The following is a 60,948-nucleotide window of genomic DNA, read 5'->3' as shown; positions in this document are numbered from 1 at the left end:
CTGAACACAGGACCACTTACGTATAAATGTTATTTATTCCACTTTTGAAAACTATCAACTATATGCTTTTCTGTGTTCTTTTATTTATGTATCTGTAAGTATAGGTTACTGCATACTCTGCAATACTTAACCAAGATTGTTTTAAAACTGTAATTAAAACATTTATGTTTATTGAAATCAAATAAAATATTGGCCTAAAATTTTTTGGAAAAACTTAAACTAGGTGAAAAATAGAAGTTTTGCCTTAGACATAAACTGAAATAAGTTTAAGGCGCTAAAATGATAATAATAATAAACTAAAATAAAAATGCATCTTATGGAGCAACAGAAAACATTATAAAATGACAAAAGCATAAAACAAAATTGCTAAAATGTAACTAAAACATAAAATCTAAAAATAAAAGCTAATTTAAAATATTGATAAAACTAAAGACAAAACTCTGTACTGAATACAGAAGTGCTATTTTTTTAAAGGGATCATTTTAATAAATGATGAACTGAAATAAATGAAGTGGACAGATATGAGCAATAGTAATGTTCCTAAAAACAGTAAACAGTGGCTTTTTTATTAGTGATCACCACTAATAAATAATTTATGTAATATGTCTTAAATATATTCACTGAGAGGGTCCTCAAAATGTATTTATTGCATACGCTTTTTGTTTACAAGAATCATCAACATAAAAAAATCACAGCTTGAAAACACAGCACAAAATGACCAAATATTTTTGCATGCTGATCACTCATTCAGCTCTTCTTCCTCATCTTCGAACGCCTCTTCGCCATCATTGGCCGTAGCCTCCTGGTACTGCTGATATTCTGAAACCAGATCATTCATATTACTCTCGGCTTCGGTGAACTCCATCTCATCCATTCCTTCTCCTGTAAACCAATGCAGGAAGGCCTTGCGTCTGAACATGGCAGAGAACTGCTCGGAAATACGTTTGAAAAGCTCTTGGATGGCGGTGCTGTTGCCGATAAAAGTGGAGGCCATCTTGAGCCCCCTGGGTGGAATGTCACACACGGCAACTTTAACGTTATTGGGGATCCACTCAACAAAATAGCTGCTGTTCTTGTTCTGAATAGCCAGCATCTGCTCATCCACCTCCTTCATGGACATGGGGCCACGGAAAACCGTAGCAACCGTGAGGTAACGCCCGTGGCGTGGGTCGCAGGCCGCCATCATGTTTTTGGCATCAAACATCTGCTGTGTGAGTTCAGGCACCGTGAGGGCACGATACTGCTGACTTCCTCTTGCGGTCAACGGTGCAAAACCTGGCATGAAGAAATGAAGACGGGGGAAAGGGACCATGTTGACGGCCAGCTTGCGCAGGTCAGCGTTAAGCTGCCCGGGGAACCTCAGCGACGTAGTGACCCCGCTCATGGTGGCCGACACCAAATGATTGAGATCACCGTACGTGGGGGTCGTGAGCTTGAGCGTGCGGAAGCAGATGTCGTAAAGCGCCTCGTTGTCGATACAGTAGGTTTCGTCTGTGTTTTCCACCAGCTGATGTACAGAGAGAGTGGCGTTGTAGGGTTCCACCACTGTGTCAGACACTTTAGGTGAAGGCATGATGCTGAAGGTGTTCATGATGCGGTCAGGATACTCCTCGCGGATCTTACTGATCAGAAGAGTCCCCATCCCAGATCCAGTTCCGCCGCCCAAGGAATGCGTGAGCTGGAAGCCCTGAAGGCAGTCGCAATGTTCACACTCTTTCCTAACCACATCCAGGATTGAATCCACCAGTTCGGCTCCCTCAGTATAGTGGCCCTTCGCCCAGTTGTTGCCCGCACCTGTCTGTCCTGTAAAAGCAGCAAAAACAATGGGAGAAGATTGGTTTGCAATGAAAATGAAACATAATCCACCAGTCATCGGGCATGGTGAGCCATGTGCCAACTGTCCACCATTCATCATAGCCTGAGAGGAGGAACACAGAACCCTATATGAAGAACATTCTTGAGAAGAAGATTCATGGGATGCATCCCAGTTACAGAATTCCACTGATGTCTGTGGAATGTCAAGAAAAGATGAACAAAATAAAATCTGTGAAAGAACATATAGTGTCTAGTAAATGTAAACGTTACGAAATACGTGTTTGAAACACAAACATGATACATTCACTGTGGGTGACTGTCTGTTTCATATAATAAAATATTTCAGCACCATTATTTTTATATGTATTTTAAATTGCGTCATTGCTTTCATGGCAATGGTTTATAATGTAATAAAGTGTTCACTTTACGGATATTTTTAAAAATCAGCATAAATGAATGCCATTACAACAAATACAAAATGTATGTATTGTACTTACATATTGGATATACATATAGGATTTTTAATTATATTTGCTTTTCTATTAAAACTCTTAAATGTCACAGACATGAGTGACTTATACTGTAAGAGGCCAACAGTATTTCTAATAACATTTATACTGCAGTCAATATTCTGTGTGAAAGCGATTTGACTTTGAACATAGCATACATGAGAAGACAAAAATGTATTTTTCATAAGAAAACTATATCAGAATTATGAAACAATGTTGGAAGATAGTGGAATTTAATTGTGATGCAAATCCTAAGGTTTGCTGAGACAATCATTACCAAAAATGAAGTTGTCAGGGCGAAAAAGCTGTCCAAATGCCCCAGATCGAACACTGTCCATAGTACCTGGCTCCAAGTCCACAAGCACTGCTCTGGGAACATATTTCTGTGCTGAACACATAAAAAAAAAAATATTACTACAACAGACTATCATTTAATAAACGACAGGAAGAGCAGCCCACGAAATTCCATTGAGCTGACAACATAGGGTCAACGTGAGTTTGAGACACATACTCACAGGATGCCTCGTTGTAGTATACATTGATTCTGTCAAGCTGCAGGGTTGAGTCACCTACATAGTTGCCGGCTGGATCAATGCCATGCTCGTCGCTGATGACTTCCCAGAACTAGATGTGTCAGCCACACAACACACATAACACCCAAAAAAGAGAAATTCGGTTTCATTTAAAAGTTGTTTTTCAAACGCATAGTGTGACAAATCACGAGTGTTTGAGATTCTTTGAATAGTCGCGCACAGTAGGGCGCATCTCACCACACCCAACAGACGCAACTGATGCGCATTTTATTGTAGACTACATGTAACGGGTCGTCGCTTTATATGCGCTATAATCTACACCTTGTCATAAAACACTTTTGAATTTTAACACAAAGCCGCTTTTACACCATATAAGGTGTAAAAAGCACAAACGAGTAAATAGTTTTCTTTTCTTTGTAAGATTGAAAATATAAAAAATAGACACAGTTACCTTTGAACCAATCTGATTTCCGCACTGTCCGGCTTGAATGTGCACGATCTCCCTCATTATTGCAGTTGTGAGTAGACACCCTACTGAATGACTTCTGACTTTCTGCTCTGACTTTCAGAGTATCTTCAGCTTTCACTCTGGCGCGGATTGGTCGACAGCTAAATGACGTAACGGCCGAGCAATCGCATGGCGTGCTGAGATTTCCCCTCCTCGACATCGTCAGGTCTTAGTGTTCTTTTTTATTAAATTGTGTTTCGATTGATGATTTTTATTGAACATCTTAATGTTATTGTTATGTTTGGAGACATACTTCATTGTTACTGTGTTAATTAAAATATTAAATAAATGAATTCACCAAAACTATTAAGTGACACAAATGAAAATATCGGACACACCAGGACACATTTACTTGTCAAATACAGTACAGTATCTTAAGTGAGAACGAAAGCACTCTGTGGACTGTCTGTCACATTCTGCACAATAGTCAGTCAAGCAGTCGATTTTAGTTATTTCATAATAAAATTAATATTGATATGTGATGTAAATCCTGTCACACAAATTTCATTTCCAGACATTCCATTTTCACCATCGCTAAACCATTACAACATACGTGTTACACAAAAAGAGTGTCTAATCCCACAAAAACTCACATTACTATAATAACCTAATCAGAAAGGTAGGTCACTCAGAAAGAAACTTTGAAACGTATAATCCGACAGGCTGTTTTCATAACATTCCTTAACAATACTGCTTCCTGTTTGCTTGTTTGGTTGGCTGGTTTTTTACTATGTCGGTTTTTGTGAATTACATTTTGATGGATAACAAAGAAAACAGATAGGTTGTTGAAGAAAACCAGCCACAAAACCAGTTAAACTGGCAGACAATGATGAAAGACAACAATATGACAAATGTTTTGTTCATATTTAGAGCACTGCAGTTTTTTTAGCTTGCCACACACAACATTTAAAGTTACAAGATTAGCAGTTACAGTATTCCGTCCAAAACATAAACACCAAAGACGTTGTTAAGGCTGCATGTCTAAGCACTTATCTATCACAGTAAACAATCATTGTGCGGGAGTAAGGAGTGAGTAACTATATGTAGTGTGATGTAAAGCTCATCGAGAGTATTCCTCTTCCTCAATTTGCTGTAATGCATACGTGGAGCTACAGAGAAGAACATGACCTGCCACTCTGCTTGCGTTCAAGAAACATCGCAAGAAAGACCTGCACAAGGAAAGAGCAAGAACAACATTAGGTAAAATTTCAAAATAAAACAAAATGTGTCATCGTTCTTAACTCTTGATAGACAACATAAAAATACAACACTACAGTTCTGACACCTATACTACTTTTATAAGCCATTGTAATACTATGTTTGTTTAGTTTTTTGGACATTAACTGGGGTATTACCATAGTATTTTGGAAAAACAACAACAATGATAAATGGAACATCACTGTACAATGATCACCAAAGCACATTTTTACATTTCAAAGTTATGTTGATGTTTACCGGTCTGGTTAGTCTAAATATTTCCTACATACCTTCCAGAATACATTCATATATGCAAAAAAAACCGAGGATGATCAGAAAAGCTATTTCCTGACTTTATCACTGGATCCGAGACAAAAAAGCACTATTACATGATTTATAACACTGTGGTGAGTGGAAGAAAGCCAGTGGAAGAAAGTGAGCATTAGGAGCTGCCAAAATTCTGGGTGAATTTAAGTGCGCAGATATTAAACAAGCACAAATCTAAAAACTAAAGTGATCATATTAATAATGTAAAGTCATGATGTTCTGATATAGATGGTTTCATCTTAACAACATAAACAAACGTTACTGCGCATGCGCACTTTTGTGACCCTCGATTTAACTTCCGGTACACATACACAAACAATAGAGTGCCTGTAGATTATTTCTGACAACAATCAAAATAAACTGAGAAGAACCGTTACTTGGGTAAACTTGCCTCTCCAATATTTTAAATTTAGACTGCGATACCAAGTTAAACCGCTAGATGTCAATGTACTATACGGTTTCTTTAAATGCCTCAAAACTACAGGACCCCATTCAGTTCTTGTTTAATAAGTATGATGTAAGCTCAACCTGAAGATAGATGTATGTATATGTAAAATTGTTACGTATGCCTTTTTGTTTGTAATTGTTAGGAAATAAAAAATAAAAAAAACTACAGGACCCCATTCAACAAATGCTCCTCTTTCACAATATGGCGGCGGCGACCGGAAGTTGGGAAATACTTTTCCGGCCGCACTGCTTCCATAACCATTCATTCATTCAGCTTGTTTTCTCACAGGCATTCATTTTATTTACCAAAAACAAAAGTAGCATATGTTGTACGATTTGTTCATGGTTTACTGGGAGAAGTAAAAATAGGGAAAACAAACATTACAAAATATAACAAGATATTCTTTGAGGAGGTACACAGGACCAGAATATCACAGAGGAAAGGGCCTCGAAACACCCACAACACCATAGCAATGCCCTAAAAATCACATACAGTACAGCACCAGCTACCTGGCAACCACCCACAACACATCATAACATCTAGGATTCAGTATCAGAAACAAGAAAGTCTATTTATAGCGTCTCAGCAAAGAAAAAAAGTAAAGGACATAAAAATAATTATTGCTTACTTTAATATCTCCTTGGCTCTGTAGCAGTGGATGTCATATGAGAGTGTATATATTTCATAAAGTGTGGCTTTAATAGTAAGACAGCCCAGAAAATCCTGTGGGTCCAGTTTGTACAGGTCAAAGCTCAGATGGGCGATTCCTTTCCTTTTTGGTTGAGTGAAACTCGGAAGAACCTGTAAAATATGAATTGGGGGGCCATCCTTTATTACCAATCAATGCTGTTTCAAGGTTTGCAATAATATTTTAAGGTTACATAAACAGTTTGAATTATTTATGACATATGGTACAATACAATAATTGAAATAATATTTTGCTGTAGTGACTTGTTAAATATAGTTTTTCATTTTTACTATAAACTAATTTTCAGGGGTTTATTGTATTTATTTGTAACTGAAGAATTTTCTACATTCTGTATAGCTAACCTGTTTATTTGGGGTCCAAACTTTCCCTTTCTCTACAACCATAAACAGAGTGTTAGTTGGCAGAGACTGAAAAAAGGCTTCAGAGTCCACCACCGTCCCATCATCCTCAAGCACCAGAGAGAATTCATGACAGGTTACAAGAAAAGGACTTGCCACCTGTAGAGATATGTTCATCATTCATGTGAACAACCAAATAAAGAAAACAAAATAATTTTCATAGCAATATAAATGTATACAGTCCGAATATATTCTTTGAGTCTATGAAAAAAAATAATTCAATGATAAAATATTTTGTTTACATGTCAGGGGATACAGTATATACAAGCAGAGAGTAAATACTTGAATTTGCTTAATAAGCTGTGTTTTGTCATTTAAAAGGTAATATTCTGTATAAGATGTGTCTGTAAATGAAAATGGCCTGCATGAAAAAAAGAAGAATGAAATTAAAGTAAAAGGCTTGCTTTTCCCCCTTATTTCATAATATGGCCCACAGAGAGCTACTGTAAACAGAGTTGCTCCATAACTATCACCCTCCCACTGCACAAAGAAGCACAGATATCTGACCTTGTCCATGAGGTCTTCCAGAGATGTAGCCACAAAACCCTTTCTCCGACGGCGGTGCGGTGTGCAAACCCTGTATGGACGGGGCTGTGGAGGAGACACCATGCGCTGTGCCAGAGAGTTCTGTACCGACGACACAGACCTACAGCACAACAGTCATTCTGTCTTTATCATTATGTTCAATAGAAGATAGACATTGTGGAATAAATTTAAACAATTCACTTCTGTTAGTGTTTTAACTCAGTTCCCACAGGATCATTTTAGACTAAGAGTAAGATTGTACGATTGTAGAAATGACAGGTTTATGAAAGGATTTAATGGTAGGTACCCAGGCAAAGTGCCATTGACCAAACAATTTGGATTATAAAGTGAGAATTGGGTTAATATGCTAAAACAGCAAAGATTATTTGTTAAATTTCAGGTGAAAAGTAAACGAGAAATAAGTGAATAGACAGACATTACTGTATATAGAGTACATGCATGTACTATATATGATGCCAGTATTTATAAAATGCATACAATATTATTTTGTCCTTGTTTAAAAAAACATAAAAAATTAATAACTACATTCCTAAAATACAAACTGGTGTTGAGTATGATCTACAGTAGACGTGAAGTTTAAGAAACTATTTATGAAGCCCAAATAATGTCTTACCTCATTAAAGATGTAGGAACTAAAGTTTTTGCATACTCCATACTTGATAGAACCATTGCTAGCTTTAAGGACACAATAACTGAACTGGAACTGAAAAACACTCCTAATACTCTCAGCAGCAAATGCGTCTGACCCGCAGAAGGAATTTGTGTTGAGGGCTGATGTAAGAGCTGCGTGCTGAGCATGACCTACAGTGAGCCACATTCATATTAATACATCCCAATCATAACTGGTTGTTACTCAGTGACCGAGAAGAATAAAATGTTATACTTTTGTGTACTACTAGCTCAAACTACACACACCACACTCAGTACACTGTTACAATTTGTTCAGGGATAATAATGTACATTTAGCAGACATTTAATGATTTGTGATTTACTGTACACTATAAATCTATTGTGCACTGAATGTGTTTATATATAAATATAGAATTATAACCTAAAACCGCTTGATATGTGTCTGTGTGGAATTATGAAATGTGATGAGTCCAAAACATCTGCTGGCCATTAAATGCTCTGCACAGAAGTGGAATAAAGGCTACAGATTAGGATACTGAGTCAAAGATGATCTGAGTTACTGAGAATAAGAGTAAAGACCACAGAAAGAAAACATCTGTTTAAAGATGGGGTAACATGCTATGTCATGCATTCTGACTTCTTTACACTGTTAAACGTGCTGGGCTTCTCATGCTTAGCATGTTCAAGTCGTTAAAAACAACTTGGACATGATGTAGTATTTCTGTGCTTGATACACTCCCTCAGCACTCCAACTTGTTTCGGAAAGTTGTTTATAAGTCTGGATCCCTGTTTCGTCACAGGGATCTTATTCCTTTTATTGGGCAATTCTCCCGGAAAAGCTCGGCAAGGCGAAAGAAATAGCCCGCCCATGCACCAACCGACGAGCGATAGTAAGACCCGCCTACCACCACGATTGGCTGCACTGCGTCAAGATTGGCTGCGCTGTGGGCCTGCAACTGCAGCACGTTACTCTTGCGATAGTGAGAGAAGTCAGTAGTTTGTTTGTTCATTGCATTTCAGTGATGGATGTTACAAAACAGTGGACATAATGCTGGATTTGGAGATAGTTTTAAGATGGTGCTAGAAGATGCCGGACATGAACCGCACGCGGTAAGTGAAACTCAGTCATCAGTCAATTGTGCTGGCAATTGCCGAGTACGTGCATAATGTAAGTAACACGAAGGGATTAATGCGATGATGAATTGTGTGCTCCAGTGTTTTTCCGGAAATAATCTTACAGCTGTATCTCTCTTTTATAAACGTGATCAAACTAAATACTCTTTGAAGATACGACGTATGCAACACTACTGTACACTGTAAAAAATGACTTGTTGTTTTTTGTTGTTTCAGCTTAAAAAAATAAGTTACCTTGTTGCCTTAAAATTTTAAGTTAGTTCAACTTAAAAATATTAGTTCACTTAATGAATTTGTTGCAAACTCTTTGTGTTGACTAATATTTTTAAGTTGAACTAACTTAAAATTTTAAGGCAACAAGGTAACTTATTTTTTTAAGTTGAAACAACAAAAAACAACAAATCATTTTTTACAGTGTATAGGTACTCAAGATTAATACGAGATTGGCAGAAACTGCGTGTGTTACCCCGTCTTTAAGGCTGTTTCTGCAACTACGGGCACTTTTAAGTCCCAGCAGTGAAATTTCAGATTTATGTCAAAAGTTGTCATATGACGCTTTATAAATATATTCACAGTGTCCTTACACCATGACAAAAAAATATAATTAATAATTAATGTGATTTAATATAAAATTATGAAGCATTTAGGTCCAATTTCCCACAACTCTGGTCACAATGTTAAGATACGTAAAATAAGCTAATTGAATTACAATTCGACATTATTTCAAACGGAATTGTTTAATATAGCCTGATCATTTTTATGAATTTTTTCAAGTAAATGTGACTGTCCCACACTTTTGAGTCCTTATCGCAACAATGAAAAACGGCTTTTATTACTACATTAAGAGAATAAATGTATATTACCGTTTAATTCATGTATATTAAGATGCTAAGAGTCAAAACCAATGTAGTAGACCTTGCTAGCTGCCAATTAGCTGCAATATTGCAAAAAAGTCATTTCCGCAACATTTACCTTTGCACATTTTCAAGGTTTACTGCAGGCTATATTAAATTACAAATATCAAAATCTTAATGACTGCTTGCAATTTTGCTGACCGTTTTATATGTATTACAGACTCTGATGATTAACATTAAAATTCACAGGGGTTGACGTTTTACATTTTGGAGAATCAAAAGTGCCCGTATAGTTGCAGAAACACCCTTAAATAAAAAAAGGAATTGATCAGCTTTTCTATAGTCAAAATGGCTTTTTTACCTCTATGTTTTGGTTTTTGATTATAAATGATTAGAAACCTGAGGCTTTGAATCTCTCAGACTAACACTAACACGTAGTATATATTAGGATATCAATACAGGAAGGTGCTCTGCCTGAATCCTGTTCCTGTCAAAAGTTTTATTGTTCAGGTCGACAAAAGTGTATGAAGCGTAATCACGTGACACCTGTTACTTTCTCCTGCGCGGTTCACTAGTATGATACAGTCACAGTCGTTACTGTTTTATTTGACTGCGCAGACAATCGTCAAGCGATTTAAACACCGCACCGAGAAAGGTTCGCCTGCCCTGAGCCCCAAATTCTTCCACGGCGATTTCCTGAGGCGATCCAATTTACCGTCACTTTGAGAGCAGCTAATAAAAATGTACTGTGCCAAAACAGTAGGTGGCGATCACAATCATTAAACACACGTGGTCCGCCCTGAACTGTGATGGAGTAAGAATGAGCTCATGTCTGATTGGCTGATATGTTGTCTTGTAGGCGGGATCTTTCAGGTGATTGACAGTAGCACAGCGCACCGACCGATCAGTGTACTTAAACTTTGATCGTTCAGTGTTAGTGTAATGGCAGCTGTGTTCAAATTCCTCTCGCCGTGGAGATTTTATGGATTAGCCCGGTAAGAGCTACGTTACGGATATAATGCATGAATGCAAGGGGGATTTTGATCAGTTTTAGACTTTAAAGCACTGCTCTTGTCTGCAGATGTATTTGTATTATTGTTGTGAAGATAATCGTATGCATCATGTTAAATACTTATGTACATTTGCTGTATAGGTAGTTTTAACAAAAACAGGTAATCTTACCTTGTGTTGGCATTGACCTTTACCCTATATCGTGATGTCAGATCTGCACCTTCCCCTCACAAACACTACAAATGACACATTTCACAGAGAGTCCAACTTGAGTGTTTTGCAGACATTTTCACACTTTATTTTTAATTGATATTCAGAGCATCTAAGGCTTCATTCATCCCATGTGTTCAGCTGCACAGTACTAATGCAGTAATGGGAGCAACGGTAGAAGATTTCAACAGGGCCAAAGAACAGCTGAGCACTTTGAAGGAGGACCCGGGCAATGAGGTCAAACTCAAGATCTACGCACTCTTTAAACAGGTGAGAAGCTGATAAATAATTTCAGTAGATGATCTGAAAGGCCACACAACTGGTTTAGCAAGACTGTGAATCTACCCATTTCACTGCCTTATTGTATATCTGTAACTGGGTGATTCTCACGAAATCTTGGTTTTAAGATGTCAAACACGATTTTCTTAAAAACTTTACACCAACACACTTTCTTTTAATTCATTTAAAACAAGGAATGACACGTTTAATCAATTAAAACACTTCTACTGACAGTTTAATACACATACAAAAAAGGCCTTAAAAATTCTCATTACCGTAACCATATAAAACTGTCAAATCACATAGCATGTGTGTTGCTGAAAAAGCGAAGCCATGATGCCTAAGACAGTTTTTATTAATCATACATAATAAGACAACAATAAGACATGAAGTATGTTTTAATACAAAATTATACATTTTTTTAAATGTGGAAATCATATCTGTAATGAGATTAAAAATTTTTGTTAAATGTGTGACAAGATAATATTAAGCTTTTAACTACAAAAGTATAAAGTAATCTGTTAACTTGTCAGCCATTTGAAAGGTACTGGCAGATGTGTTTCTTCACATTAAACTTAATGTAAATATCTTTGTGTGTTTAAACAGTCTTTTAAAAATGTTACGGAGGGTGAAAATATCAGTCACGGACACTTCTTTTTTCTTATTTCTTCATTTTTATTATACATGAATATTCTGTTAATTTTTTTATTAGAACATCTAGTAGAACACCCAATTGTTTTATTTAGAATATTACAATTTTATTCTGTTTAACATAATGCACAAATTGGGACATGTTACGGTAATGAGAATTCCAGCAGAAAATGCAATAAAATACATAAATAATTCATTCATTTTCTATGTTGAAATGATGTTTTGTGCAAGGTAGAGAACAATGATAATGTTTTGTGGTACTAAATTATTTTACAAAATGTTTCATGTCATTCCTTTGTGAATGATCAGGCCACCCAAGGACCCTGTAACACCTCTAAACCTGGTATGCTGGACTTTGTGAACAAAGCTAAATGGGATGCCTGGAAAAGTCTGGGGTCTGTATCACAGGTAAGGGAAAACAAGATGTACAATCCCATTATCCCCTTGAGAGTCAAAATAAAAACCATTTCGTTATAAAGAGCTAAGATTATATAACATCACACAGTAAACACACATATGCAAAGCACCGTAAGTGTGTAGCGTATAATTAACATTTGTTTCAATGTAACTGTTAGGAAGAGGCCAGGCAGAAATATGTGGAGCTCATCACATCTCTGGTGGCAACAGAAGCTCCTGCGGTGGCAACACAGCCTGCTGGGAGTGCGAAGGTCTTCCAGACCCTGCTGGTCAGCACAGAAGACAACATCACAGCCATTCGCCTCAACAGACCGGAGAAAAAAAACGCCATTACTGTAGAGGTAAATTACCAATCACCAAGTACATTTGAACCCCACAAGGGGGAGCCAGTCTAAAACAATCTACTTGTGTTTTATCTCAATGGATAAAATTCTTGATAGAAAGTAATGTTGTAGTGTTTACAACTATTCCAGAGGGCTGTTTAATAATATTACAATACTACTAAATTACTATTACTACAATTGTATATTCCCCTGAGCAGTGTTATTTCAGTGTTGATGTTTTTGTTTCCCGTAGATGTACAATGAGTTGATTGAGGCTCTGGATCTTGCTGGAAAAGATGATTCTGTCATTACAGTGATGACAGGTGACGTAACATTTAAAATGCCACCGCGTTATTATATTTAGTCAATTTCTTTGTTTTCTTATCCTTGTTTTGTTGTCTGCAAAGGCAGTGGAGATTATTACTGCAGCGGAAATGACCTGAACAACTTCACTAACACCCCAGCGGGTGGCGTCGAGGCGCTGGCTAAGAAATCTGGGGAGTTATTGAGGTATACTGTATTTCTCTCTGATATGAACTAGTGTATGAGTCATTGAAACGATGTTTCGTATGAACGTATGTGTGCTCATATGTTTTAGGGGGTATGTAAAGGCATACATTGACTTCCCCAAACCCCTGATTGCAGTTATAAATGGACCTGCAGTGGGGGTGTCAGTCACTCTGTTAGGACTTTTTGATGTCGTTTATGCCACAGAGAGGGTGAGCAGATTTCTTATAGTACTTTTTTTGTATTTGCGTTATACGTAATAATTGAAGTCTGTTCATCTGTCCTTAATTGTATGTGTTAACCTGTATACATAAATTCCATTTCTTTGAACTGTAGGCAACGTTTCACACACCCTTCAGTCAGTTGGGTCAGAGTCCCGAGGGCTGCTCTTCATATCTTTTCCCTAAAATGATGGGTGCAGCAAAGGTATGCACATACACACCTTCAAAATATGAGATTATAACCACAGAAAAATGATTAATTTGCAGATTTTGCAATAACTAGTCTTTCACCAGTTATCCTATAGGTCTCAGATACCTCAAGTCGTGCTGAGTGCATTATCACTCTATGATCTGAATGTTTTTTTACTTTACTGCAGTTGATTCAATGAACAAAAAGGTCTGAAGCCATATTTGCTACATATTTGTTGCAAAAAAAACCCAGTTAATCAGTAATTAATGGTGACTTTATTGTATATAATCCCTGCACATCTTATGACAGCATTCTAGTCATTTGTATTTTAAGTACTATTTTTGTTTAAATTCCAAATGTTTATTTCGATTTTTAATACATATACTTAACATATATTATTATTATTGTTAGTATTTTGTTTATAAGTGTTTTGTTTATTTGTATTTTTATTATGCTTATTAGTTATGTAAAAATAAACTATTTGAATTAAATGCTGACTGCAACATTATAACCTTAAAACAAATCCTGTTAATAACTAAAATGTAATTAAGTTGTCTGACACTGTTAGGACTTTGTCAGTACTAAAAATATTTTCTTCATCTGGTTAGTTCATTGTTAATTTACAGTATGAAAACACTGTTGTCTCTATGTGCAGGCCAGTGAGATGTTGTTGTTCAATAAGAAGCTGACGGCTGCACAGGCCTGTGAACTCGGTTTGGTGACCGAAGTCTTTCCTGACAACACCTTTCAAACAGAGGTGTGGACCAGACTGAAGGCGTATGCCAAACTGCCCAGAAATGTAAGTGCACCTATAATTTACTCTATTGTTCCAGTGTTTTAAGATGCTCCTATATGATTCTTAAATGTCAAGAAAAATACAGACGGATGTGTGCAGATGTGTGAGAGTCAGTGTTTTTGTGGTCATGGTCTTCCTCTCGTACCCCTTCAGTCTTTGGCCCTGTCGAAGCAGGTGATCCGAGGGGTTGAGAAAGAGAAACTTCACGCTGTGAATGACGCTGAGGTGGAGAGACTGGTGGAGCGCTGGCTCTCGGATGAGTGCATGCAGGCCATCATGAGTTTCTTCCAGTCCAAGTCTAAACTGTGATGAGAACAAAACGTTCAGATGAACTTGAAATGAATCAGCAACCTCTCATCGGTCATTTTTATCTTGCAGTAGGATATGCCAGTTAACTTTCACCACATCCCGAAAACTCAGTCACAAACTGATTAATACTGTATGTGTAATATTGGATGATTTATGTAATGTACAAATCACATTAGACATGTGATTTTATTTAGCTGTTGTCATATTGAATTAGAAGACAATGTAACATATTTTAAAAGCAGGATAAACCGTTTCTTCTGTTTGCCAGATGTGCACTTAGTAACACTTAATGCCTTATTGATTATTAAGTGAGCACATTTTACATTTAATATGAAGCCTGTAGTATATTTACCAGAAGGCCAAAATTCCTAATGTTCTAATTCAAATAAAGAAATACACTAATTATTTTTATTGGCCTGTGACAGTTTTAATAGGTTTTAATACTAATTTAAAACACTATCTGCAAGTGTTTTGAATAGTACATCATGCAACAAACAAGTATCATGTTTTTTTTTTTTTGATTGTTTTGGGAATTGGTAGTACTATGAAATGAGAATATCATACATTTCAATAAATAACCCGTTTATTGCACTTTTTGTTCTGATATTTAACTAAATTATTCTCTTTTATCAATTCCGTAATTGGTTGTTTGAAACACAGGTTGTTACAACGTATATCCAGCAGATGGCGTACTACACCACAAAAACGTTTTCAATCTTTCGGACAGAGGAAAACATAATACTAGTAATACACTTACAAAAAAGGGTCAAGAATAGTCACGTTTGCAATTTATGCGCCTCATCAACTTCATTTGCATCAAGCTCATCTAACATTTGAAGCTGCAAATGCTTTGCATCTACCTGATTTGCATAGCCTCTGTGTGACCGATAGCAAGACCCTTATTTTAGTTTAGTAATGGAAAAAAGTTCAAGCGATAGTCTGTCTAAAAGGTTAGTAGCCCCTTATCTTCAGTGGGCAGAATGACTTGCGTGTGAAGTTTGTGTTAGGGTACACTGACACAAACACAGTATGTCAAAACAAGATTATGAGGAACACGTAATTCCTCTCGTAATTTGTAATTCCATTTTCCCACATCGTCTGTGTGCTTGAAGAGAAGGTCAAGAGACTGGCGCAAACCGGTGGATTATTCAATCGATAGTGCCGTACTGTGGTGTGCTACGTCTACTTCACACCATTGAAGTTGTCAAGCGATAAGAAAAGTCTGCGTGTGTGTAAAAGGTCATTCAAAATTGTATTTTTATTCAAATATATAGACATGATGTAGTGTGTAACATGCAAAAATCAATTTGCATTTAGTCTGAAAACTGTCCAGTGAATGTCTTCAGCTTTGGGCGTCACAATAGTGGAACCTAATCAACATGTTTATCTTGAAATTTCCGTTTGGAAACTTCCAGAGAAGCCTTGCGGTGTTATTCATCGGAGTTATGATCTGATAATGCCACTGCCGCACAAGTGGGATAGATAACACGGATTCACGGTATATTCCCCCGTTGAGTAGACACTTCTACAGTGTTGTAAGTGGACAATGGTTATTCATTATTCATAATTATTTGACCTGAATCATAGCTGAATGCTTTGAACAAGAGGAAGCGTTCCATGAAAACAGCTCACGTATGAAACATCCGGTGATGAAATCCAGAACAGGAAAGAAAATTGTGTAAATCAAAACATTACAAAGTGTCCACAAGATACAGCAGAAAACATTCCTTAATGCGGCCACTGAAACATGACTATGTGAATTGAAATATGTGTGCGTAAAGATACAATTTATTTAATGGAAAATATGTCTCTCCACTGTGTTATTCCACCAAAAGGCCGTAAAATGTCCATTATTGAACCTTACAGCAGGTGCATCCTTAAGGACTGAACAGATGCTGTCACTGTGGCCCTCTGCTCATAAAACACTGAGCAAAATCTGAACGCCTGTCTTTCCCGGTCTCTGCGTGAGCCACATCCACAGCTCTTTCCTCATACTGTTTGACAGCCAGCAGTTAAAAATGCAGACACTTCACTGATAAATGAACAACCTGCTAACATTTGGGACTACCCATAGCAACCGGCCTAGCGTAGGCCTTAATAAAAAACAATGGCTGTAAGACCCTCTGGCAGCATGTCGAGCCAAACAGGAGACGATTGCCTCCATTCTTAAGGTTTAACTCTCCCCTGAGTGAACCTTAAAAAAGTCCATGCCCTAGTTTTAGTACGGCGGTATGAAAATCCCACAAGACGGTTCTCTCCAAAATCTAAAAGCATGGCCTCTCTTAAAGACGCATGTTTCGAGTTACGTGCTAATATGTCATCTCTAAGGACTAGTTATGTCATCTGCGGCACGATCCATAATTCACTTTCCAGCTAAACGGATACATTAGGTATCTTTGGGGCAATCCAACAGAGGCTGTAAAAAGCGTATCTTTCCAAGTCTCGTAAAGCTGCGGGTTGTGATTTAAAGGCCATCTTCCTCTGAGCTCAGGTTGGGTTTCATCCACTGTATGAGTCTTCTGTCTTCTTCGCCATTACATTCTCATGTTCATTATCAGAACGTTCTTTCTATACGCTACTGCGAATGTCAGCTGCGGGGGCAAGAATAGGATACACCTTGTACAAACAGGGGAAAAACAGCATTAAGCCACCAGGTGCTGGGAGAGAAGAAAGGCAAAACACATCCATCACGCATCCACCGCCGAGCTCTGCTGTTGGCAGGATTATACGGCTGGCTCACGGCAACGCTCATCAGCCTGAGGTTCCTAAACTCATGGAGGAAATCGAGGGAAACTGCGATGATGATGAAGAGTCATGGGTGAGCGGAGAACAATATACATGAAGATGAAAAAGGAATATTCTTTCACCATTTACTCACTCATATGTCGATCCACACCATTGATTTTCCTTGTGTGGGATATGAATAGTGTTGTAGTCGAGACCACCAAAACCGAGACCAAGACAAGACCTAGACCAGAGGGTGTCGAGACCAAGACAAGACCAAGGCAGGCCGAGACCGAGTCGAGACCAAGACCAGAACTCCCAAATTTCATTCAAAATATCCACAAAACACTAAAAAGTCATAATAAAATAATAATAGAAGTAACTTGGGTGATTTATTGTGCAGAAATGTATATGTAGGATGTTTTATGTTCCATGTTTTATCACCCACCTACCGTAACATATTAAGAAATTCCAACAACTAAACATAAAAAGACCTAGTAAATACCCAATATAAATTTAAAACTGTGACCTTCAACAAAACAAAATATTGAATGACTTAATAAGTTTAATTACTTTTTTATCTAATCAATAGTAAAATAGAACAAAAACTTGTGTTTAATTGTGTCTAAAACTTGAGTCACTTATTAACCCAAGGTTTATTGAATAATTATACAAAATCAATATCACATCAGATGTTATAAAATAAAAAAACAAGATCTCATACTAGTACCTTTTTTGCAATCACATCTCGGATATTGTGGGCCTTTGTGTGTATTCATTTGTTGACAGATTTCTCTGAACACAATCCCCCATACTTCTCTTACCAGCAGTAAGAGTAACAAAAGTAACAGAAAAATCAAATAAGGAACAAGTGGTGAATGCTTTTAAAGCCAGAAGTTTGACATCCAATCACATGAATGATGTTAACACATAAATCAAACAATGCACCATCAATTTAGTGTAATTCCCACAGTTCTGGTCTTGACCGCGGTCTTGAAATAAAATCTCAAGACCACTAAGTCTGAGACCAAGACAAGACCGAGACCAAAGACAGTCGAGATCGAGTACTACAACACTAGATATGAAAGACTGCCACCATTTTTTTAATGTGTACGCTTCTTTTGTTCATAAAAGGAAAGCGAACAGAATGACAGAAAAGTACCAAGCCTGGGCCGGGTCCCATCTTTGTAGATGTAGATTTCATTGGTGTTCTTAATGTCTGTAGCATAAACAATGCAGGACAATTTAAGTGCTTGAATTTAAAACATTAGATTGGGAGTTTGTTAAAATTCGGCCTATCAGCTCTTTCCCTACCATTGACAAGATTTTCTATCATTTATGACAAAACACTTCCCTGGTCAGAGATAATGCCCTCATTGGGAGTGATCCGACATATGTGCCATGGTTGCACTTTAGGCGACCCGAGTCTAGTCCGGCTCATGGTCCTTTCCTGATCCCGCCCCCTTCTCCTGTCCTCTTTCCTACTGTACTAATTAAAGGCAAATGTCCATAAATCTTAAAAAAGCATTGATGTCATTCCCTGGCATTGACTGAAATGTATGGCTTAATATAGTAGGGGGCGCTGTTATACATCTTCTGAAGTGAGTACAGCATCTACACTGTAAAAAATGATTTGTTGTTTTTTGTTGTTTCAACTTAAAAAAATAAGTTACCTTGTTGCCTTAAAATTTTAAGTTAGTTCAACTTAAAAATATTAGTCAACACAAAGAGTTTGCAACAAATTCATTAAGTGAACTAATATTTTTAAGTTGAACTAACTTAAAATTTTAAGGCAACAAGGTAACTTATTTTTTTAAGCTGAAACAACAAAAAACAACAAGTCATTTTTTACAGTGTACACATTCAAAAACAACAAATACTCTGTTTCGATCATCATTCTGAATCCAGTCTGGACAACGTCTTTTACAAAAACACAGAGATGCACAGATACTGATAGCCGATTATTCAGAGTGATATCTGCCGATACCGATTCTGAAGGTTAAATGCATATTTCTTAACATATTTCTGATTTATGCATGGTGCATCTCTAAAAAACACAAGTTTCTCAGTTTTTTTGTTAAAGCAGATGATCTGTTCCTTCATTTCATGTATTGTATGTTCATGTGTTCAGAAATTAAAATATTCTGGAGGGCATTACATTTTGGGAAAATGATCAAAAATGCTGCCACTGGCTGGAGAGAGTTAATAAAGACAATCAAACATCAGTAAAGTTAAAGTAACTTCTCAAAACGATTCATAACCATGACACTGTTTTTACGTTTTATCTTTCTCCTTAAAGCACCCTGTAGTATCCCAAGAAAGCAGAGCACGTATCCGGGAGGCATTAGTGGAGCACATTTAAAAGATTTGTGAAGTGCATGACCTTGTGAATGAGTTGCTGTAGCTCAGTCCGTCAATGAATAATCTGCTGACGAGGAAGATGTGGTCATGAACAGATGAACCTCCTCTGACCTCCTCACATTCCTCCAGAGAGGGATTTAGAAGACCTCAAGGCCACTCGCGTGATTAACCATTCAAATCTCTCTCTCTCTCTTTCTCTCTGAGATACTGCTGATATGTTCAGACAGAGAGTGTCCTGAGGTAATCTCTGCAATAGTGCCAACCACCAGACAGACTATAGAGACCCCAGATAAACTCATGCTACATTGCAAATATTGAAGAATATTATGAAGAACCACTGTACACACTGGCCCAGAGCCCTAGATGTCTGCAGCGTCACTAAAATGGGGTCATTTATGGCCAAACACTTAAGATTATGTTGTATTATGTATACACAGCTGGAAGCAGATACTGTATTTAGAATCTGGGTTGACCATTAATCCAAACATTGGATTTTTCTTTCTATATTGGCTCTATAACTGTTCCAGCATACAGTTCTCTATGTATTGTTCTGGCTGACTTTAAAGGTCTTGGTGAGACTATAACAATACCTTATACGTTTTACCCTAATTTTGGACTTTTTAATTTAGCAAATGTGTCTCACCCAGTTACCTTATGTTCCTGGATTGATGTAATGCAAAAAATCTGCAACAACTGCCATAATATAAATATACCTCTTTAGTCTATTGATGTTCCTACAGTGTCATCATACAGTAACCCTATAGATACAATAGGAGGCTGTGGTTTAATGTTTAGATTTGGCCGAGAAATTGATGTTTAAGCTTCAGGAAACTCAATGAACCATGTGAGAGTTCTGGTATTATCTTACTCTCGATCAATGTCAATGTGCAAAAGCAGAAATTGAAGTTGTTACGCGCTAAAAATCTGTCACTCCGTTGGAGATATAAGGCCATTTTGTGACAGACCTGTTATGATGTGTCTGTATTTGAATTGAAATGCATGTACGATATTACTGACGTGAATACAAATGGATTTTGGTCTGTTACTCACACAAGAGATAAGAGACCACTCCAAACTGATTTTATTTTTTTCTGAATTTACTGTTTATTGGTATGTGATTAGGTAAAATAATAAGTTTTGTTTTATTATGTTACTTTTGATAACATTTCTCACAAATTGCAAAAAAATGGTCAAAACAAACTGGTAAAAAATGCAATGATGCAATATTTCAGACCTCGAACACTGCATACTTCATATTCATTTTAAACAACACAACACTAATGTTTTACATGTACAGTATTTGAGAAGAGTTCAGTAAGTAAATATTAGATGGAAAAGCCTGATTTTTAATCCCAGCTTTCATCTTGCGCTTTCATTCTTTCACATTGCTGTTGGGTGACTTTTAATTTCCAGATTTTCCTTCATTAATTATTCATTTTTCCAGAGCTGTAGATACTTGGGTGGAGCATACACACTACATTATAAACAGTCATTGAACGTTAGGACATTTGGGGGATAGTTCAGCCAAAAAGTCTGTCATGAATTATTCACCTCCAAGTTGTTCCAAACCTGTATACATTTCTTTGTTTGGTTGTACACAAAAAACGATATTTGGAAGAATGTAAGTAATTTACAGTAGATTTCTGTGGCACCATTGACTACCATAGTAAAATAAATTATTGTATCATTTTTTTGTTCTGTTCAACATGAAAGAAAATATTTTGAAGAATTTAGGAAAACAAACAGTTGTGGGGCACCTTTGACTTCCATTTAAATATTTTCTATTATGGTAGTCAATGGTGCCCCAGAAATCTCAGTTGCTGGCATTCTTCCAAATTAGTTGCTTTGTGTTCAACAGAACAAAGAAATGTATGCAGGTTTGGAACAACTCGAGGGTGCGTAAATCCTGACAGATGTTTCATTTTCGGGTGGACTATCCCTTTTTTTGTTTTGGAACATGGACATGAGTGGAAGCAAAAGTTCATATACTGTATAGCTTGAACTTTTTCTTTAAACCCAGGCTGGTCCAAGACGGACTCTTGTTGTAAGTCCACTCACAACAAGTTGCTTTCAGTAAAAGTATTAGCTGAAGGACAAATGACCAAATTACTAACGTGCATGCTGTAATCCTGCTTGTTCCTTCATATTCAATAAAATGGATACACAAAGCCAAGCCACCCTCGATTGGCTCTCATTAGCTTGTGGTGATGCAGTGCATGAATCAGCTCTTGTTACGGGTTTCTATGCTTCATTAGGAGCCCAACTGAGCTCCAGTTTTGTCCAAAGGAGGCTGGTCTTGATTCAGCTGGCTGGTGATGTAAAGGACCAATGCAGGTGTCTGCATGACAGCACCACTAAACCAACCTTTTCTGACAAATCAGTGCTATTAAAGCAGAAAGCACCTCTTCCATCTGTGATGTCATTCTTTCATGTAGCCAGCCGTCTGTTATAGCTTTACATGTTTACATAGTGAGAGAGATTTCACGCTGTTGAGAGAGTCGCAGCAAAGCCTCTCAGCTGCAAAGCAATGCATTACTTTACTGTGTTTGATCTGCGCCGTCCTCAAAGGGTTTGTGTGTATGTGGTATTGTGGTTTTAGAAAAAGGACAAACAAAAAACTGGTGATACGTCCGGCAGCCTGCTTCAAACGGACTCTCTGATGATGGTGTCATTGAGAATGCATAACCTCCACCCTGTCATAACTAATTCCACTTGGCATAAGAACAAGGCTTCCTCGATTCCTTCAAAATGTTGACACGAAAGCTTTGAGGCTATTGTTAGCAGACACATTCAAAAAGTCAAATGTTAGTCCGCAACACAAGATGTCTGTTTGTTTAACAGGAAATTTGAGATGTGGCGTCGTCGGAAGGATAAAAAAACATCAATCAGGAGCACCTTTGCAGTACTGTTTGGAAAGAGTCTCATCACGTTTGTAAAGAAACTCTACAATAAAAGACAAGATTAGCTTACTTGATACTGTGGTTTCACATTTATGTTTCTTCATACTTTTGTTCTTGCTAAACAAATCTTTTTGCTCAGGCCCTTCATCTGCCTGAGCAAGAAACGCCTCATGGTACATGTAGTTGTATCCGTGTTGCTGTTGACAATGACATATAAACATTATCAGTGACTACGTTTACATGCACCCTCAAAATGCGATATTGCAATTACACTTTACCTCATGTAAATGAAATAATTTGATCTAAATAATGCAATTAAGCTCATAATCGCAGTAAGCATAATCGAAGTAAGATATGTGGCGTACGCCGGTTTTAATCGCAGTAAGAAGGCATGTAAACACCTTAATCGCATTTATGCTGCTCTGACCAAGGGGCGCATGTGCTTCTGTCATGCATCTCAATTGATGGCAAACATGACAGTCTGAAGTTTTACTGTCAACACAACTCGCTGTCAGCCATCTCTGCTCCTTATCTTCATACAACAACATTACGTACGCGATGACAGCGCACACCACCGTTGCGGAGGGATTTTCTATCATATTTCTATATTCATCAGAGCGCCGAATAACCATAAAATACGTCCACATAACGGTGTTTTGCATTTGACGCCAATGTATTAAAAAAACAGCCAGTAACACACAACTACTGTGTATGAGATCATCATTCGTGCTATGTATTATAGCAAATAATCAGACTAATAAAACCTTCATGTAAACGGGAGCAAAGCGGTGTTCTCATATCATGTGAACATGTTACTGAGATGAAGTCCTTACTCTGATCATTGGAAATACTCACATTATTGGTGCGCATGTAAACGTAGTCAGTGTTTCCTCCATTTTAGATATTATGAAAAAGTTGACAGATCGATCTTACGTCATGTGATACAGTTTTGGAGGTCAGAGTTCACCAAACTTGACCTTTGGAAAGGGCCAAAATGCGAAACTTCTTTGCATGAACTTGCAGGTCCAGTCTGCGGCATTTGCATGAATATGAATAAAATGAAAGTTTATATAAAATGAAATGTCAAGTGTGACCGTGGCATATTTTGGTAGAGCCCCTCATTGAGGTGTTTCATTTTTATTGAGCAACTAAGACAAACGAAAGAAAATGACACATGAGCTCTGATGGCTTTGGCATGTTTGGAAACAGTCATAATGTTTTTTAATTCCCTTTCGTTCCACTTAAAGTCTGCAATCTCCATATGATGTTGTCCTTGTTAAACAGCACTGCATGTTTAGGCATTATATATGTTTTTTTTATTTTACATTGAAAATGACTGTACCATATGTAAACATGTATGTTTGATGAATATGGAAAAGTTGTATGATGATGGCTCCAGCAGCACTGACATTTCTTTCAGCAAGCACGCCCTGCTGCTATCAGGCAATAATGCAATAAATTCAAGCAAATTTCTTAGTGTTGGCTGTATTACATCCTTCTTGGCACACTTCCTGAGCAGTATATTTGGGAGGCCGTAGACTTCACTTCCGCATCTTTGTAGACTGAGACCTCAAAATAACAACCCAACATATAGTTCAGATGTCAGTTTGAGCTGAATAAGAGCCGTTATTAAAATGCATCTAGCGGTGGATCACTGCCTGCGGTCGCATTGGTGGTCACTGCATTGTGCTGCTTTAACTCCATTGAACTTTGTTCAGATAATCGGAAATCATCAGCTCTCATAAGAAGTGACTTAAAAGTGTAAAAAATCCCTTACAAATGGTCTTTGACTCTTTTTTATATTATACTTTAGTACTTGTTGGATATGTACTATACAAGATGTTGTGGATCTGGATCTAGCCTGGATCATTGATTCCCAGCTGTTTTCCAGGCTCATGGAGGTCTTCATAATGCTGACAGAGGGAAAAACTGGCCTCTTAATGTTAAGACTAACACGGTGTGCTGTCTCAGCAGAATGTTGTACAAGCGCAGATATGGAAATGTTGGATTTCAGAACAGTCCTGTCACCTCATTTCAGAGTCCCAGCCAGATTAAACATATATAAATAATTAAAATATGACTGCACCGTTGAGAATAACTTACTGCTCCCATACTGTTGGTCCCATTTAGTTTATGCTGACCCATTCAAGTGTGCAAGTGCTAGCATCAGTGCTCTACATGTCCCCACCAGGAAGGCCAAAAGCCAAAAGCACTTGAGAGAAAAAAGCTGTTGGCGAGAGAATCATTACCATTTTGTAACAGGCAATAAAACAACTTGTGAAGAGCTGTGAGCAACACTGTAGGAAGGGGCAGCGTCTGGAATCCAAGCGGGGAAGGATGTTGCTTTGTGACTGATTTATCAGAAGAACCGTTTACTGGCGGACGACATCCAACATAGACATGCTCACAGACTACTTAAAGCCAATGATGGATGACATTATCCTAAATCAGAAAAATGTTGAGCAGAATAAAGAAATGTAGTGTTTGAGTACTGAAGGATTTACAAAAGCTACCCTTACGTGTAAAACTAACCATAAGAGATACATTTTTTTACTACTATAACATGTGTGGTGGACAATCTTTATTATCAAATGAGCATTTTATTCAAAGGAATAGTGCCCTAAAAATGTCAAATATATTTATTAACACTCATGTCACACTCAACTACTTACAGTACCTATTATGTTCCAATAAAATGTTTTTTTTCTGAAAATATTGTCCTTTGCTACAGATTTCAATCAAATATAAAAAAAACCTCTGTCGATACCCATGTAGATAGAAAGCCTCTATAGATGCATTTTCACATTTAATGTCATTGGCGGCAAATGTTGTGTGTGTCGCCTGTAACAACTCCTCCGCTGTCAGCCACGCCCCCACCCCCCAGCATCTGCACTTTCTCCCAGTTTCACCAGTTCTCATTCACCGAACATTTGATTTCACGGACTACACCCCCCATGATCCTTTGCACCCGTTCACGCCAGGATTGCACCTGCACCTGATCTTCATTCCCCGGACACTATTTAAACCCTGTGTCTTGTCTTATGATTTGTCAGGAGTGTGCTTTTTGTTGTTGTTGTTGTTGTTGTTGTTGTTGTTGTTGTTGTTGTTGTTGTTGTTGTTGCCGCCGACCCCTGTTATAGTTTACCCTTGGATGTTATTTGGTATTACTCACCTGTGGATGCTACCGGTTTACACTTACTTGTGGATTTATACCTGCCATTTGTTCTCCTGTGCACCTCCATTAAATGACCAGTTCAGGTTTCTCTGTGTGTGGCATCGTCCTTCTGCCCTAAAATGTTACATCGCCACTGTCAGGTGTTTGTCTTCTGTTTTAGTCTGAATCTTGTGGTTTGTATTATGTATTAAGTCACTTCCTGTTGTAGTCCTGTCCCTGTTTTTTTGTAGTTCTTTATGGTTATAATGCTATAATTGACCCATTAGCAAAACCCGCCCCCCTTCGTCCAAGTTGCTATGTCCGACAAGCTTTCGGTATCAGCCATGCGCTCCCAGTGGCTATGTTTACATGCACCCATTTTTATGTATCCGAATGAATTCAATCTGTTTATACAGTATGTCCCCTAAATGTTGCAATACGATTCAAAAACTTGTTTACATGTACATGAAATATATTCCGAACAAAACATCTGCGCAAGCACACAGCTAGGGTTGCCAGATTCGCGTAACAAATCCAGTCCAATGGCTATTTAAAACGATCCAAATACTAGCTCAAACGACCTCGCATAGCCCAAATATCAACATAATGAACAACATCATTCCTCTTTTAACCCATGGGAAAGAAACGACCGACATTTGGAATGAAAACGAAGTTGTCGAATAATACTATGTTCTCTCTTTGCTTTATGTAATGTTATAAAAGAACACACACGAGCCTGGCAGAACATACAGCGCATGTACCGATTCCTTTAATTATGCGCGTACTTCTAAATGGATAAAAAAAAGTTAAGTACGATATCTAACATCTTTGAGAACCAAGAGAAAGTTGCAACTGAAGACCATTTGCAGCACATAAGACTGCACATCTGCTGATGAGTTTTCGTTCTGTTGTAAACAGCTCCAAAGTGAAGGCCAAGAAGCAGAGCCCAAGAAGAGTACAATCCTGTCAGTCATCAAAGGCCATTTCATTCATTTCATGCCCAAGACTGTACTACTGGATCTGCCAACACCTGACCACTCTGTATGCAAGCCCCAGGCTTGAAATGGATTTGCCCACACTGCTGGAGGAGGGTGCCGAGACCTTTGAGAAGCTTCACACCAGAGCAGGTATGTGTGATAATTATAAAGTGAGGCTAGATTGTATTCGTATTCTGATGTTTTCTTTATACAGTTATAAAGTCAGGCGGGTCTGCGCAAACTGCGCGTCATCTTTATACAGTGTGACCTCCACAGTTATTCTGATGTTTTATTCAATAAAAGAGTTTTAAAGTGAGGCGCGTCTTTATACAACGCGAGCTGCGCAGACACATGCGTCTTCTTTATACACTGTGGGCTGCGCAGACACGCGTCATCTTTTTACAGTTATAAAGTCAGGCTAGTCTGATCTGTACAGTGTGAGGTTTTATGCCAGTTAGCTTTGTTTACAATGCGACTTGCAGCACAGAGCAGTGAGCGTCACATAAAGAAAGTGAAATATATCTGTAGGAATATGCACAATGCTGGCTAAACACCGTCATATCTATCAGACATATGTTCTTTGTTTTATGGACTTTTAATTTGTATTTTACTTTCTGATTTCCTGATGTATTAAATTGCTTCATTAATATTCATCATGGTATTTGCATACTGAGCACATACTTAAATTACAAAACTACTAGTTCCTATAAAGCTCAGGATATCTTTGATCTAAAACGTTAGTAACTAAAAAATAAGTTAGTTCTGATTTATCTGAACTAGTGAAGTATGATTAAATACTAGTCACATTGAAAATAAGTACTAGTGTCTAATGATTAAATACTAGTATCTAATGAATAAGTACTAGTATCTAATGGTTAAGTACTAGTATCTATTGATTAAGTACTAGTATCTAATGATTAAATACTAGTATCTAATGAATAAGTACTAGTATCTAATGGTTAAGTACTAGTATCTATTGAATAAGTACTAGTATCTAATGATTAAATACTAGTATCTAATGAATAAGTACTAGTATCTAATAAATAAGCACTAGTATCTATTGAATAAGTACTAGTATCTAATAAATAAGCACTAGTATCTAATTTTTGGGTACTATTGTCTAATTTTTAGGTACTAGAATCTAATGAATAAGTAGTATCTAATGGAATAGTTACTAGTAACTAAAAAATAAGTACTAGTAGCCTAAAAATAGATACTAGTAAACGTAAAGGATTAAATGACAAAAGCGCTTGCCATATGAGTACTGTGAATAATTTCTATACTTTAAAGCGTACCGTGTGATTGAGTATTGGGGAAAATAAGATATTTCTCTCAGCTAAAATGAAACCACAGAGACACTTACAGGACAAGATCAACCCAAAGACAATTCTCAAGATGGTTCTAAGAAGAGAGGGTGCGATGTCTAATTGAAAAAGAACCGAAGAATGTTTAAATGACAAAGCTAAACAATAAATAATTTCACGCAGTTTTCAGGGATCTTAAAAATCAAGCTAACAACACGAAACAGACCAATTGCATCTGCCAGCAGAAGTGGTTTGCATTAAAGGAAATAAAGTTTTAAGTGGATGTCTAGACAGTTTGAAGTGCATGGACAAAAATGCATTCATTACATTAAATCTAAATTGCTCTGGGTGTCTCAGAAAGTCTTATGTTATTAAGAATTTCAGTTGGTGTTTTCTGGTTGGTTAAAGAAAGACAAATGGTAAAAAGCAAGAGATCAAAGCTGGCGAAAGAATTTCAACAACTTAACTGAGATGAGCAGAATGTTCCTTGTTCTTGGCCAGGGACCACAATTCAAATTTTTTGGGAAAAGACAAATTTCCCCACAAGTCCAATTAAACTACTTTACTTATCAAGCCCTTCTCATCTCTGAAGAACATCTAAGAACATGTAGACAACCATGATCCTAATAATAGTTACAAACAGTCCGTTTGTGTCATACCCTGAATCAGAGGATCAATCAAAATGAACAGACAGCAAGAAGGCTGTCTCTTGTTTCTGACACAAGACAAGAGAACTTCATGACTGCTGGATTGTGTCTTGATGTGGATTCACAAAGATTCATGACGATTCATCAGATCCATCTCTCTGTTTCACATAAGGTTCTTTGTAGCAAAAAAAGGTTGTTTAGATTACAAAAAGTAAGAAAGAAATTGTGTTTTTAAAGAACATTTAAGTGAATGGTTCTTTGGGGAACCAAAATGGTTCCTTTATGGCATCGCTGTGAAAAACCTTGTGTTGCACCTTTTTATGTAAGTTTTTATACTCATATGAAATCGAAAGATTTTGCCACCTGAATGACTTTAAAAAATGATGATTGTGGTTGACGTTTATTTTGGTGGTGGTTGACATTTACACACATATTTGATTGAAATCCAATTCAGTCATTGGTACTGAAATCAGTAAAAGATCATGAAGCGTTTTTAGTAACTTTACTTCAACAAGTCACATGTTCTGTGCTTCGGTTGATGATGTATTGTCTAAAGATTGTAGAAACTGACATCGATATCACATTTTTGGAAATATTCTGCATCTGATGTGACGCAAGAGAGCGCAACAGTGACCGCCCACCTTTTAAGTATTGATTCCAAAAACATATTCAAATTTATTTTTGTCACTTATTAAGATTTTTTCCCTTCAACTCTGAAATAAATCAAGACAGTATATGAAAATTACAATTAAGAGAAAGATAGAAGCAAACAGAAAATGTAAACCCATTGACTGTCTCTATTGACAGTACAATTTCTGTTTTCTTGTTGGTTGATATCTCATCCTCAAACCCCACTTTGAATCCCAATATAAAACTATAAAACAATATAAAACTGAAGCCTGGTGTGGACATACACAATATACTGTATGTTGGCCATGCTAAATGTTTTATCAGGACCTCTACAGCAGAACCAGTGCAGGTAAGAACATCTAAACACCACTTAAGCCTTTTCTTTCTACACTTTCTTTATCTGTCAAAGACATGACCCAAAATGAGTTGAAGTGCAGCAAGCAATGACATCATTCTGGTAGGCAGAACTGCTTTAGATGAAAGTTGGCACTTCAGGTGTGCAGTGGGACTGCAGTAAAGCCACACAGAAGTGAGTCACAGGCAGCCAGGAGTTTAGATGAGAGAGAATGAAAGCATGTGCCAGAGGAGGAGGTGAAGTGTGGGTGTGTAAACCTGCCTTCCAGCAAAGTGAACATACTGGAATTCCACCGCTGCGTCACTCTTTCTCATCTGTCTCTCCTGAAGAGATCATAGACATACAGCTATAAACCCAGGGTTTGTGCTCCTGTCATGGCGAAGGATTAAAACACTCATTGAGGATGAACTGAAATGGACAGGATGATCTCAGATTCCCCTCATTTCTCAGATTTTCAAGAGTTCATGAAAGTAAAAATAAAACCGTTTGAATACAATGGCACATTTTACTGAGTTGTTTCTTCTATGTTCATTCGGTCTGTAGGACCCACATGAACAAGAGCAATGGTGGCCATCACGATTTTACTGTAATATTGCCTAAATATTGGGTAGTTTTACATCACCTGACAGCACTTTATGTAGCGCTCTACACTGTTATATGTCAACAATTGTCTCATTCATTTTTATTTTTATTTCTTTGTGGGAATTTTAAAAGAAACATCTGAGACAAAGTAAAGTTGATACCGAAACAGAACATAGTCTAAACTCCAGCGACCTGTGATGAATCACGTCCTGTAGGAAACTTTTATTGCTGAAAGTAAACACAAGCTCATGGCGAATATCTAGACATGTAATGTCATCTGTTAGGCATTGGCTGAAAGCACTTACGTTTTAAAATATGAAAGATAAATTCAGCATGCCTTACTGTTTTATGGAGAGCTTTTTAAAAGCAAAATAGAAATTTGAAGTATTACATTTCATGTGTTTTTATGGACACCTATGTTTGGTTGAGTCCAGAGGGTGAGGTATGAGAAATACTTCATAAGGTTTTCTTAAGGAAATTTTCTTATAAACATAAAACACTAGATCCCTTAAAAAAACATTTATCCAAACTGTGTGGTGAAATCACTCATCATCTAAACATGACATGCTGTAAGTCATTGACTTGCATTGAGGACTGTGCTGTGGTATTACCTCAAATCCTATTTTGTCATCAGACTAAGAATTTAACATTTGTGATTACGTATTTCTAGAGGAAGCTGCACTGTTGTCAACGTCACTGTTTATGTTTAATGTGTATATAAAGCTAATCACGGATGAGGAAAAGATGACTATATGTTTTATCTCACACCAGTCATCTGCAATGAGATGCCGACTCATAGCTTGACCTAAATGTGGGAATATACCAGAAGATGCAAGAGAGCCTGTGAACTACTCACTGCAGATCTAATTCTGATTTGGAAGTTATGTTTTGAGCATCAACTTTAAGTGAGAGGTTTCCAAAAATTTTCTAAGAATAATGAAAATAGACCCAGATGAGACCATAGTCCAGTAATAGTCCATGAGAGATTACCGAGTTATTTTTCAGGAGACTTGAGCAAAGATTTTGCTCTCCAATTGTTCTCTGATGTCTGGAAGAAACAACTAAGATATTAAAAGAAAATTTCTCATTTGAGACTTCTCTGTGGGTTTTTATTCTTTGTCAAAAAATGTATGATCTACCACCAAGGTCAAATTGAAAACAACAATCTATCATTATTTAGGAGACGTTAGGCAACACGCTTTGTTTCTTGTACTCAAACTATGAGGATGTTTTTGATTCACTGTCAACAAAGAACTTGACATCAAGGAACTAAATATTACTGCTACTTAAAGAAATGCGGTTGTTGGTCTTCCTACCATCTTTACATATTTAGAAAAGTCAAAAAAGGACTCCATGTTCTTCTCCAACCTTGCCGGCCAAATATTGTGTCACATCACACATATCCGCATGCCAAAAACTAGGCAAGCGGAACTTTTGCAAGCACTCAGCATAGCGGCCCCTCACACACGCTGGTGCAATTAAAAATAATGAAAGGAAATACATAAAAGCTTAAAATGCGTTTCACTTTATAACCATTATAACAGAACAGTAGGTAAAGCAAACACCTCTGCAGACTCAATCATGCGCTGTATTTGATCATTTTTCTTTTATCATGGTGGCTCCTGACTCACTCAACAACAAAATCCCACCATCCTCCAATAATGTGCAAGCAGTGGGTCCATGATTCAGCCAATCAATGAATCAGTTGAGCCTGTGGCGCTGTCATACGTCTCACCTCACCATACGTCTGGACTGCCGGAAGTGAGAAATAGCCAAAAGTACTGATGTCCATCTGTGGTTTTACTTAAAAATGAAGGTGTGCCAGCTGTCAGTGTTGAGACTACTGTGTGGTTTAGGTCTGTCTATGATGAGTGCATATCAGTACCTCAAAGGTACATGTTAGGACCTTTTAACTTTTTTTAAAGAGTACATTCCTAGTGATAGCGATTGTAGCTTTTTTCGGACAGTGTGAATTGCATCTGAGACATCACAAATGACCTTTTACAATGAAGATTTGTTTAAACCAAAATATACACAGAGATGACACACCCGGTGTCTAGCCGAACCACCCACCAACTTCAATCCCTGTCATCACACCCTCATTCTATAGCTGCCTTTACCCCTCCAAATCATCTCAGAGTATGTCTTAGAAGCCGCTTGGAAAGTGCCTGATCCTCTATGGAAGATTTGCATCAATACTACTACTAATCTTGTGTAGCCGGTATGATTGTGTGTGATCGGAGTGTGATGAAAAGCAGATGTTGCTGATCCCTGGATTTTCAAAATGTACAGCTGGCACTGATGTCACTGTACTTACGGTACTTCCTTAAAAGGTTTACCTTTCATTTACCATGAACATTGACATGTTGTTACCATAAGACATTACTATGGTTATCACAATATCAAACTTTATCACAATAGATTACTTTTTTGGCCCATAATCAGATTTCTTTACAAACTCTATTTTGTATCAGCTTAATCAAAAAGTGTAAAGTATAACAAGGTCAATTCCCACAGCAGAGAGTCTCAGACACTAACCATGTTCGGGGACTCGGGGAGTATAAACTGAATGTGAGGAAGGATGGCATAAAATATTACCAAGTTATTAGATACACAACATACATATTTTCATTGTGTGCTGCACACAAATATAATAAGCCATGATGGGGAATTATTTTCTTTATTAAATGCATATGATCATTGTTTAGTATACGAAGCTCCATTAAATGGATCTGCTGTTTAAGGTTCCACTTATGGCGCTTTTGCAGAACCATGTGAAAACTGTAAAATCGCTGGGTTATTTACAACCCATGGTTGGGTCAAATCTGGACAAACCCAACTGTTGGGTTAACATACTTGGGTCATATTTGACCCAACCATTGGATAAAACAACCCCGCATAAGTTAACGTAAACCCAACAACTGGGTTTGTCAATATTTGACCCAACCATGTGTTGAAACAAAGCATTTTTGGCTGAAACAACCCAGCATAAGTTAACGTAAAACCCAACAAATGGGTTTTTCCACCACTGACCCAACCATGGGTTGAAAACAACCCAGCATTTTTTAGAGCGCAGCTAATATTATCAGTGATGGTTCACAGATGGTTCTCACAAACAGAATCAATCTGGTGTTGAACTAATGGAATGAAATTTTAAAGACATTGGATTTTGCACATGGCTCCAAAAATCCACAATCTCGAAAATAAGAGCAGTCAAAACACCTCTTCTCCACACCCAGATTAAATATTACATACCAGAAAGCTTGTTGTTTTCCATATTCACTTCCAGGCAGATGTTGAAAAGCAAAGCTGAGGGTCCCTTCAAGGCTGTGGCCTTCATGAGGAATGAAAGGGCCAAGGGTGCTTCAGAAGAGTTTCTTCAGTGTGAATAAATTAAAAGTGAATGTGCTGCAAATTGTGCAGTGTGTAAGTGAAAAGAATGACAGAATTTTTTTTGACTGCCCTGTTAAGCAATATGGCATTTGTTTTATTGTAGATTAACTGGTGGATCCAAAACCAAAGCACTGGTTAGTGTAAACTGACTTTGGGTAATATTATTTTATCTGGGTAATCCCACATTGAAGAATACACAATACACTTGCATGATAAATACAGTAGTTACGCACAATTCAATGATGATGGTTCTCGTTTGTCATCGTTGTACTTCTCTAAAAGCAGGAAAGCTGGAGCAATCACCTGGGACAATCTCTGTTAGTCTATCTAGCCTCATGACCTGGAGATTTCCCCCGCGGTCTCAAATGAAACACACACAGGGAAACGCAATCGAATCCGGTTTCAAATAGCACACGTCCCAGACAGCCTGACCTACAGATTCTCCCCTATCTTGAATCCAGGAAGGGATAGAGAGCAAGAGAAACATAGTGTGCGATAGAAAGATTTGAATCATGAATTTGAATCACTCACATCTGGAGAATGATTTACTCATTCAGACCATCTCCAGGGTTGAAAAACATTTCCCTGGTCCTTCCTTTCCCACCTCTCCATTCACATTTTAATGGGTCTGCGTCCTCTCCCTGCCGTGGCGGTGAGGAATCACGTAACCTCTGTGTCACTTTACTCTTATCCCTCTCTCTGTTATGTGTCCCATGATAAGGGGATAGTATTGGAGGAAAGCCATCCATCAGTGACTGGCCGTTGTAAGCCGCCCAGAGTATCCTGTCGTGAAACGCTTAACCCAGCTAAAGTTAAGCAACATTTGCACATGCAGGGCCTTTTGAATTGCAACTGCTGCTATAATTATGCTTTGTATTGTTGGTTCTTTTCAGGTTGTTTGACTCTCAGTGTTTAGAGGATTGTCATTGGTATCTTTATATCCTACTTGGTTTGAATTCTACACGTCAACATGTCCTGGGTGTTTATTGTAGTGTGATACAGTGTATTACATCATGTCATCTTAAGTTTGTTTCTGGCTGAAGTTTTGTGTCGGAAACTGCTCTCCTGTCATAGGTACGAGACAGAGACTGCAACGGTTCATTTTAACAACCCTAATAAAAAGCTTCAGTCTCCATACAAACATTCAGTGCCTCAAGGAAAAAAACGTGTCCTGCTGTTTCTGCTATCCGTTCCCAATGAATATAACTGAATTTCAAGTAAAACGGGACCACCGGTGTCTATACTACTGTCTCTTTTTCCTCACACCATAAACATATCATCTTCATGTGAACAATAAACCCTTGTAATGACCAAATAAGACAAAAATCCATGATATGAGTGAAAAAAACATGTTTATTTTAAAGAAATAGAAATGACCCTCAGAACCAAACACCACATAAGGGTTAATGTGCTTTTGACTTGATAGTGTCACAGCGATTCCCTGTATATCACGTGCCATGATCCTTACATAACCACAACTATCCAGCTTCAAGCAACAAGTGCACCGAACAAGTACTGATCTGCAGGCCTCAAATGGAAAAAAAACCACACTTAAAATGAAGCTTCAGATTGTAATGGAAGCATTATAACGTTTTAACAGTGCATATTCCATAGAGAAGGATGTGAAATAAAAATGATAACTACAGAAGCCGATATTGTACAAAAGGATGATATTCTTGGCAATTATACTGGGGATCTACCTTTATTAATTTAATTCTTTGTTTTTTTTATCAATTTAACTGCTTTAAGTCTACTTTCAAAAGTGATGAGATCCCTGTGGCCTGGGTCCAACTACAAATAAATTAAGATGTCACTAAATATTAAGGAGATGATTAAACAAATCTTGTACTAGTATTAATAGAAGAACTCTTGTTTAGCTCATTTTATTTCTTTTTTGTCATTTTTTCGAGTTGTGAGTGTGTTCTATATTGTACGAGACACCTGCAATGAGCAGATTTTACCACAAGAGGGAGTAACTTCTATGTTACAGTGATGCAAACCATCATTGTGAGGAAGAGTTCACCTTATTTAGATATCCACATCAGGTGAATAAGACATAAAAATGTGTAAAAATCCTGGCACCTATTGTATTATCTGTAAATATTAATTATTGTAAATAAAATTGACTAAAAATAATGTCAGTAACAACTTTTTAAAAATAATAAAGATTTGCTGGCATGATAAAATTATCAGAACAAAAAATAAGACACTCCAAAGAGTTATTTTACCTAATTATATAAACACCTTTTGCCTCTAAATTTCTTTAAATACCAAACAAGACATTAACTTTCTCAAGGCAGACATTAGACACTGACCTCAACCAGCGTCATCTAGGAGGGGGTCTCCTGAATCAGATCTTCTGAGTAACACAAACCAGTAAAACACATTGCGTCTGATATGGTGAAGATGTCTGCATAACCTACTGCATCATCTGACTCGTATGACCGCGGGATCCCTCATACACATTTTGGCTGCTATGCAGACGGGCGACCCACGCATGGCCTCTGCTCAGCCTTTGATGATGTCACTAACCCAGCTGCTCGTCTTACTAAGAATCCCAGACATCTGTCCTCAGCCAGTTAAACTGAAAGTTAGTCTTCCAGCAACTTCCTAGTTAATCTGCACGCGGCATGTGCTGCCACAGAAAAGGGGAAGCATGGAAGACTTAACGTGCACAACTATAGCGTGACGTCAAGACGTTCTTTCCGTAAGAGTATGAGAACTTAGGAAAATTTAGGAAAACGTGACTTTTGACGATCGACAAATTACCACAATTGGCTAACGCAAAAGGAAGTGGTGTGATGTGTCACCACAGTGTTAAACAGCTGGGAAAAGACAACCTCAAAAGTACTTGAAAATGCTTTATTTTGATTATGAGTGAGAATGGCATTTTATATATGAATTTATATCAAGTATAAGCAGCACTGTCGTTTTCCAAACTTCCATCTGAATGAACATCACAGCAGACTGCACTATGACTAAGTCTGACAGAGGTGTGGACTCAATCATAGGAAGCACTTAACAACAAATCACTTGTCATGCGTGCGTAGGTCCATGAGCCCTGCGGGGGGAAAGTTACTCTGCCCTACAAATAGAACAATTAGAAAAATAAATAATTAAAAAGGAAATGCTCGGAGAGGGAGGGAGCAAAGAGGATGGGAGGGAGGGAGGGAAGTATAATTACTGTGTAAAGGAGGGGAGAAGAAGTAGAAACAGAGAGACAGGGGAGCAAGAGCAAGTGAAAGAGTCCAGCCCACTTCAACAAAACCATTCAACTCTTGCACAGTGAGCAGTCCCAGACCTCTTACGAGCACACTGCTTCCCTGGGGCACATCCAGAAGCCGACTGTCCATCCCATACAAACTTCTCAAGGACCTGAAGAGGGAGAAAACCACTGACAGAACTAGTCCTGCTTTTCGATCGGCATCTCGTCTCGCAACTTACCAGCAAGGAATACACTTTCATCCACACTTTTTCATATTTGTAGTTTAGCTCTTATTTTTTGCTCCGCTCAAATCTTGAGCTCATCCTCGGGCAATAACCGGAAGGATTCTTGTTTTACTCCGAAGGAACTTTTCAAGTGAGTTTTTTTAATTGGTGTGTTCAATCCGCACCTTCCAGCTCTCCTCAGTGACTGACGGCTGTGATTGAAGGATGTCCCTTCTCCCTCTGCTGAGCGGGATCCTCCTGCTGCTCATCCAGACCTGCTCCCTCAGTGCCATGGTCACCAAAGGGAGCCTGGCAACATCAGAACAGGCAGCGGCCACGGACTGTCCATCCTGTGCCATGGCACGGCTTCGAAAGGACGAGGGAGCCCAGCAAGATGTGGTTGAGGCGGTGAAGAGACACATACTTAACATGCTGCACCTGCAAGAACGCCCCAACATCACAAACCCGGTGCCTCGTGCTGCGCTCCTCAATGCCATTCGCAAGGTACACGTGGGGCGCGTGGCCAAGGACGGGAGTGTCCTGATTGAGGACGAGGCCAGTAGCCGTTTGGAGGGAGACCAATCGGAACAGACGGAGATTATCACCTTTGCCGAAGCCGGTGAGTCTGAATTTTAAGCAAGGGTCAATAAATAATGCATAGAGAATGACTTAGCTTACAAGTATGTTAAAGTAAATTATAGACGGGACTGGACGGGACTAGGTGGGTTAATAAAGTTGTTTAACTAAGTAAGAAGAGTTTCGGGAAACCTGTTGCCACCGAGAGCGGCTCAGAGAGGACAGCTAGTACTGCGCTGCGGCAATTTGCTCCCCCTCTTGAGGTTCCTACAAACCTCCTGCTGGTTTAGAGAATCTGTAATTATCTGTGAAGGCCCCCGGGGGCTTCTAGCCATAAGCTTTGTACAGGAGCATTTCCCTGGGGACTGACAGCCTCCTATGTAGCTTCCCTATGTGACTGAAGAGGGTTGCGAGGGAGATAAAAAATAACTCGGTGGAATAAAAAAGGACTTCTCCACATTATAAGAGAAAAAAGAAGGCTGTTCGGTTACTGCCTTTGTGTCGCTTTTCAAAGCGGTAGAAAGAGCATTGTCGGCTGCAGTGAGAGCTGTTCAAAGGTGCTGTCAAGCCCATGATGTGAGAAGAGATTGGGTTCTTCTCTGAGTCACACAGCTCAAACGGGTCATGAGTGACACCGAGAGACAGGAGAACCCGCGGTGTGCTGCAGGAGCACTCAACAGATGTGTCAGACCTAAAAAGCAGCAAACAGAGCAATTGGATTGCTTGTCTGAAAGATGAATGTTTCATGATTTTAAGGAGCTGGGAAAGGCTAACGTTGCAGCCGTGTGGAAAGCACGACTATTTAGAAAGACATTATATGATAACGTTGAATTAGTAGGAATTAATACAAAAATGAACAAACAAACACAGAGAACAAACACAGAGTAATTAATTAATTCAAATTTGAGGAAAAAATATTTCTCACCATTTTATGCTATTATTTAAAACACATATAAAAGTTTAAGAGTTTGGCTTGGCTGAACATGCTGAAATTTTCTGCAACTCGTACTGGAATCTTAAAACTGTGGCTTTTTCCACCACAGCAAGGAGATGCTTTATGAGAAACATACCCTCATAATCTTTAGGTGCCAGGCAAAAGCTTGTCATATAACGTAAACTCAGCTTTTAATGCTCTCAGTGGATGGAAAAAAACACAATGCCACTGGTTATGTTGAAACCAATTACCATAACTATAAATATAACTGATAAATATAAAAATGTAAATGTGGGCTGGTATCACTGACAGACACTTCTATTGGTTTTCAATGGACAGTTTCAACATTTGCTAACCCACATGTAAATACAGTATAAACTGATAAGAAAAATACAGTAAAATAGATACTATAGTGTTTTTGAACCTTACTATAGTATACCCCAGTTAAGTAAAGTTATTTTGTCACATTGGATATTATATTAGTTTAAGAGCTGGGTGGAGCTCTTAAATGCTCAAGGTAAAGATTACTCACACACTGTTATGAATTATGTCTGTCGCAAAACCAGCGTTTAAGTTTCCATGAACCTGACAAACAGTGATGTATTCAGGACACGTCCTGTCTCCGCATCTGCATCACATGCGTTTCGGATGCGAGGCAAAAAGTCCCCGAAGCTCATGAAAGCCACCATAAATTCCCTCATCTCCTCCCGCCAATCCATCACCGCGTTATCGCACAGAAACCTCGCGATAATCTTGTCTCTCGCCTCGCGCTCGTGAGCTTTTCCCGCTTACTCCAGTCAAGCATCTGACATACGTTATTAGATATTCACTAGCGCTCCCAAAAACGAGCCGTTCTCAAAATCTACCACAAGGGGGGATGCAATAAAGCTCGAAACCCTTACAAATAACAGACACGACAGAGTAACAGTAAGATGTCAAATAATATAAAAGTATTATGGATCACAAAGGATGGACAAATATCACTTAGTCTGCAATGTAACACCGGGTAATACATTTTGATAGGCATCACAAGCAGAGACATAAATGCAACTTCATTGATTTTCAACTAAATTCTGTAATGCACAGTTCTGCATATTGGTTCTTATTACACAATTGATTTGATTTGAAGTGTTAAGCAGGTTGTTTAGACAGCTGTAATTATGTGAATGATACAGACACCAGACTTATGCATAAACTGTCTGTCTGGAGTCTTATCCAAGAATCTGCTCCCATAATAGTACAGACAGTACACACATGATGATGATGATGTAGCTTACAGTATAAAGCTTGTGCAAAGAAACTTTTGGTAGCTTATTCTTTATCACTGGTCACTAACAGTTCGAAATAGTTTCAATAACCTGTTGCACAAAATTCAAGCAATTCTGACATCACAACTAGCCTACATAGTTTGATTTTCATGCACTTATTTTCTCAGTATAGGCAAAATGGGATGAAGATTGCCATGTCATAATCGTTTAAAGTTTGTAGTTACTTGTGCAATGTGCATTAAACTCTTGGCTAAATAGGTTCAGAAACGACCTTGATGAAGATCAGTTGACACATACAACAACTGCAGAACCCCAGCCGGCTTTTATTACAGGCTACAGATTAGTTGTTTAAACTATTATTTCCCACATACAATATGTTGGTTGAATGAGGGCTACATGCTAAGACTGATTACTCTCAATTTAAGTGTAGCCTGCAGCCACGCGCAATCAGTGCTTGTGTATGTTATCATGACTGCGAATAATAAAAAACCTTTAGTCTGCAGACGTTCCGGCACTGGCAGTACTAAAGACGAGGAATAACCACCTCAAGTTAATAAATACAAAATAAACTATTTCAGTTAGTGTTTTTTTAAGCATGGATATCAAGGGAGTCTTAAGTGGGGACCAGAGGTCATAGAAATAACCACACAGGATACACAGGGTTTCTCTAAAAGTTTGTTTTTCATCATTTATGGGAATGATTGAAGAAATGCAGAACCTTGTAAATACTTTAAGATCTGAGTAGTTCTGTCCAGTGTACATTAAAGTTCTTTTAATTAAGGATCTTGCTGTAGCTACGGCTTCAAACAGGAGGAATAGCAATGATGTTGCGCTAGATGTGGCAAACACTTGTGGGCGCTTAGTGTTTGGCCTCTGATGTCATTCAGGCGTGCGGGCTGCATATGCAAAGCTTGACATGTTCTGAAACAATGACTCAATATTTACTTCTTTTCCTCTTTTGCTTTGTCTCCTCCTATTTATCACAGGGGAACCTTACAATTCTGCGTTTCTTTCAGTAATGGTTAAAAGTTGAGTTGACTTCCCGATTCTTCCTGTGAGTGTGGTTGTTGTGCCAGACTTAATGTTGACTTTTTTGCAGAAAACAGAAGTTGTCTTGCTTGAGAGTCATTTCCTTCCCTAAATTTTATAGTATTAGTAATACCAAGAATCCCTCTTCCATTTTAGAACCTATTTCAAGGGTATATTTTTCTTATTGTTGTGCTGGCAGCCTGGCACAGTCAGCCTACTAAACATTTAAAGGGTTTATTTCACACAAAAATGAAAATTCTGTCATGAATTAATACTCTCTAGTTGTTTCAAACGTGTATACATTTCTTTGGTTGAAAACAAAGAAAGAAATTTGGACAAAATATTTTACCCAACAATTCTTGGACCCCTACCATTGACTACTATAGTAGGAAAACTAACAATGGTACAGAACTGTGCTGTCCTACATTCCTCAAAATATCTTTTTTTGTGTTCAACAGAACAAAAATATATATAAAGTCTTTTTTCCTACTATGGTAGTCAATGGGGTCCAAGAACTGTTTGGTCATAAGCATTCTTCCAAATATCTTCTCTGTGTTCATCAGAACAAACACATTTATACAGATTTGGAACATCTCGAAGGTGAGTAAATGATGACAGAATCTTTTAATTTTGGGTGAACTGTCCCTTTAATGTTACAAAGCCTTGAACCATCTTCAAGGACCATCTCATGTACCACATTAAAAGGCTTCCTTTTTATCCTAGGATCCGTTAGCCTTATTGTGGTCAGAATTCTCTCTTTCTCAGTTTGCAGGATGATGCCTCAGTGCCACTGACATTTGCTAATATGTGGCCTAAAGTTTGCTTGGCTTCAAGGTAGCGAACAAAGAATGCTGCAGCATCATGCCAACTATGCTCATTTATTACTTTGACAGCTGCTGCATCATCCAAACCTGTTCGTGAGAGTGGGTTATCACTTGCAGATGCTGACTTGGTCAAAGATCGGCAAGCCTAGAAAGTCTAAAAGCTCGTCTCAAATCCTTAAAAATCTATAGCAACGAGTAAAACAAATTGCATCTATATAGATTGTTAAATCAAGAACCCTTTTGTAAATGGCTCTATTCTTGTGAAATTGCAGTCCTAGTGAAGTTGAAAAAGCAGGTCCATGTTCATGGCATTGAGCCATGTTCTGCAGATTCTTCCCAAGGGTTAGTAGGGGGGAGGCAGCAGTAACTCTCCTCATTACCCTTCTTGTTCCCTGGGAGCTGTACTGGCCTGCAGGGGCTGGTTGAAGCGGGTGATTCTTCGTTGTTGGACGGGGTGTCTGACAGTAAATCAGGCCTGCTGTCGGTACCTCGGATGCCTGCAGGTGATGAGGACCAGAGTGAACGAGACCGTGTGGGGAAGTACATATCAGGCATGGTTGGCTTTACGGCACAGGGTGTGATATCGTGAAAACGGTTTGACAGTGTTAGGACACTTGCCTGGGAATGTATACAAAACTCTACAGTGTTATGGTCGGGAAATAAGATTTAATTACACTTTTTTATGGTAGAATAGGTCGTAAATGCAGTTGTAGCAACATGCTGTGCACCGATAGGAATTCAAGTGGTTTTGTTGTCAGTGACATTATAATGCCAAAGGATGTTTTATGATTGAAGCGTCAGTCTCTGTTGTGTGTTTTCTCTTGGAATCCTTTCCTTACGGATCATTTAGGATCTAGTCTCTTTCTGACTGAATTATAGTAGCGACTCAACCTATAATTGTGCATTTTTAATTACGTAATTATTAATTGAAATATATTAGTATTATAGGATATTATAGCTCACAGGGTACTGCTGTTTAGTCTGTTAAATCCATTCTCGTGGCTGACACGACTGCATTTGAAATATGTTGCATAACAGGCAAGGAACTCAAGTCATTCGCTCCCACACACCATTAAAAGAGTTGTTTTCCACCGTCAGCCTCTTATTTCTAAGGTAGCCTAACATTATTTTGGGTCAATGAAGAAAACGGGTCAAGAATCTTTCGTTCCTGTAGGGATTTAGGATGTTCTTTTTCATGATATCATCACAACAAGCCTGAATCAAAACTAGTGGTAGTCAGTCAGTGAGACCTTGAGAACATCAAGCGTGCACATGTGCTGGTACGTGAATGGTTCCTATAAATCCATTACGTACCTGTTAGAATTGTCTTTTTTTAATTAGCATGCATGTGGAAAAACTGTTGCCTTTAATCAGCATCGTCAACAAATTAGCCAAAGATAAATAAAAGCTAACCAAGAACGTTACAAACTAACTCCATCCAAAGAGGTGTGTTTCAACCACCTCTCAGGTTATGGTCTTATTTATTCCACAAGCAATTGAGCTTCGATCACTGGGGCATTGCAAGCTGTACAATATAACAGAAGGCCAACAAGGAGATGAAAGAGGCTGATTCCCCTTAAGGTAAACCTGATAGAAAAAGGGATTACAGAGCACATTAACTAAAGCCCTGTTTAAAGAGGAGTGGACATCCCCCCAACCCCCCACACACACTTAAACTCCCAGGTGATTCTATACTTCAGCCACCCACCCCTTTTGAAGACATGGATGGGGAGGGGAGGAATGTAAATGTTATTCTCTATCTTTGTGTTCAGGACAGCTGTGCAAACTCTGCCCTTGTGGTTAAATTGGTGTTTATTGTTGAGGGATTACCGCATGGGTCTGTACTCTTTCTCCTCAAATTTCAAAATTAATTTTTTGCGCCCTGACAAATATATTCGGAAGCATGCAGAGTTACAAGGTCCTGTGCGTGGCAGCGACCTTTCTTCTTTGGACATAGGCCTGTGCCGCGGAGGGGCAGTTTGAAGGGTTTACTCAATTTAGCAAATGTTAATGATACTTGATTCTTTCACTTGGTTCAGATTAGAAGGGAAAACATTTTTTAGACTGCGTTAGTGAAGCTCATCTGTGTTTGGATAGATGGGGTTGGACCAGGGATACTTAACACTTGCGCTAACACGTGCGCAAACGCGCTTATAGTCTGACATCATTGTTACGTGCTGTAATCCTGTGAATACGTATTGGTGGGTGACAGATTTTGTACTTCCAATATTCTTAACATTAATAAATTATCAGCAATTAAATATAGCATGTTACACTTTCTTGCCTTTTTAGATTTGACAAGGTGACCAATTTTAAAGCACCAAAGAGGTCAACTAGCTAGAAATAATCCTGTCATAGGTGCTGTGGGTTTAAATCAGGTTGAGTGGATTTGTTTAGAAGTACTCAAATGATCCATGAACTGAGATTTTCCAGAGGCCTTGCCTCTGTCTATAATGCAGTGTGAATCAAAGCCAGAGGGAGCAGCCTTTTACAATCCAATGAGACAGCAAGCCACATGCCACATCACTGCTTCCAGCTGCACGCTGTATGTTGTTACGGTCATTATGTGTTACCCTTCTTTAAGCAAACTCCTTGTTCCAGGCACAGAGGCTCTTAATTGCTCAGTTAATGCAGCTGGTTTAAAACCTTAAATTTCGAGGTGGTCAAGGTGGTGGGAGGGATTGTTTCCGATCATGTGCGGAGGAGCAGCTGATTCCTGCATTTGATGTGCGGATAAAGGATCCCTAACTACATTGCCATACATAATAAATAGTCACATGAAACAGAAGATTGTTTTACAGAAACCTTGAAAAACTGGTCACGAAGTTGAACTGTTCCACTGATGCCGCCACTCCCAGCATCAGCTCTGATGTGGCTGGCATACTGTCTCCATAGACAACTAGAGCCCCGGGCTAAAGTGAAACACAAGTACAACAATAACAAAAAGATCTGCTCACTTGACTAATCGCCTTTGTCTGTTTCTCTTCCTTTCCCTCAGGTGTGGCTCCAGGCTTCATCAACTTTCTCATCTCCAAGGAAGGTGGCGAGATGACCCTCGTGGAGCAAGCCAACGTCTGGCTCTTTCTTCGACTGCCAAAGGGCAACCGTACCCGTGCTAACATCACCATTCGGCTGCACCTGCAGCAGGGCACAGGGGAGAAGTTTCTGGCGGAGAAGTCTGTGGACACGCGCCGCAGCGGCTGGCACACGTTTTCCGTGTCGGCCAGCGTGCAGGCGTTGCTGCAGCAAGGAGGCAGCACGCTAAGCTTGCGTGTTTCTTGTCCGCTGTGTGCCGATGCGCGGGCCACGCCCGTGCTTGTGACTCCGGGAGGTGGCGAACGTGAGCAATCGCACCGGCCATTTCTCATGGCTGTGGTGAAACGAATGGATGAAGTGACCCTAAGGAGACGTCGCAAAAGGGGCCTGGAATGCGACGGCAAGGTGCGTGTTTGCTGCAAACGCCAGTTCTACATAAACTTCAAGGACATCGGCTGGAACGACTGGATCATAGCTCCACCTGGGTATCACGCCAACTACTGCGAAGGCGACTGCCCCAGCCACGTCATGAGCATCACCGGAGACTCGCTGTATTTCCATTCAACCGTCATCAACCACTATCGCATGAGAGGGTACAGCCCCTTCAACAACATCAAGTCATGTTGCGTGCCCACGCGCCTGCGAGCCATGTCCATGCTCTACTACAATGAAGAGCAGAAAATCGTCAAAAAGGACATGCCGAACATGGTTGTAGAAGAATGCGGCTGTTCGTAAGGCAGCTGAGAGACGGAGAAGAAGGGTGGGGAAAGAGACACAGAGCAGCAAAGTTGGGTAGTAGGGGAACGAACTTTAACCCCATGGCATGGAGGGAAAGAAAAACAAAGAGATGTAGAGGGAGGACATGAATCTCACTGCCTCAAGACACACTCAAGCAGACAGGCCTCTCTTTCTCTCGACCACTTGTGCGTGGTCGTCTTAGAATCCAATGGGTATCTGTAACTCAGAGTAATCTGTGTGGCACTTTCAAAAGAGAAAAAATATAATATATTTTTGTTACAAAAAAAAGGGAGCAAGGTCAGAGGGTATTTATGCGGCCTACTTTGCGGTGCGACCATGCACTGCGGGAAAAGAGATCACGTAGATGAGGTGCCTGTAAAAGAAATCTCAAACCTATGCAACTTGTCAAGTATTATGATATATTTTTCATCAAGGTGTTGTTTTTGTTTCTTAATTATTTACTTTTACAAACTAAAAAAAGAGTTAACGTTCGTTGACTTTTTATACTTTGTACGTATGTTTAATGTCATATGTGTGTTGTGTGTGCATAGAAAAAATTGTGTATATGTACAGTGTGCCTATGGGAGTATTTGTGTACGTTTGTGTGCATTCGTGTGTTTCGTTGAGAGATACTTGAAAGAAGTTTGACGGGCTGCTGGAACCAAACATTTCTCTATTATTATTCTAATTATTCTGACTATTGTTAATAATTATTGTTATTATATTTTTGGTTTCTGTACATGTTTTTTATCCTAAAAAAAAAGACGTTAAAGCGTTTACAGTTTTGCACTATATCAACATTTTGATCAGCATAGCCACATATACAAATAGAGTATAGAGGATAAACAAGAAGCACTTCAGAACAGACATAGACCTACATAGCATGAATCTTACTGAAGAGATACAAATAAGGAGAGATTACACGTGAGTAGATGGGAAGGCAGAGAGAATTAGTGCTACACTACACTACATATGTGCATTTTACAAAGTAGTATTTGGTTTTTTTAAACAACACCAAAGAATTTTGTTTAGTGTTACCTACTCTTATTAGGCTGTCTCAGAAAAGTTTGCTCTGAAGATACCAATATGCTTTTGCCCCTACAAAGATGTCTTAGCAAACTGCAAGACCTTTAAATCATTTCATCAAGGTCCCAGTGTACTGCGGCTCACTCTTTTGTGTGCTTTTGCACTGCTGCAAAGTCCATGTGTGACTGGCCATCTGAATGGTTAATACAGCACTTAAACCAACCTTCTACATTTTGTTTTTAATTGTGGATTGTAAAAAAAGATGAATGTGCAGCATTGCTATTTAATGATTTTGTGTGTGTGTGTGTGTGTGTGTGTGTGTGTGTGTGTGTGTGTGTGTGTGTGTGTGTGTGTGTGTGTGTGTGTGTGTGTGTGTGTGTGTGTGTAATTGGGAGATTAATTCATGTTTAGGTTTTTTTCACCAAATATTAAATGATCCAAAACAAGTTTTTGTTTTGCAGTTGTTTTTGTTAATGTCTCCACTATGTCTTTGCCACTGTGCAATGTCGAAAATGAAGCAATTTGTGAAAAGAAATGAAAAGAAAAAAGATTTGTCGTGTTACATTTTGGTTACAGTATGTTCCTGATGGGAATGCAATTTGAAATGTAATTAAATAAAAAATACAATTAAAAAGAAAAATACAATTTAAGAAAAAAAAACTATAAAAAGAAAGACATTTGTATATGTTTTTGTTTGTTTTTAGTTGTTTGTTTGTTTGTTTGTTTGTTGTTATTAAGACAAAAATAATTGACACTGAAGTAAGTGGACTAAGAATAAAAATATATTTTTTATTCTGTATATATGGAAATCAAGATACCAATATGTTGCATTGCTTTGTTGTACAAATCAAAAATGTGCTTGTGGCTATTTTTTTTATCTAATTTATTCTACAGTATTTTGTCCTTTGCTTCACCATTAAAGTTAAAAGGTTGTACACTAAAACAAATGAGAAACGTGTCGATTGTGATATTTGTTTTTCTTTCATGAACCTTACACACACAGAAAACACAGAACTAAAACTAAACATCACATCACGGCCTTCTAATCATCCCCATATCCTCCAGGTAGATGCTGCACATTGGTGGTGGTTGAGGAGATCCCCCTTCCATGTAAAGCGCTTTGAGTACCCAGAAAAGCTCTATATAAAATGTAATAAATGAAATTATAAAAGAAACGAACCTAGCAGAATATGGATAAATTAAAAAATACAACCGTATTGGCAGCTATCCATTTTCAATAAAGGATGCACAGAAGGAGAATTTGAGGAAAAAAAACTATTCCAACACCCACCTCAGACATGTTCAAAAACCACCTTACAGACAGCTGGAGGAAAAAGGTTTTCATGTTAAATTGGTGTGATTATCGGAACACAGAACCAGATGGCATCTATATAAAGCATGTTTACATCTGAAAGCTTGGACTAGCCATTATGAACCATTGCTGGTGTATGACACATCACCACAATTCCCCTCAGATGCATACACACACACACACACACACGCACACACACAAACGCACACACACACACACATTCATTTATGTTTATATGTTTGTTTAGAAGCAAAACATGTCAACTTCACAAAAATGAAAACGGACATAAACTGTGTCAGAGTTCCTGCTTAAAAACAGAGCTGTTTCAAGATAATGACAGAGGGCAACAAATGGCTGGCAGTGATAATAATTCAGCAGTAAGCTGTAAAAGAGCACAGCGACCACAAGCAGGACGTCCTTCTGAAGAGCTCGAGTCTGTGGCAGGGAGACCAGAGGATGCTCATTTATTTGAAAAGCACATACTACTTGCAAAGACAAAAATCACTGTTATTATTGTCCATACTATTACAAACATCAATGACATCTCAAAACAAACAACTTGTAAAGGATAAAATGAGGATCTGTTATGGACCAAGGTATATTTTAAGACAGGAAAATCACAGAGATTTGGACGTAGGTTTTTGAGGTAACTTGGTAAATGGATATGCTTGGTTAGTTGTATGTGATGACTGGGCCGTTGTTGATTGGCTGAAGACAAAACCATAACATCTGAAGTGAAACTTTGAATAAACATTTGCCCTTGTGTTATGTCAAAGAGATAAGTACAGTGTACGCAGGGTTTGAGGGACAAACTAGTTGCGCAAGGTGTTGTCAAACGTTTAAACCCAAGACTACAGATTAGGGATCTTTTCTGAGCTGTGCAAACAGATGAACCATGTTTCCAAAGCACATGGGACAATAGTGCTAATTGAGGAGAATGAGCCTTTTACAAACTTATGCAAACATTGCCATTCTTTTAAGGGACAACACACTCAGGTGTGTGTGTGTGTGTGTGTGTGTGAGAGAGAGAGAGCGAGACCCTACATTTTTTATATTGTTTTATTTTATATATTTTATTTTATATTTTATAATAAAAATAAAAAAGATTAACAATTACAAAAAACTTTTTCTATGAAAGTATGAAAGCATTGAATAACAAAAAGCTTTTATAATGTAATTTATTTATTTTTAAGCAATAATACACAACACACATGCTATTTTGTGAATATAGTTGGTCTTTATAGAAGTTTTGTCTTTGTTTTCTGGTGAACACAACATAACTAAAGTCAACAGTCACTGTCCAACTCACAAAGCTATCACTGGTTAAAGAAGATGTGAAGGACATTTTGATATACAGTAGAACAAAATTCATGACAGCATCCAAAAGTAACCCAGAACTGACCTTGATCAAATATGAAAACAGATTGTTCCTTCGGTTCAACAGAAAGAAATACAAGCCAAGGTTAAAACTCTCAACTAGTTAACGTCTGGCTCAAATACCACTTCCTCCATCCATGTAACTGAAAGCGCATAAGGAATGCAAGACCTTGAAAGAATTTTTATGTTAATGCATGATGACTCGATCAACATTCTGCAACAATTTATTCTGCGTTTTAGGATGAGTTCTTGGATCAGATTTATGTCAGAAACCTTAGCGTAAACATGAAACATATTCGAGCTTGACTTGGCTTGACAGAGGGCCATGAACCTCAGGTAAAACTAAAACAGAATTATTAGACTGTTGGAAGGACTGCTTGCAAAAGAGAGCCATGAATACAAGCTTACAAAATCCTCATGTGCATCCATAAACAATTTCACCCCACACGTTTAATCCTCTTTAGGCCAACGCAAGTAAAAAAAGCAGAAAGTGGCCATTCTCAACCAAAACACCCGTCTCCTCTTGACGTTCAAAATATTTCCTTTGCCAAAAAATAGCCAGTCAACATCACATATATAAATACGACGTTTCAAATTACTTGGATGCATCTCTGATTTCAACCTTCCACTGATGAAATGGACCACTTTTAAAATTCTACAAAAGAGATTGATATGAAGAACAACAATCATGATGCAACCACATTCCCAAACCCAAAGTATTGTACTATAGTACACGCTGTTAGAATTGTTCATCTTGGGACAAAATAATAAGGGTGTGTAAAATTACAAGCAGCGTGAAGACATGTTTAGTGGCCCCTGTCAATACAAAGCCCAGGGCAAGATTTCCGGTTACTCTTCTTTTGACGACAGCCCTGTGCACATATCTTAAAGAGAAACAGAGATTTACAGTATTGCATTTTATCTGATATTAATTTTTTTTATTAAAATAAAGGGGACAGAGCAACGCACCATCACTTCCATTGACATCATTATCAACAAAGTATCGGCCTGTGTTCAACTCTGTCTGGAGATGATACAGCTCTTATCAGTCTTGGAACTGACGGTGGCATTCAGAGAAAGAACACTTCCTCAACATTGGTTTCGTAGAATAATCAACGTTGTGTGATGCAGTCCAGAATTTTATGTCCCCATAGGTGTGCTGGATCTGTTAACTTTATCAAGATTTTTCTCGGAATGACTAAAATATCAGACCTCGGCCTTGACAAGCTTTTCTGGGCAATGTGGCTAATCTAAAATCCCTGAGTAACAAGAGTGACAATGTTTTGGATGGATTAAGAGATGGTCACGCTGACAGCAATTTAAAAAAACCAAGCACCCAGAGGTTCTTTTTTTTTCGTCAGAGATATAAGTCATTTGAACTTTAACCCACATAGCGATAAGTACATAAAGCTTTATTTTTTGTTCTACACAACAATGGCGATATATGCACAAAAGTTATGACTTGCAGCTTGACTCGCTCTCAGTGACCACTTTAGGCTTTAAAAATGGACCAACTGATTTCAATGATGACAAAATCCAAATGCGATGCAATTGTATCTTCAAATGAACGTAAACAGTGATGTTTATGCCTATTCTATTTCTGCAAAACCCACGAGGGGGTAAAACAAAAAGGAATTTGACAAAAAATACCAATAAACAGACTAGACAAGACAAGAAACAAAAAACTTGACAAAACCAGACTAGATATGACTTGGACTGACTTGATTTCACAGAAACTTTAGAATGTGGTAATACAAAGCGAACCACCCCAAGACAGCAAACACAAGGGCATAAAATAGGGAGGAAATAATGAGGGCAACAGGCGAGGGGCATGAAACAATGACAAGATAATTAATGAGGAAACGAGGGGGCGGGGTCAATACAAGACAGGAGAGCACATGGCACACCAAAAACAATCAATGGTCATGTGCTTCCACATAAAACACGAGGGACTGTCACGATCCTGACACAAGACTAAAAAAGCATGGATGAGAGAGGCAGGATCGCGACAGTACCCCCCCCAAGGGACGCCACCTGGCGTCCTTCAAGGGGACACACTAGACACGGGGCGAGACCGACTGATACACAGACAAAAACAAGCAGAACATGACAAATAATAACATGGGCAGACAAGAATACATTATAAAAGGGTTGCGGTGAAATAATAAAAATAAAAAACAAGGGAGGGGTGAGGGTGAACAAGAAAGTTCACAAGGGGAGGGCAGGGCGGGGAAGGAGTCCTTGAACCAGGAGGTGCTGAAGAGGGTTGTGGGCGAGGAGTCTGGGCAGGCTTAGCAGGGGACTTAGGAGAGGCAGGCTTGGCTGAGGTCGTGGACGGAGGGGTAGCTCCTGGGGGGGTGGTCAATAAGGGTGAGGGCAAGACAGGGGGATGTGGCTGAGGCAGTAAAGGTCCAGGGAAAACAGGGGGAACAAGCGTGGGAGAGCCAAAGCTTGGGGGAAGTCCAGGGCTCCCTGGGACAGGGATAGCGTTCAGGGAGGACATAGACACTGTAGCAGGGGACCTGGTCAAGGAACAGGGTGACAGCGACATTGGGGAGGCTGCAGCTGACTCAGTGGCCAGCACAGGGGAAGCTGCAGCTGACTGTGGCTCTGGAGCGAACTTGGGAGGAGGGTGTGGCTGACGGATGGAAGTTCCCTTCTTCCTCTTCCTCCTGGGTCAAGCCACAGAGCTTGTGGCCTGTTGAGCAGGATACATGGCTTGCTCCGAAGTCGAGGTGTCAGATGCAGATTCCCAGGAAGCCCTTCTACCGTGCTTCCCGCGAAGGCTGACTGGCACAACAGGGTTCTCAGGGGTCGAGGTGGATGGGGCTGGGTCCTCCAGGGACACAACAGCCAGGATGCGATCCTCCGGGATAGAGGGCATGGGAGCAGGAGGTCTGACCTGGGCTGAGGCCCTGGGCTCATCTCGATTCATGGCATATCTAACCATATCGCCGAAGCCCAAGGACCTCAGCATTGTCATTTCCCCGGAATCGAGGGGCTCGTTGAGGCAGCTGTTAAAGATAACCTTGAGTTCAGCCTCATTGAACCCCACTTCACCCGCTGCAGCCAAGGAATCCCAGGGCGAAAGCCCGCACGTCTGCATCCTTCTGGCGAAGGCCAAAGAGCATGCAGGTTTGAGGACTTCGCTCCGGGGCTAGGGCGCTGTCCATTTCGGTGTCTGCTGGATTCTTGTTCGGCCGGGTCTTTCTGTCAGGAAAGGCAGGCAGAACCCAGACGTAGACAGAGATTAAACAGAATTTATTAACACAAAAACAGGAAAAACAAAACCCATGAGGGGGTAAAACAACAAGGAATTTTCTGTATGACATATGGGCAATTCCGTGAAAATGTCAACCTTACCATGAAAGTTTTTATGAATGGTTTTTCCTATGGTAACAGCACATATATCAACATTTGGTGGTTCAAACACCCATGTGAGGTCTCTCTACAAGTTTTAAAAGCATTTGTAGGATTTGGCCAGTTAGCATGGACTGGTTAGTTTCTGCCGGCAGATGTTTTTAACGTTTTCTTTTTTATTAATGGGAATTCAAAGGTACTCATGTGTTCTGAGCTATGTGGGTGGAGGGCACTACGCCAAATGATTTAAGATAAACAGGGAAAAAAATAATGAATAGCTATGAATAGTCAGGTATTATAAATGAATGAATACCCAGGTACTATAAACTTCCTTGGTCGAAACCAAGGAAGCAGTCTTGCATTATCTAACACACAGTTCTTCATCATAAATGTCAGACTTTGGAATGTGACTTCTGGTCCTGTGTGGTGTTGTTTCTGTCAGAAAAGTTTTGCTGTCTTCTGCAGTACTTAAGCTAGTTTGTGTCTTCTTAGCAGGGACGTGTGTCTCCTGAGATGTGACGTTAAATCAAAGGACTGGCATCATGGCAGCGTCATTAAAAATGCACAAGTTTATCATGCACACATACAAATACAACCCTCTTCCCTTACGAGATATGCAATAAATGTCACTAAATAGTCTCAGAGTCCATCTGTAGAACTATAGATATAATAATATTGGTTTGCATATAAACTCAGCTATGAGACACGTGGCTTCAAGACTGCAGGCAGGGTTTTTTAATACCATATCCCATCTTTTAATAATTTGGCTGATGATCCCAGCCATGTGCAAATCAATATGGTACAGCTGAAGAGAATGACTAGACACTTAAACTGTAGTTTTTTTTAGTGGTGCTTAACACACCCTTAACCAACCTAAGTATCATACTTCAACTGTTTGGGCTCCAGATATGAACTATACCTCATGTCATGCCGTTTGTTGGAAAGAGTGACATTACTTTTTGATGTAGCAAAAAGCAATACCATGGCAACCTGGATCAAAAGCATGTAAAAAGTTATGAAAGATATGCAGCCAATATCGAACCAAATTATTGATGTTACACTTAATGCTATTTGTTCCATATAACAAAACCTGAGGAAATTAGGCCTGCATTATAATCTGTTCTTTCAGTTTTCTTCTATTTTTTCAGTTCTGCTTACCACAAATATTAGACAGCTGTCATATTGGGTCATGTTCACAAGCACGCACACACACTGCTATCAGGTAGTTGGCAGTGGCCCCGGTTTGAGTAAGAGACTCAACAACAGCAGGACGTCAGCACCTGACCCTGGCCCAGTACTACCTCTCTGAAGAAAGGCATCATGGGAAATCAGAGAGAATGAGAGGTCAATATTGTTGTTAGATTTCTGCCAAAACACTGAGAAAAGATTTGCGAATCCATGTCTCTTCTGAGGATGTCTAAACCTTTTTTTATGGAATTTCTGTGAAAGTTTTAGTGAAGGTAAGTGAAACCAAATCAGGGTTCCTTCCTATTTAGAAGAACAGTTGTTTTCCAGGCTGATAAGATAACGTTAGACACATTTTGTGTGTGTTTATCTGTAAATATGTCTCAGAATCAAGGGAGGAATGGCCCTCGCGCTGAGCTTTTCATAATTGGTTTTGGTCGGTCAGGAAATAAAAGAAATTCCACTTATGCAATACCATTATCCTAACCAGAACCTCTCCAACAGAAATTAAATCCAGGTGGACCCATATAAGAATCAGGTGTTTTAATAAAAAGAGGCATCTTAAATACATTAAATAATATTAGTATTAAATGACACAGGATAGGGAAAAATGTATGCAGTTCAAGTTGAATTATTATTTATTTATCCATTACACTGTTCCAACTGTTCCATAAATAACAAATGTAATAACTTTAAACTAGTCAAACATATCAAATCAATAAGCACTAGTGTCAATTAGCTGAACTGGTCAATACAATTTTAATCAATATTTATGCCTTGGGTTTGGAACAAAACTACACTGTAATTTAGAGCATAATGTCTGGAGTAATTATTCTTTCACCTAGTTCAAATGGGAGAAATTAAATATTATTGTTATTGAATGTGTCTTGGAACAACTGGTTTTTACTAATCAGACATGAAGAAGCTCTCAAGTTGTCAAGCACGTTTGCACTTACCCAGCAGGTGTTGCAACCCACAGGTCAAAATCTGTTAACAGACATTTTCATTTCCTGGTCAGCTATCCCATTACAGTTAGAAACAAATGAAAATAAGATTAAGTTCTTAGTAAGATACACATTTCAAAGTGAAGACATTCGTTGTGCATAAGGATACAGTTAGCACATTACTTCAGTGTCTGGGGTGCATATCATAATCTCAATGACAGATGCTGTGAACTGTAGCCTAAAGCCAACAGAAATAAAAAAGAATGTCTGTGAGAAACATTTTTCAGTTTTTTCATAACAATTCTTATCTTTAATATGACGGCAGAAATGTCTTTTAAAGCTTCAAATAAAAGAATAAATATATTTTTAATGTTGATAAAAGGTCAATGAAAAACAAAGGACACTCTGTGGAATTTATTTTTTTAACAAAGCTTTGTTATGACATCAAGAGCCTCTAGCTGAAATAAATGTCATTAAAATGTTAATAATATAAAAATTAAGTTCCATTCTTTCACGTAGAAATATAGACCCCGTAAACATAAACACGTAACAAAATTATGCTAAGCAACAAAAATAATGATCGGTTGTCGGTTCTGTTTAGTATTATAATAAACAAATGTTTCATGTCGTAGCTATCCACTACATTGCGGATTTTACTAGAGCGCTGTGTTGACCAATCAGCATCCAGGACCAGAACTATAGTTTTTAAAATGCACATTTTATTATAGACAATTATTTTCAATACACTGCACAGATATTTACATTGCAATTATCACAATTACAGGAAGAGCAGGAGGTCAAGTGGGAAAAATGCAAAAAGTAATTATATTAAAACAATAACATTTATGAAAAAGTACACTTGACATCAAACATTCTTAAAAGCACGTTTGACTTTTATAAGCACATTTGAATGTTGTCTGGGGTAGGCTACTTACCCTGACTAGCAAAACATAACCTTAACTCTTTGTTCTTCACAGTTTACACACATTACAGCGTATGACCATAACACACAAAGATCAAATCTAAGAACAGTCCGATTGTTTTGAAACCTGAGCACAACCGGTCCTTGTTAAACATCTATAACAGTGCCACTGCTCATTTTTAGCTAGGAATTAGTATGTAGCATGTTTTTGCTGTGTTCAAGTGACAAGATGATGCAGCGTTACGCAGTACATCACAGTAGCCTGAGACACTTGCGTGATAAACATAACCCTGAATGGCAATGCCAAGTTTTGTTTGGGTTTGACTGAGCTGAATTCACAACACAAAGCTGGGAAAAATAGATGAACTTCTGTGTGAAAATACTGATAGTGCAAACTGGACACTGGAGGTGGGCCAAGATATCAAAATACAAGGAATGATGGAAGAAGAGCCAAATCTGGTGTTGAAGAACATTTTAGGCCCAGTTGACAAGACATGGGATTGGTTAGGCTAATTAGGACATCATCTCTTTTGTCCTTGTCAGATGTACATAATGTTGAGGAGATGATGTGAGTGGGTGAGTTAAGGGAGGCCCTGCTTCATGTGAACTTGACCCCGGAGTCTCTGGGCATCTGTGAAAACAGAGATGTCCAAAAGATTGCAAGTCTGAAATTGGACAATTAAAAAAGAAAAACCTACACAGCGTACTATAACAAAATTAATGCATATACAACTATCGTGTAGGGAAAATAATGTTGATTTCAGTGAAAACACATGATGCTTCAGTCCAGCTACCAAAGAAAAAAAGTTTAAGCTTAGCTCCCACACCTTAGAATATAGCTAAAACTGTGACAATGGTACAATTTAGGTGAATAACAAATAACTTCCTTGTTTCCCACAACAACAAAAAAACAGTTCACGTTCTCTTCAGATTTAGACAAATCTGGATGGATCATAACAGTGTTTTCTCTTACAAAGAAGTTTATTCAAATGTGCTTTTGGTATACTTATTTTAAACTACCTTTTATTTATTTAATATTTATAACTATTTATATTTTTATATTTAACTATGGCCTACTTTTAGTCTACTTTTTATGTATGTATATATTTAAAATTACACTCACATATACTGTACCTGACACTGACAGAGAAGTCTGAAATTATACTCATATACATTGGCGCATATATACTGTATATACTGTATATATATACTTTATATACAGTATAAAAGCTACTTATCTAATAGAGTATACTTCAAAGTGGACTTTTATCAACTAAAACATGTGCTGCAAGTATTAATGTGCTGTAAGTATATCACTTGTAGTAAAGTTACAAATGAAAAAAAAACATAGCTGTAAACTTGTATACTCAAAGTTTACACTTAAAGTACACCTAAAAGCACACACTTAAAAATAAAAAGTGGTAAAACATAGTATTGAATTAGTACACTTACAAGTACACTACAAGTACATTGATATTAGTATACATAAGCAACGAATACTGAAAAATATACTTAAACCTTACTTTAAATTAAACTCTTATACTAAATATAATGAACTTGAAGTATACTTATTTTTGTAAGGGTTTCTAAGGGTGCAAAGGTTTGAACAACCACAATAAGAAAAGGAGAATCATTCGGACAGGACTGAATGCCTACAATTCAAGACTTCCGAAGTCACGACAGCGTTATAATGTAGCCCATAATGTTTTCGGCTTATTTAAGTTTTCGCAACACCACTTCCACAAAAAGTGGAAAGACAAGAAGAAAATTTGAGCGCTGTGGTGCAAATGTCCTATCAGGAATTTGATGATGAATTACGCACTTCAGAAGCTACCTGTCATTGACCCCAGTTTCCAGCATGATCCCAACCTTTTGAAGAAGCTTTTAAAGAAGTAATCACACTGTTCCCTTCCATCTCGTGGACACAAATACCTATTCCTGCAGTCATGAGTCATTGCAGTAGCCCCGGTGCCAGGAACTGATGGATTGCTGTAATAGGATTTCATATATGTGAAGGGGACGTGGGGGCCTGGTGTAGCACCTGATCATTAGCATGTTGATGAGGACCGTTCACTCCATTATTCGAGCGGTATAGAATGAGACCTCGGTACAAAGCTTGTGCGCTCTCAGGGCCAATTGGGAGCCGTCTCAAGGTAGATGCGAGAATGGAATTGGAAACGGCAATGACGTCAAGCGGCATAAATGAGGCTGTGTTACCATTCGACACCTTGAAATATGTCACTTAGGGGACCTGTCATCATTAGTGCCAATGACTGTGTTTGAATGGAATTTTTTTAATGGAGTTTTGCCGTCTTGATCGAATCCAGAAGCGTGACATTTAATGCCCACTGGGCCGCATGTTCTCCCTTGAGTCTACGTAGAGCTGCCGGTTCCTAGTGTGCTTTCTCTAATTATTACTGAAATGTCAAGTCAAAATGATTGGAATCCAATGACCTCCATTGAATAATTTCATCTATTTGTCGGCAAAACTGCCGTCGTCCAAATTATAAGTCGAAAGTGCACTAAAAAATGTTGGGTGTTTTTTAACCCAACTGTTGGGTTGAGGCTGTTGGGTCCTTTTGTTGGGTTATTTTCTCAGTGTTGGGTAGTTTTTTGTGTGACCCAACGATCGAGTGACAGTTGAGAGAGTAAAGCCGCCCCCCTCCTCGATGCCCAGACAAACTCTACCTTCGTGGGCATTTTGAATCACCTCAGACAGGAACAAGCGTTTCAACAAAGGTTTCAACAAAGGATATGTGGATTATATGGACTAATTATGCAAATGAATGTAGAATGTCATTTGAGTCAACTGCATGATAAATAAAATAATAATTATTGTGTTTTATATAATGCTGCATTGTACATGTTATATGTTTTTAACATTCGTTGTTTTTAACAGGTTGGGATCAACATGGTTAAATACTTGAAGAAGGCTAAGCTTGCAAAATTTTCCTCTTTGTCCTTGGTCTTGGGGATGACATTCAGTGCCATCAAGCTTTTCCCTGCTTTCCATTCCGAAGTGATCATCCCTATGCCCTACTCCCTTTAAAGAGTAAAGCTCTTCATGTGTAAACTCTGGATGGAACAACACAACTGTATCTCCTAATGTGTCTGTTTAAAATTCACTTGGCAAAAATTTTATTTTAACCCAGCATTTTTTTAGAGTGTAAGAGGCATTGCTGTCAAAGCACATCACACAGTCAAAAAGATAATTCAGCTGTTTGCCGGTTCATTTTTTCATTATAAATTAAAGGAATTGAGAGGAAACATTCATGGCATGTCAAACAAAATTGGTGTAAAATTAAGCTAGGAATAAGGCAAGCAGCAATTGAAAGTAACCAAAGTCCTTACTGGTCCCTTTTATCTACAACACCTTTTTAAATAAAATACCGTTGCTGTTCCTACTCTCCCAAGAGGGCTTCCTGAGGCAGAACCGTTGGGCAGCATTAAGGAACAATCGTGTATCAAACTACTTTGATGTGAAAGAAACATCTTTATTTGAGTAAGCATGGTGAACCATTGATAAATGGCTGTCCCCCAAACCTAGACATCATCACTTTTCCTTCCCATCATCCTTAGCAGCCATATGGCAAAGTTATAGTATTTGGGGCTGTAAATTTCCTTTTCGAATAACATTTGGCCACAGTTACAGTACAAATTTGACCAGATCCTTGACCTTCGAGCGCCCTTGAGTCGCATAATAACTAGCTGGCCAAATGTTCACTTGCCGGGTCGGATCAGCAACAGATGGTTCATTTTTATATTTCTACACACCACAAGCTGTTAAAAGTAAAGAAAAGACAAGTCACTTTCTTTAGTATGGACTGTAATGCTGGATAATCTCATTGTCAACATCTAAACACGTTTCACATTAATAAGCGGTGCCAGGAGCGATTCTACGGTTTTTATTTGAGGGGGGGCTCAGCCCCCAATGAGGGTATATTAGTAAAAAAATAAACGTTTGACTAACAGGGACGTTGAACTTATTGCAGCATTCCACTGTATTGCATAGATAACAGAGTACTGAACAAGCCAAATACGTGTCTTCCTGATCACACACACACACACCTGTTTACTGTATAAACACAAAATTTTACTGTTTGTATTTCTAGTACAAACCTATGTCTATGTTCAAGTACAAACAGAAAAATGTAACCAGAAAAGAACATATAACTTAAATGAAACTTATATTGACTATCCATATTAGTAATATAAACAACACAGCTGGAGTCAGTTAATGCCACATGCACTGTAACATGTTTTATATTGAAAGTTACGTTTTTAAATGAAAACAGCAAAAACATGATTGTTTTATAAAGTAGACTATACGTCCATGTGTGTTAACGGCTTCATTTTCGCTGGAGGAAACAGCTGCGGTGTGTGAACGCAGCGAAAACTTACAGTAAACCAATTACTCCCTCGTGACATTTTGTATACTGTATTCATTGCAAAGAACTGCACAGATGCAGATATTACAACGATCTTTCGAAAAACACACGCCTTGTCTTGTCCTCTGAAGCGCTAAAAGACGGGGAGGAGCTTAAGTCTGCCGCCGTTTTCATTTGAAATTTAAAGGTGACTGAGGAGATCACAAATTTGTGCACAGTTTATGGAGAAGAATTTTTAGGGGGGGGATGAGTAGAAAAAATGGCCTAGCAACGCCCATGAGCGGTGCTTTGCCAAGGTATACTCAGGGTTTGACCTCAGTGCTTTAATATGCTGCGTGCTATTGATTTACACAGCGTTTAGAACTACATTGTGAGCCCTGTGATGGACTGGCCACCTGTCCAGAATGTTTGTGTGCCTTCGGCCAGTGCTGGCATAGGCTCCAACACCCACAGATCATGTATATGCATCATAGATAATGGATAGACGGACTATACAATGGGCGAATAAATACATTGAAGGAGGAATCCGATCCGTGTGCCAGAATTACATTGACAACTCAAAGCACCTTAGCAATCTGCTAAAAACACTCAGAGATGCTTAGCGACAGCATAGCAACCGTCCAAACACACCCAACACACACATGAGAAGCATGCACATTGGTGAGCGGCCTATTTGTTTTGGAACCACCCTTATATTTACTGTAACATAACAACCTGTAGCTAAGGACAGCTCCCAGACCGGATGTGGAAGGCGGAATCGAAAAGTATAGACACTTTTGTGCTTCAGGATGGAATTGTGCTTGTATAAAAATGGGCTATTGTTGTATTTCTAATGAATGGTTGATTGATGGCGCAGGTTAACATGAATTTGCTTCGCAGTCCGCTCTCTCCAGGTTCCTGTTGCTCCGTTGGTTCCAGCCTCATTCGTCGCCAGCTCTTCTAAATGGTCTCCCCTGATGTTAAGTGAGTTAGAAGTTTCCACATTGTAATTAAGTGTAAGATCCTCAGGACTGGCCACACAATCACAGTGTGAGTTCCTGTCAGAGACCAC

The 60,948-nt window shown here is 38.6% G+C and overlaps 4 protein-coding genes across 5 annotated transcripts; 2 read left to right on the top strand and 2 right to left on the bottom strand.

Annotated features, from left to right (window-relative positions):
- Positions 1-545: 545 nt before the first annotated feature.
- Positions 546-3,408, bottom strand: tubb6 (tubulin, beta 6 class V). The gene is made up of 4 exons (XM_057322525.1): positions 3,309-3,408; positions 2,840-2,948; positions 2,602-2,712; positions 546-1,803 (listed from the first exon to the last, which is right to left on the bottom strand). The coding sequence occupies exons 1-4, from the start codon at positions 3,363-3,365 to the stop codon at positions 740-742; spliced, it is 1,341 nt and encodes a 446-aa protein (XP_057178508.1). The 5' UTR covers positions 3,366-3,408; the 3' UTR covers positions 546-739.
- Positions 3,409-3,598: 190 nt separating this feature from the next.
- Positions 3,599-7,724, bottom strand: cidea (cell death inducing DFFA like effector a). The gene is made up of 5 exons (XM_057322556.1): positions 7,604-7,724; positions 6,952-7,090; positions 6,388-6,543; positions 5,966-6,138; positions 3,599-4,534 (listed from the first exon to the last, which is right to left on the bottom strand). The coding sequence occupies exons 1-5, from the start codon at positions 7,657-7,659 to the stop codon at positions 4,426-4,428; spliced, it is 633 nt and encodes a 210-aa protein (XP_057178539.1). The 5' UTR covers positions 7,660-7,724; the 3' UTR covers positions 3,599-4,425.
- A 2,749-nt stretch (positions 7,725-10,473) lies between these two features.
- Positions 10,474-15,113, top strand: eci2 (enoyl-CoA delta isomerase 2). 2 transcript variants are annotated; one of them, XM_057322554.1, is made up of 10 exons: positions 10,474-10,603; positions 10,937-11,099; positions 12,069-12,167; positions 12,335-12,517; positions 12,753-12,822; positions 12,907-13,009; positions 13,098-13,218; positions 13,343-13,432; positions 14,073-14,216; positions 14,367-15,113. In XM_057322554.1, the coding sequence occupies exons 1-10, from the start codon at positions 10,551-10,553 to the stop codon at positions 14,520-14,522; spliced, it is 1,182 nt and encodes a 393-aa protein (XP_057178537.1). In that variant the 5' UTR covers positions 10,474-10,550; the 3' UTR covers positions 14,523-15,113. The 2 variants fall into 2 exon arrangements, with proteins under 2 accessions (XP_057178537.1, XP_057178538.1); XM_057322555.1 differs by having other exon boundaries at positions 10,490-10,603; positions 10,971-11,099.
- Positions 15,114-36,685: 21,572 nt separating this feature from the next.
- On the top strand, positions 36,686-47,336 carry inhbaa (inhibin subunit beta Aa). Its single transcript, XM_057322631.1, has 2 exons — positions 36,686-37,597; positions 44,608-47,336. Exons 1-2 carry the CDS (start codon positions 37,204-37,206, stop codon positions 45,378-45,380), a joined length of 1,167 nt encoding a protein of 388 aa, XP_057178614.1. The 5' UTR covers positions 36,686-37,203; the 3' UTR covers positions 45,381-47,336.
- The last annotated feature ends 13,612 nt before the right edge of the window (positions 47,337-60,948 follow it).

The sequence above is a fragment of the Triplophysa rosa genome, linkage group LG23 (assembly GCF_024868665.1).
Source record: "Triplophysa rosa linkage group LG23, Trosa_1v2, whole genome shotgun sequence".
In the NCBI taxonomy this organism is placed as follows: Eukaryota; Metazoa; Chordata; class Actinopteri; order Cypriniformes; family Nemacheilidae; genus Triplophysa; species Triplophysa rosa.
Note: the sequence above shows the minus strand (reverse complement) of the source record. Positions and strands in the feature narration are given on the sequence as shown.

Bases quoted from the DNA above. Each gene is read 5' to 3' on its own strand.
- tubb6 (XM_057322525.1), bottom strand. From the start codon at position 3,365: ATGAGGGAGATCGTGCACATTCAAGCCGGACAGTGCGGAAATCAGATT. The intron at 2,949-3,308 runs GTAACTGTGTCT...TGACACATCTAG, and splicing joins GAAATCAGATTGGTTCAAAG to TTCTGGGAAGTCATCAGCGA. The intron at 1,804-2,601 runs GTAATGATTGTC...CTGCTTTTACAG, and splicing joins CCCTGACAACTTCATTTTTG to GACAGACAGGTGCGGGCAAC.
- inhbaa (XM_057322631.1), top strand. From the start codon at position 37,204: ATGTCCCTTCTCCCTCTGCTGAGCGGGATCCTCCTGCTGCTCATCCAG. The intron at 37,598-44,607 runs GTGAGTCTGAAT...CCTTTCCCTCAG, and splicing joins TATCACCTTTGCCGAAGCCG to GTGTGGCTCCAGGCTTCATC.
- cidea (XM_057322556.1), bottom strand. From the start codon at position 7,659: ATGGTTCTATCAAGTATGGAGTATGCAAAAACTTTAGTTCCTACATCT. The intron at 6,544-6,951 runs GTCAGATATCTG...ATATCTCTACAG, and splicing joins TGGAAGACCTCATGGACAAG to GTGGCAAGTCCTTTTCTTGT. The intron at 4,535-5,965 runs GTAAGCAATAAT...TTCCTTGTGCAG, and splicing joins AGAGCCAAGGAGATATTAAA to GTCTTTCTTGCGATGTTTCT.
- eci2 (XM_057322554.1), top strand. From the start codon at position 10,551: ATGGCAGCTGTGTTCAAATTCCTCTCGCCGTGGAGATTTTATGGATTA. The intron at 10,604-10,936 runs GTAAGAGCTACG...ATTGATATTCAG, and splicing joins AGATTTTATGGATTAGCCCG to AGCATCTAAGGCTTCATTCA. The intron at 13,433-14,072 runs GTATGCACATAC...CTCTATGTGCAG, and splicing joins AAATGATGGGTGCAGCAAAG to GCCAGTGAGATGTTGTTGTT.